At 44.4% G+C, this 70,720-nt stretch overlaps 3 protein-coding genes and 1 pseudogene across 12 annotated transcripts; all 4 read left to right on the top strand.

Moving 5' to 3' along the window:
* The first annotated feature begins 5,052 nt into the window (after positions 1-5,052).
* On the top strand, positions 5,053-6,972 carry LOC116319381 (annotated as a pseudogene).
* Positions 6,973-21,158: 14,186 nt separating this feature from the next.
* LOC116319401 (rho GTPase-activating protein 27-like) lies at positions 21,159-55,416 on the top strand. 3 transcript variants are annotated; one of them, XM_031738704.2, is made up of 22 exons: positions 21,159-21,240; positions 31,511-31,636; positions 31,978-32,915; positions 38,380-38,592; positions 43,421-43,582; positions 43,658-43,813; positions 44,082-44,141; positions 44,247-44,306; positions 44,382-44,477; positions 44,557-44,637; positions 44,754-44,819; positions 46,496-46,563; positions 46,711-46,792; positions 47,831-47,932; positions 48,022-48,144; positions 48,229-48,262; positions 48,417-48,533; positions 48,968-49,066; positions 49,577-49,654; positions 49,850-49,984; positions 52,061-52,166; positions 52,972-55,416. In XM_031738704.2, exons 2-22 carry the CDS (start codon positions 31,606-31,608, stop codon positions 53,147-53,149), a joined length of 2,985 nt encoding a protein of 994 aa, XP_031594564.1. In that variant the 5' UTR covers positions 21,159-21,240; positions 31,511-31,605; the 3' UTR covers positions 53,150-55,416. The 3 variants fall into 3 exon arrangements, with proteins under 3 accessions (XP_031594564.1, XP_031594567.1, XP_031594566.1); XM_031738706.2 differs by lacking the exon at positions 21,159-21,240 and adding an exon at positions 26,548-26,694; XM_031738707.2 differs by lacking the exon at positions 44,754-44,819.
* A 1,537-nt stretch (positions 55,417-56,953) lies between these two features.
* Positions 56,954-58,054, top strand: ccdc103 (coiled-coil domain containing 103). 3 transcript variants are annotated; one of them, XM_031738709.2, is made up of 3 exons: positions 56,954-57,088; positions 57,410-57,619; positions 57,794-58,054. In XM_031738709.2, the coding sequence occupies exons 2-3, from the start codon at positions 57,480-57,482 to the stop codon at positions 57,894-57,896; spliced, it is 243 nt and encodes an 80-aa protein (XP_031594569.1). In that variant the 5' UTR covers positions 56,954-57,088; positions 57,410-57,479; the 3' UTR covers positions 57,897-58,054. The 3 variants fall into 3 exon arrangements, with proteins under 3 accessions (XP_031594569.1, XP_031594570.1, XP_031594571.1); XM_031738710.2 differs by having other exon boundaries at positions 56,981-57,088; positions 57,442-57,619; XM_031738711.2 differs by lacking the exon at positions 56,954-57,088 and adding an exon at positions 57,178-57,352 and having other exon boundaries at positions 57,442-57,619.
* Positions 58,055-58,191: 137 nt separating this feature from the next.
* abi3a (ABI family, member 3a) lies at positions 58,192-68,866 on the top strand. 6 transcript variants are annotated; one of them, XM_039611287.1, is made up of 14 exons: positions 58,192-58,431; positions 58,522-59,747; positions 59,977-60,007; positions 60,410-60,571; positions 60,674-60,844; positions 63,908-64,084; positions 65,817-65,875; positions 65,976-66,029; positions 66,281-66,564; positions 66,830-66,973; positions 67,413-67,547; positions 68,085-68,186; positions 68,285-68,410; positions 68,497-68,866. In XM_039611287.1, exons 4-14 carry the CDS (start codon positions 60,440-60,442, stop codon positions 68,658-68,660), a joined length of 1,548 nt encoding a protein of 515 aa, XP_039467221.1. In that variant the 5' UTR covers positions 58,192-58,431; positions 58,522-59,747; positions 59,977-60,007; positions 60,410-60,439; the 3' UTR covers positions 68,661-68,866. The 6 variants fall into 6 exon arrangements, with proteins under 6 accessions (XP_039467221.1, XP_031594554.2, XP_039467222.1 ...); XM_031738694.2 differs by having other exon boundaries at positions 58,192-58,726; positions 59,444-59,747; XM_039611288.1 differs by lacking the exon at positions 59,977-60,007 and having other exon boundaries at positions 58,192-59,747.
* The last annotated feature ends 1,854 nt before the right edge of the window (positions 68,867-70,720 follow it).

The raw sequence follows: 70,720 nt of genomic DNA, 5'->3' as shown, positions 1-70,720 counted from the left end.
AAATACTTTCTTATATCCAGTGTTGAGTAAGTTACTTTAAATTAGTAACTTAGTTACATTACTAGTTACTTCTATCAAAAGTAACTCAGTTACTTCAAGTTACTCGTTACTTTCAAAGTAACTAGTTACTAGGGAAAGTAACTTTGGTTTTACTCAGAATTCTCTTGTTAATGTGTTGCTTCCATAACTTTGCCAGTCTTCTAGCTTGCTTACTTGCCACAAGTGCACTGTGCCACCTACCAACAGAAAGGAAAAAATAATGTGCACATTTCCACGAGAGAAATCCCACGCCTGGACCGTCGTTGACCGCCGCCATGATTCTAGCCTGCTTTTTACATCCAACACAAAAACTGCAGTCGTGGTGCTTTTGATTGTACTCAGAACTTGGAAATTCTGCCTTCTGAATAGGAAGATGTAGGTAACACCAGACTGCAGATGAGCTGCATACAGAGCTGGACTGGGACAAAAAATCGTCCCCGGCATTTTGACTAGAGACCGCCCACCATTATAGGAAAATCATAAAGCCTTTGAATGAAAACAAACACTGTTGTGACAGTGATGTACACTGTTCTGATGGTATATATGTATCAATCTATTAATTGTTTGTTGTAAGACTCAGATAATTATTTTTTTAAAAGCGAGACATTTTAAATGAGAATAATAAAGAAAAGTATTTCTTTGTGCCCCCTTTCCCTGTTAATGCCCTACCTGGCCCCTGGCAACACTTTGCTAGACCCGCCCCTGCACAGTTACCAGCTGTCAGCTACGTAGAAAAGGATCCTGGTGTTATTTGTCTCTCAGAAACAGCTCATAACTTCCCTTCAACTCATTCATGTCACCTAAAAGGTAAACCTGTTTCTCCATCACCTGTTCAGCTCTGATGATTCAGTAAGGACATCTCCTGGTTTCATCTGCATGTTTCCCTCTCACCACATGTCCAAACCGATATCATGACCAGCAGCTTTACAGCTGTGGCTCCAGCAAACATCAGCTGATACTAGAAATTAATATTAAATAAATTCTAACAACAGCTGATCAAGCTTAAACGTGCTGCTGTTGTTTAACGCGACATCCGCTGGTTTCCTCTTTCTGGCGCAAAGTGAGCGATAAATAAACAAGAGAGAAAAGCCGATCAGCTGATCATTGATCAGTTTCGTGATTGAAGTAGAAACAGGAGAGGAGAGAATGAGAGAAGAAGAGGCAGCTGTGCAGCTCCAGCTTTGTGTCTTTTTCATTGTAGCTGAAGTCCGGGACAAACTGTGTTCCTTTTCACCTCAGTACGAAACGCGTAATATTTTCTCTGAATACGAGACGATTCTGTTTTTTAGGGGACGGTTGGCAACTCTAATAATTAACCGTATGAACAAAATAAAGTTCAACATCAGTAACATAGCACCCACCCAGCTGTATAGAAACTCCGTCATGCTAGCTAGCACGCAGTACGAAAAAGTCAGCATACCGAAAATAAACTCCACCTAAACTTGGTTTATATCTGACTCAGATAGACTGCAGGTCATAACTTCTTACCTGAAGTTCAGTTCACCTGACACGCGGACCGGCGGCTGCTTCTCTCCTCCTCCTGCCTCCCCTTTCCCTCATCCACCTGCTGGCCTCCACCACTTGCTAATATTAGTGAATCTGTGGAAGCTCCGCGATATCCACCACACGAAGTAACGAGTAACGACCCTATCTAAATCCCAGTAACGACCAGTGTTGGGCAAGTTACTTTGAAAAAGTAATTCAATTATAGTTACTAGTTACTTCTTCAAAAAAGTAACTGAGTTAGTAACTGAGTTACAATATTCTAAAAGTAATTAATTACTTGAAAAGTAACTACTGCGTTACTTTTAAAAAAACCTTTAACTCTCTGGGGTCCAGGGTATAATTGGCCATTTTTAACTACTTTTGATTTTCTCTCCACATTTTACCTTTAAAAACTATTCACTTTGCCTTGTTTGGTATCATCCTTTTCAGCACAACCTCACGTGTCTGAATTTACAGTTATGTTTTCATGTTGACATACTGTATTAACACAATTGATCTAAAATCAGACAAAAAACATAAAATCAGAGTAGAAAAAGTTATATTTTTACTGTAACAACCACAAACATGTTTAATGAATCATATTTCATAACTTCAAATGCAAATATTAATTGTCAATTTTAAAACCCTATGCACAAGTTTTGCAAACAACAAAGTTATTTGCATCCATTTACCTTTTACCCTTTTTTAAAATAACCATTTCAAACTATTTAAAGAACAATCAGCTGTTCTTCAATAAGATGCCACACAAATTATTTGTGCCACTCCAAAAAAATCATTTCTGTCCACTATAAAGGAGAACATCACAGCCTGATACCTGCAGGTCTGACAGCAGCAGGTGTATCACTGCTGTTTCTACCTGGAGACAGCAGTCGCCTCATTGTTCTGACACACAACACAAAACTATCCACAACACTACACACTAACTACACAAGACAACACATTAACTACACACTCCAAACACGCTAAACGTCACAAATCTCACATCTCAAAACTCTCTCTCTCTCTTTTTCTGCTCTCTCTCTCTCTCCGTCACTCCTAAAACTTCCCCTGTTTTTTTTGTTTTGTTTTTTTGCTCATAAGCAGAGAGTGCTTGCTAGCGCTAACGTGGCGAAACTATTGAGGGAAAAACGCCGCGTATATCTCGTTTATCATGACTCTGGTTTTACGTGGCCTATCAACACAATTTAAAATCTGGCACCTTGTTGCTTTGTCTTTAAGTGGTCACGTGATTGACTTACCACGACTACTTTATTCTTCCTCAGTCAAACAGCAGCACTCGATTGTTTTGCCCCCTGAGCTCCAGGTGTTGTGCTAGACAGTGCTCGTGATTACCGTCCGCGGGAGCGCGCAGCTGCTTAAAGCTGTAGCGTCCAGATTACTTACAGCTGCTTCCTGCAGCTGATATAAGATGCTGTAAGCTGAACACAGCGTCAACCGTCTGTTTGTTGAAAAATAGTAACGGACCGCGTTTTCTTGTTAGTAACTGTAACGCCGTTGTAACGATAGGAATAGTAATTAGTTAGACTACTCGTTACTGAAAAAAGTAACGCCGTTAGTAACGCCGTTACTTGTAACGCCGTTATTCCCATCACTGATAACGACTAACGCGTTCCTGATTTTGGCATAATAACTAGTTACCGTGCTCGTTACCACAATAATAACGTAGTTACTGTAACGTGTTACTTAATAACGCGTTAGTCCCAACACTGCTTATATCCAGGTTCTTCCTTTTTGCTGCCATCCTCCTCCTTGCAGGCTTGCCGCTGCTAAAACTAAACAGAGCTCCCTGAAAGGCACAGCCAGTCACATTGGCCATATTTGTCACATGAGGTAGGACTCCAGTAGAGAACGTAATTTAAGTCTTTCTGCACCGCTGGGTGAATGAGACGTTGACAGATCGTTTTTTTCTTTCTATCGGGTTTATTTTTCTTTACTCAAAGAGATCATATTATTGGTGGGAACGATTCAATAATGGCTGGATGTTGGTGGGGACATGTCCCTTCCGTCCATGCCAAATCTACGCCCTTGGGGGAGAGTTCCAGGTTCAGGTCTGAAGGGTCACTTCACTGTGATGGCCTGCAGTTTCACACAGACCTTCCTTCTTTAGGCCTCATTCTTTTATCTAACATCCAGTTCATGTATTTGGACAGTCTCTCCTGAACTCCACACATCAGTGTAGAAATAACTGTGGTTGACATGCAGCGGCTCTCACACAAAGTACTCAGATTATAAGCATTCCACAGTGATTGGACTCAGCTGCTGTGGTTGGTGTTTAGAACCAGTGAACATGAAGCAGTCAAGACTTTAAGTTCAAGTTCCTACATCACTATGATTTCTCCATAACAGTCTCCAGCTGCCCCAAACAAAAAGTCATGTGACTGAAAGGAAGGTGTGGCCTGTTAGCAGCCCATAAAAACAGCTGATTCTGTGCACTCAAGCTCAGAACTTTCTTTCTCCAAGACTGCAGCAACCTCATGACTGAACCACTAACACCTGCTGAGCGAACAGGATCAGCCGCACCTCTCTGCAGGTCTGCTTTGTCACTCTATTGCACATACGCTAACCAATGAAAACACTTCATTTAAAGGGTTTTTACATCCGGATTTAAACCGTTAAAGACACGAACTGATGAAGTTTAACGAAGTGTGTGTGCGTGTGTGTGTGTGTGTGTGTGTGTGTGTGCAGTCTGATGCTGTTTCATGCATAAATGAACAACCACGCTGACAGGGATTCACAAACGACTGAATGACTTCATAACTGGATCAACGTGCATTAAACACAGGAACAAATAGGAAACTAAATGGACAAAAGTAAATGAAGTTGGGAGTTAATAGAAAGGCAAACAAATACAAAATCAAAGGATAAAAGCAGTTAAACTTTGAATATATTCATGTATAATTTCCTTTATTTCAAACGTTATTTTTAGTGCCTGTACTTTAATCACAAATTAATTTATCTGTAATTACGTCATTTAATGATTGTCTTGTAGTTTTACTAAAGTTCCTGTTGGTGTTCTTACTTGTCTTATCCTGAAAGTGTGCAGACACATGTGGGCTGGCTCGCTCGCACATGGATTTCTTTAGTTTTCAGGCTTTTCGTTGAGCGAGGGACTGAAGATGCTGACGCAGCAGGATGGATCTGCCAGCTGTCATTTTGATTTTTCTGTCACTTTGACTTTTTATTTGTAATTCAGTTTCATTTGAGTTAGTTTCCAGAGTGGATTTTCTTATTGCAGGTTAGTTTTTATTGTTTGAAAACTTTTAACTGCAGTGTTGTAACTATTATTGTATGCAGGGCGTACGTCCTGCGCCACATTTAGAGCAATCAGCACAGGTGATGCTATGAGGACAGAACTGTTGGAAGCAGTGACTCAGAGTCTCTTACAGACATCCAGAGTCTGAATGAACACATGAATGAAAGCCTCACCAGCCAATATCACAGCAAAGCATCAAACAGACACGCACGTCCACTGTGTCCACTTCACGCTTTGCCTCTCCACAGTGTGAAATGGACACGTGTGCAGAAGTAGCAGTGACGTGCACGCCCGGCTCCCGTGTCAGTAACGTCTGTTTGAACCCTTCCCTGTGATTCTTCTCCTGCTGGCTTTAAACATAATACTTAGACTAAGAGCATTTCCTCTGTAACTGTTTCAGTTATTTTTCATTTTTTCAAGTTTGTATTTTAGTGAACTAAAACGTTTTTATAATATCATAAAGCTGAAATGGTTTGGCAGCATCTGACAGCTTCCTGATGAAGCTACGAGACTTTTTTGAGAGCGAACAAAGACACGCAGCTCTCGTCTCGTTTGTCCTGTAAGTGTTTGGTGCTGCAGGATTTACATCGAGGCCTGCCTCGATGCTCTTGGCTTCACTGCTTTGTCTCTACTGGACGACCTCCTCTGCTCGGCCCCATGACCCCGTCACACCTGACCTCTCACCACCTTACAGAGCTCGCAGAGACCTGCCTGAAGACAGCAGAGACCAAGCTGATCAAGTTCTGAATGCTGTCAAAGATTCTCTGTCTCTGTTTAAAGACGTGATGGAAAATATTAACCCTGATAAGGTGGTAGGTGTAATCAAAAGCCTTTCAAACTTCGCTAGCCTGGCGCCTGGCATTGGAGGTGTGGTCTCCTCTGTCATCAGCATGGTCCTAGTCTTCATCCCACAGGACGACCCAGTGCTGAAGGCAGTGAAGGAAGGCTTCGCTGAAGTAAACAGGAAGATGGATTCACTCTCCATCCAGATCTCTGACCTGGCAACAGACGTAGAGTGGTTCAGCTACATCAGCGTCTACTCTCAAGATGAACGCCGCATCCTCAACGCCTGGAGGAAGTTCAACGAGTTTCGAGAGAGTGGCTAGCTGATGCGAGGTGAGGACAAACAGCGACTGGCACAGATATTCACCAACTACTATGAGAACACGGGAGCTGAGACCGGTATGACCAACCTTTACCATTACCTGACAGTCACCAGCACGTCTCTGAGCGGAAACATCAACGAACTGCTGAAGAGAAAGTTTAAATGTGACACGAGTCAGATCGGAAAATACAACTTGTATTTAAGCAGCCTGCTGTGGAAGGGGATGCTAATCAACCAGTTCTACTGGAAACTCCTGGGTTTAAACACAGCAGCCAAAGAAGCTGAACACACGCAGATGTTCAAGAAAGTCTCTGAAGCTCAGATTTCAGCTGTACAGTTCTGTCTGACCAACTATGAGCAGTTCATGAAGAACGACGTGATAGAGACCGCCAAAGCTCTCAGTGCTAATAACAAGCAAGCCATCGCTGTTCAGGTGAAGACGGTTCTGGACCAGAAGTACAACTGGTACAGCTGGGTGGTGATGGTATATGACACAGATACAGACTGGACATATGCCTTTTATAATATGACAAAGATCCTTGTGGACAGTGTCACTGTGGCTGTGGGCTACACTCTGAAAGAAGAGCAGGACACTAAAGCAGCAGCAGTGGTAAAGGAGCTGGAGTTGTGTAAGCCAGAGCCATATTACTCACATATGCCAGAAACAGACTGCGATCAAATCCCACAGAATATTTTAACCTGCAACCGCGAGGTCGATGGAGTTTCTGTAGGTCAGTTTTTAAAGGTGATGCACAGCATCAGGTTTGAGTGGGACGACTTAGTGGAAGTCCCAGCAGCCATGACGTCCTTCAGATGTTGGAGGGATGATTGGCTTCCATCTCAATTCAGTAAAATCTGCTTCCATTACTCACGGTCACTCGCCGTCTGCCATCCTGATACGTGTCTGAACGGGGGACAGTGCAAGAGGCTGCTGGACTCCAACCAACACCTGTGCGACTGCCCCGACAGTTACCTGGGAGACAGGTGTGAACACAAGATGAACACCACTGTGCCGCCAATAGATGTAGGGTTTACTGTGCAGAGAGCTCCGCCGTCACCGCCGAACTAAATCTGGAGGATCGGCGTGCACTCATTAAAAACCAAATTACTGTGAAGTTCACAGGAAACTCTGTAGCTCATCAAAAAAGCATCAGTAGAATAACGCAAAAATGATTTTGTTCAAGAATGAAATGCGCTGACACAGCAGTCGACTGCAAACATGACAACAAACAGACAGGACCAGCTGAGGTATCTGTGATCAGGCACGTGTAAGGCAGTCATGCTTTAACGATGTATTCGTTATGTTTTCTTTGTGCTTGCCATGAAAATAATTAACTATGTGACCACAAATAAAGACAGTGTGAACCTGGATTGTGTCTGATTCTTAAAATATCTGAAACCATGGCTGTGGTTGGGGATGGGATCCACTGGGAACTCCTTCTCCTTCATGCGTCCGCTGAAGCTTCACGGGTCAGAGTAATGTCGTGAAGTCATTCTGGAAGCTGCAAAAAACGGTGAAAATCTTTCATCTTTGGTTTGACAGCATTTTAGTAGAGAAAGTCAGATGGCTTGAACATGAATTGAGCTGGAGTTTGGGAAGGCCTCAGAGGGGCCGGGCTGACCTCCGTGTCCTAATGACAAGTGAAAGAACTGAAAAAGGAGCAGGGAGGGTGGGGCAGGAAAACGAACAGCTTGTAGGGCCGGCGATGTCATCTATAGACAGAGGACACGTTAGGAGGTGCAGTCCTGCTCCTCAAATTCAAATAATTTATCTCCAACTAATGCTGTCAAATAAAAGACATCATGTCCTCTTCATGCAGCTGATAACAGTCAGTGTGAAACAGAAGCTGTGCTGCTCTACGATCAGCTGTAAGGAACAGCATACAGGCAGAATGCCGAGGAGGAAACATGCAACGACACACGTACAGGTAACATGGTGGCTCCGCCTTTGGACTTTTTTCCTCAGTTGGTTTAGAATTGGCTACAGATATGCTTAAAGTGTGATCAGCATTAAGTGCAGACATACATGACTGTTTCATGTTGGGTGGTGCTGAGCTGTGAATCTGAGGGCAGCTGGGGACAACACCGGGACAAATGAGTCGCTAGAGCTGCAAACGTGAGACGACAGCTCAGGTCTGCAGGTCTGCAGTCCTGCCTCATTCACCTGCAGGAAAACTGTAAAAAAAAGTTAGTGTTCATTGCATTTCAGTTAATTTCTCTCAGTGGGTGTGGGCTGCACAGTCTCTGTGGCAGACGTTACTCATTAACAATGATTCAGACTGCTTTGTAACCTCCACATTAACCCTTTCAGGCACAGTGGTCACTACAGCTATTCAAAGGCTGTTTGCTGGTATTTGTGTGCACTTGTATTGGTGTTGATGGTATACTTGCACATAAACCAGTACATTGGACACTGATGTGTCACTCCATACCCTGCCACCTGCTGGTTGTGCATGAATTATGACAACCTCAATCAGGATTTTTTTCTTAAGTATTTTTATTCATCTTTTCAGGCATAATCCTGATTGAGGTTGTCATAATTCATGCATGACAGGGTTAAAAACAAACTCTGTTCCAAAGGTGAATATTTTTCTAAACATTTTGTTAAGATCAGCAGCAGTCACCACATAAACCTGATAATATCTCACTGCAGTCAGAGCTGCAGAGCCAGCGTCTGTACTGACATGAACATGGCTGTTCATCCTTTAACTGATACAGGTGTACTTTAACATTACTTTACTGAGTCTGTCCACTAAGCTCAGGGAAACTTTGCACTTTTGCACAAAAACAAGATTCAGTTTGCTTTTAAATAAAAGTATAAAATGAATCTATGAAAAACTCAATAAGCATACTTTCCTGTGAGAATAATCGGTGCAGTTTGCGCTGTAACTAAGTTTAAGAATATCATCCACCCACTGTTACCATCTTGGAGGCCCGTTCTCACTCCCGAGGCGTAACATCCTGACGTTTTGTCACGTCCCGCGGCGTTCCTGAGGAACGCGAAAGGTGACCTTCCGCGTTCTTATGGTACGCGCCGGGTTCCAGCCCTGTATTGCAGCCCTAAACCTAACCTTATCCCTAAGCCTAACCATAACCTTATTTCTAACCTTAACCAGCACTTTAATGACGTGAAATAGTGTTTTCCCAAGCGATTTTAAGGGAAAGAGCAAACATGTGTAGATTGAGTCCAAACGGTTCTCATGTGTCCTCAGTTTTCCGATGTCGTCATGTAGGAACACGTTGGGTGCCCGAAAACGTAATATGTTGACGATTTGTCACCTAGCGTAAAATGTTACACTTTGGGAGTGAGAACGTGTTGCATCTTCAATGCCCTGTACCAACATAGAGCAGAGCAGCTATCTGAACGCTACTCCAACAGAGGTCGATTATCTTGTTAATAATTTTACCTCCTCACTACGTACGACTCTGGATACTGTAGCTCCTGTGAAAACTAAGGCCTCAAATCCAAAGTCCCTGACTCCGTGGTATAATTCTCAAACACGTAGCCTAAAGCAGATAACTCGTAAGCTGGAGAGGAAATGGCGTGTCACAAATTTAGAGGATCATCATTTAGCCTGGAGAAATAGTTTGCTGCTTTATAAGAAAGCCCTCCGCAAAGCCAGAACATCTTACTATTCATCACTGATTGAAGAAAATAAGAACAACCCCAGGTTTCTCTTCAGCACTGTAGCCAGGCTGACAAACAGTCAGAGCTCTACTGAGCCAACAATCCCTTTAACGTTAACTAGTAATGACTTCATGAACTTCTTCACAAATAAAATTCTTATCATTAGAGAAAAAATTACCAATAATCATCCCACAGATGTAACATTATCTACAGCTACTTTCAGTACCATCGATGTTAAGTTAGACTCTTTTTCTCCAATTGATCTTTCAAAGTTAACTTCAATAATTAATTCCTCCAAACCATCAACGTGTCTTTTAGACCCCATTCCTACAAAACTGCTCAAAGAAGTCCTGCCATTAATTAATGCTTCAATCTTAAGTATGATCAACCTATCTCTAATAATCGGCTATGTACCACAGGCCTTCAAGGTGGCTGTAGTTAAACCTTTACTTAAAAAGCATCTCTAGACCCAGCTGTCTTAGCTAATTATAGGCCAATCTCCAACCTTCCTTTCATATCAAAAATCCTTGAAAGAGTAGTTGTCAAACAGCTAACAGATCATCTGCAGAGGAATGGCTTATTTGAAGAGTTTCAGTCAGGTTTCAGAGCTCATCACAGCACAGAAACAGCTTTAGTGAAGGTTACAAATGATCTTCTTATGGCCTCTGACAGTGGACTCATCTCTGTGCTTGTCCTGCTAGACCTCAGTGCTGCGTTTGATACTGTTGACCATAATATCCTATTAGAGTGATTAGAACATGCTGTAGGTATTACAGGTACTGTACTGCAGTGGTTTGTATCATATCTATCTAATAGACTCCAATTTGTTCATGTAAATGGAGAGTCCTCTTCACACACTGAGGTCAATTATGGAGTTCCACAGGGTTCAGTGCTAGGACCAATTCTGTTTACATTATACATGCTTCCCTTAGGCAGTATCATTAGAAGATATATCTTGATGCATTCTCAATCATCCAGGAAAGTAAATCTCCAAAAGTTGAATCTGTTCATCTGGACGTAGCGTTTTGTGGGAGAAACGTTTCGTCACTCATCCAAGTGACTTCTTCAGTCTCAGCTGACTGCAGGTTTCCCCAAACCTTATAAACAGTACATTTGCATAATGACTGAAACCAGCCCAGTGAGGGAACAATGGGCTGTGAGGTCAGTTCCTTAATCATAATTATGCAAATTCCCATGACCATTGATCAACAATCACTGACCAAAACCCACTGATCAAAGAACACTGATCAATGGTCATGAGTACCATTCACAGAGAGTTGGGGAATGGCTGCAATCACAGCATTGTAAGATGTGCCATGGGCTCCCCAGTTTCACCCATCGTGGCCAATTTGTACATGGAAGAAGTGGAAAAGAGGGCGTTGCTATCCTACCCTGGAACACCACCAAGCCATTGGTTCAGGTATGTGGATGACACCTGGGTGAAAATCAAATCTCAGGACGTACTACATTTCACGGATCACATTAACTCGGTGGACCAACACATCAAATTCACCAGGGAGGATATTAAAAGTGGCAGGTTAGCCTTCTTAGACTGTGAGATTTCCATCAGTAATGGGGGACATCTAAAAGCTGACGTGTACCGTAAACCTACACATACGGATCAGTATCTAAGGTTTGACTCTCATCATCCACTGGAGCACAAACTGGGTGTCATCAGGACGCTACAACACAGAGCGAACACCATCCCCACAGACACAGCGGCCAGGGAAGCAGAAGAACAGCACATCAAGAAGGCCCTGAGTAAATGTGGTTATCCCAGCTGGACTTTTGTCAAAGCTGGGAAGGCACCTAAAGAAAGCTCCAGCCGATCCAGGAGAGAAGGACAACCGCTGCCCAGGCGAAAACCTGTAGTGATCCCATATGTGTCAGGAGTATCGGAGCAGCTGAGACGCATTTTTTCTAAACACCGGGTCTCTGTGGCTTTTAAATCCCAAAATACGCTGCACCAAAAACTGGTCCACCCCAAGGATCGGGTCCCCCGACACAAACAGAGTAACATAGTGTACGCTGTTAAGTGCAGGAGGATTGCCAGGATTTATACATCGGGGAAACCAAACAACCTCTAGCGAAGCGGATGGCACAACACAGAAGAGCAACCTCATCAGGCCAGGACTCTGCAGTTTATTTACACCTACAGGCCAGTGGACACTCTTTCAACGATGAGGATGTACACATCCTGGACAGGGAGGAACGCTGGTTTGAGCGCGGAATCAAGGAGGCCATTTACGTGAAAAGGGAAAGACCATCTCTGAATCGAGGAGGGGGCCTAAGGGTACATCTGTCATCTTACAATGCTGTGATTGCAGCCATTCCCCAACTCTCTGTGAATGGTACTCATGGCCATTGATCAGTGTTCTTTGATCAGTGGGTTTTGGTCAGTGATTGTTGATCAATGGTCATGGGAATTTGCATAATTATGATTAAGGAACTGACCTCACAGCCCATTGTTCCTTCAGTGGGCTGGTTTCAGTCATTATGCAAATGTACTGTTTATAAGGTTTGGGGAAACCTGCAGTCAGCTGAGACTGAAGAAGTCACTTGGATGAGTGACGAAACGTTTCTCCCACAAAACGCTACGTCCAGATGAACAGATTTAACTTTTGGAGATTAGAAGACATAGCATAAATTTTCACTGCTATGCAGATGACACGCAGCTCTATCTATCCATGAAGCCAGGTAACACACACCAATTAGTTAAACTGCAGGAATGTCTTAAAGACATAAAGACCTGGATGGCCTTAACTTTCTGCTTCTTAATTCAGATCAAACTGAGGTTATTGTACTCGGCCCTGAAAATCTTAGAAATATGGTATCTAAGCAGATTCTTACTCTGGATGGCATTACCTTGGCCTCCAGTAACACTGTGAGGAACCTTGGAGTCATTTTTGACCAGGACATGTCCTTCAATGCACATATTAAACAACTATGTAAGACTGCTTTCTTCCATTTGTGCAACATCTCTAAAGTTAGAAATATCCTGTCTCAGAGTGATGCTGAAAAACTAGTTCATGCATTTATTACTTCCAGGCTGGACTACTGTAATTCATTATTATCAGGAAGTCCTAAAAACTCCCTGAAAAGCCTTCAGCTGGTCCAAAATGCTGCAGCAAGAGTACTGACAGGGACTAGAAAGAGAGAGCAGATTTCTCCTGTTTTGGCTTCCCTTCATTGGCTTCCTGTTAAATCCAGAATTGAATTCAAAATCCTGCTCCTCACATACAAGGTCTTAAATAATCAGGCCCCATCTTATCTTAATGACCTTGTAGTACCATATCACCCTATTAGAGCACTTCGCTCTCACACTGCAGGCCTACTTGTTGTTCCTAGAGTATTTAAAAGTAGAATGGGAGGCAGAGCCTTCAGTTTTCAGGCCCCTCTTCTGTGGAACCAGCTTCCAGTTTGGATTCAGGAGACAGACACTATCTCTGCTTTTAAGATTAGGCTTCAAACTTTCCTTTTTGCTAAAGCATATAGTTAGGGCTGGACCAGGTGACCCTGAATCCTCCCTTAGTTATGCTGCAATAGACGTGAGCTGCCGGGATTCCCATGATGCATTGAGTTTTCCCTTCCAGTCACCTTTCTCACTCACTATGTGTTAATAGACCTCTCTGCACTGAATCATACCTGTTATTAATCTCTGTCTCTCTTCCACAGCATGTCTTTATCCTGTTTTCCTTCTCTCACCCCAACCAATCACAGCAGATGGCCCCGCCCCTCCCTGAGCCTGGTTCTGTCGGAGGTTTCTTCCTGTTAAAAGGGAGTTTTTCCTTCCCACTGTCGCCAAAGTGCTTGCTCATAGGGGGTCATATGATTGTTGGGTTTTTCTCTGTATGTACTATTGTAGGGTCTACCTTACAATGTAAAGCACCTTGAGGTGACTGTTGTTGTGATTTGGTGCTCTATAAATAAAATTGAAATGAAAATTGAAATTGAAATAATTGCCAGCTGGGTCAGTCACGTCCGAACACCTGAAACCTCTGCAGAGCTGATCAAGATCAGCACACACAGAACAGGGCAGACTTTGTGCAGCTCTCAGTAAATGAGATCAAACTTCCACTTTACATTTAACAACTATACGACCACGAGTGGCATCGCCATCCAGGGTGGAGGAACCCATATTTTGAGCAGTGTGTCGTGGAGGAATCCAATAAACATCCAGACAACCTGAGCAAGTGGACCGACAAAAAGAGGAAGACCTACTCACAAACGACATGGGGTAAGTGTTTTAGAGTCCATAAACACAAAGCTGGATATCCTAGGGATGCTCCATCAGGAGATCAGAGAGTTTATATACAGAAGGGCAACACAGAACTCAGACTTTCTGTCGCAACAATAAAAACAATAAATCAACAGAAAAACTGTCCCTGACATACAAACGAGAAGTATGTGAGACAACTTGGTTTTGAGTCTTAAATGTTTGTGCTCATGTTTCATAGGTCTCGACGTTAATTTGTTGTTAAGATGGATTTTGTGTTTGAGCATTTGATTTTGGATAGTTTGTTCCTGCCTCATGTTTTGTTATGTTTTGCAAGTAGTGATGTGGAGATGACACCTCACGGAGGGTGTGGCACATTGTGTTTATTGTGTTGATGTGTGTCATTGGTCCAGGTGACACCTGGGTGAAAATCAAATCTCAGGACGTTCCACATTTCACGGATCACATTAACTCGGTGGATCAACACATCAAATTCACCAGGGAGGATATGAAAAGTGGCAGGTTAGCCTTCTTAGACTGTGAGATTTCCATCAGTAATGGGGACATCTAAAAGTTGATGTGTACCGTAAACCCTACACATACGGATCAGTATCTAAGGTTTGACTCTCATCATCCACTGGAGCACAAACTGGGTGTCATCAGGACGCTACAACACAGAGCGAACACCATCCCCACTGACACAGCGGCCAGGGAAGCAGAAGAACAGCACATCAAGAAGGCCCTGAGTAAATGTGGTTATCCCAGCTGGACTTTTGTCAAAGCTGGGAAGGCACCTAAAGAAAGCTCCAGCCGATCCAGGAGAGAAGGACAACCGCTGCCCAGGCGAAAACCTGTAGTGATCCCATATGTGTCAGGAGTATCGGAGCAGTTGAGATGCATTTTTTCTAAACACTGGGTCTCTGTGGCTTTTAAACCCCAAAATACGCTGCGCCAAAAACTGGTCCACCCCAAGGATCGGGTCCCCCGACACAAACAGAGTAACACAGTGTACGCTGTTCAGTGCAGGAGGATTGGCAGGATTTATACATCGGGGAAACCAAACAACCTCTGGCTACAACACAGAAGAGCCACCTCGTCAGGCCAGGACTCCTGTAGTTCATGGACGTTGGTGTTGATGTCATCGATCTGTAGGCCAAGCAGTGTGTTTGTTCTGGTTCAATCATTTATTTGTCTGTCAGTGGTCACGCTGCACTTCAGTCTGTTTTATCTCCTCGTCTGTCACTTTTGGGAAGTCGGATTTTACCCCTTACCGGAATTATTTGCTTCTCTGGCTGATGTCCAGTTGGATTGAATTTTTGCATTTTGAACTTTAACCTTGGTCTTCTGTGTTCTGTGACTGGGCCGTCTTCCCTCTGTCTCTCATTACAAGGAGCCGGGGATCGAACCACCAAAAACCACCAACCACCTTTAAATAAGATCCAATGAGACACAGATCGTGCAAAGCGAGGACCCAAATGCAGACGATTATAGGCAGGAAGGAGTTAACTGAAGCTGAGCTATTGATTTATTAAGGCTGATTGGGAGAAAATACAGAACTAAAAAGCAAAACAAAACTAAAACAGAAAACCTAAGCTGACAAACGCAGGGAACGGAGAACACGGACCGTGAAGAACCACAAGGGTAGATCAACAGTCTGACGAAGAGCAGAGGAAACACTGACGGGTGAATAAACATGGAGACAACACAGAAAGGAAACTCAACAACCTCAAATAATCACCAAACAACATAAGCACAAGAAAACAAAACCAGGAAATGAGATGGAGAAGTCCATAAACACAAATCCCTGGGTCAAAGATCCAGAACCGTGACACAGACTGAGAGCACACCTGTGTTCAGGTAAACCTCTGCAGTTGTTGTATTCTAGTTTCATTTGTAACAGACTCCAGACCACCCAACAGGGTATTCATAACAGGGGCTCAGACTGACTCTGCTGCGTTACATAGCAACATACAGTGTGTCATCACAGCACGCTCATTCCTGTGTGTCACGCTCTAAAACATCCGTGTAGCAACACAGCCTACTGCCAACAAACTGCATCTGCTTCACTGAGAGCTAAAGCCAGACACAGAACAGTTTCCACAGAGAACATTCGTCTGTCTTCAAACGAAGGATGAAGCTCCAGGGGCAAATTCTTCCCAGGAGTCTTTGCGTGTTGACGTCACAGAGCTCCTCCTCCTTCTTCAGAGCTAGCGGACGCAGCACGATGGAAGAAAATCAGTGAGTGTTTAAAGAACTTTTAACTTTTAATGAGGTAATGAGGTTCTGCTGTCGACCTTCCTCCATATGGACGTGATTAGGATAAACATGTGCCAGTGAAACTTCCTGTATGAACCCTTAAACTATTCGCATGATCAGCGTAACGATCCGTTCGCGTTCGTCTTCTTCCTGAAACTCTTCGGTGCTTTTGCGAGGAGGAAGTCGTTGGAAAATTGTCTGAAGCTTGCTGAAGAGGGTGGGGAGGGTGTTCGTGGTTATGTTGTTGCGTGTGTGCGACTCAGTTTATGTTCATGCTTTCTGAAATCAATCTTATCTCTATAAGACGACCATCCACCTTTGTAGAGCGCTGCAGGCCCTTTCTGTTTCACTTCCTGACATTAGGAGGCGTTCCTGACCGATTGCTGCTATGTGATTGGCTGTGAGGAAGTGTCTGTCTTAGAGGAAAGCAGAATTATTTTAATGCTGAGTTTTCCGATTTTCTTCTGCAGGAGTCTAAAGTTGTGTGATTTTTAACAGGGCACAGGTCATGATACTGCTCCTGCAAGAGCTGAACAGACTGACTGAGGAGCAGTTTACCAGTTTCAAGTGGCAACTGGGATGCAGGATGCGGGATATACCTGCATACAAGCTGGAGAGGGCAGACCGACATGAAACTGTGGATCTGATGGTGCAGCATCACCCCCATCAGGCCGTGGTCTTCACCACTGACATTTTTAGGGCCATCGCCAGGAACGATCTGGCTGAGCATCTGACTCAGCAACTGGCTGATATCAACATGGGAGGTGATGAACCTGCTTTTTCTAAATGAAGCTGTAGAAATGTCCTCACTTTACTCACACTGAGACAGCAGCAGAGCGCCAGCTGAAGCAAGAAGAATGATTTCGTTATTTTTTTAAGGGAGAACATTTTATAAAATTACCTTTATTTGGTAAAACTTTGAATTTTTCATGACGATGGTGCGGAGTGGTGTGTGAACTTGTGAAACACGCCAGAACCAGCGTGACAGAGTGATCATGTGACTCTGTGGTTATTCGACTGTTTCTCTGTTTCAGATCTGAGATGACGGGTCTTCGCCTGAAGCTCCGGAAGCATCATAACACTCTCAGCTCCCACAGCGCCACGTTCACCAGCACGAAATACAAATCCATGTTTGTTTATTGATAAATAATCAACTTGTTTGACATTATCTCTGCCTCTGTGACCCAAACTCTGTGTTACAGCTCCACCGTCAGGGCAACACTGGACTGTCCACCCTTATGTAACCGGGTTATAATTAGAGATGGCACGATACCACTTTTTTATGTCCGATACCGATATCATAAATTTGGATATCTGCCGATACCGATATGAATCTGATATAGTGTTTTTTAATCAATAAAACTGTTTTTTTAATATCTTGCTGCATTTTGTATAAGTTCATACTCAAGTTTAAATAAACAACAACACTAAAGCTATTCTGTTATACTTGTATGTAAAAAATACACTGCACCCAAAATATTTCATAGTTCAGCAACACTGATCAATCTAATAAACTTAAACCTGCTCCATCCTCCCTATTCTGGTATTTTAAAGAGTACTTAGCAGAAGTAACCTAACCCTATCCCTCGGGATGAATAAAGTATGATCAATTAATCAATCAATCAAATATTAAGCAACCTAACTAATAGGGTTGCAAACTCCCAGCAAAAAAAAAAAATAGGGAACCAATCCCCACCCTCCACCTCATGATGCTTAATCGATGTAATCAACTTTAATTTGATGTAGTGCATAGAAAATGCACAGAAATAAATTATTTTTCAAGAATAATTAAATAGATTCAACATCTTTCTTCAACAGAGTTGCAGACTGCACAGATGGTACCTTCCCAAAGGAAAAAGTACTATAGCTTACTAGGGTATATTAGACTTAACAGTTACTATATACAGTAATGGACTTCTATACATTTTACATCAGATTAAAACTTTGGGTGTAAGATTCAGATAATTATTTATTAAAAGCTCGACATTTTAAATGAGAATAAGAAAGAAAAGTATGTCTTTGTGCCCCTTTTCCTGTTCATGCCCTATCGGCCCCCTGGCTACACTTTGCTAGATCCGCCCCTGCACAGTTACCAGCCGTCAGCTACGTGAAAAGGATCCTGGTGTAGAAAGTAATATTAAATACATTCTAACAACAGCTTATCAAGCTTAAACGTGCTGCTGTTGTTCAGCCGCTGGTTTCCTCTTTCTGGTGCAAAGTGGGCCAAAAACAAAGAAGAGAGACGGACTCGTGACAGAAAAGCCGATCAGCTGATCATTGATCAGTTTCATGATTGAAGTAGCAGCAGGAAGGAGAGGGAGAGAGAGGCAGTCGCTCCATATATCGGTTGTTAAGCTTAATGTGGGAATGCTTTACAAACATTCAGAGATGAACTTACACACTTGCTTTACTTCTCTCTGGGATAACTTCCTCGGAGATGAAATGCTGGTTTGGTAGCGAGGCTACAAATACACACAGCCGCTCTATCACATGACGCATACTGCTCCGACGTGCTACGGTTATGAGCCGAGTTACGCCGTGTTGCAAGTTTTGTGAGGTGTTTTTTTGATATTTAATGGATCGGATTACATTTTTTATTTCTCGCCGATATCCGATCCAGTAATTTAGGTCAGTATCGGACCGATACCGATACGTAATATCGGATCGGTCCATCTCTAGTTATAATTACACAAAATATGTTTTAAAACCCACATTTGTCCCTGGTATACCTGACCTTTAGGACCTCCAAGTCTGTAGTCATCTCCATTATCAGTTAGAGCGCCTCCTCATCTTTTTCTTCTTCTTTGGTGCAACCCTGTAAATTTGGGGTAATCCTTTGGCCTCTCCCCTTTTCTATAATTCCCCTGTGGGGGAATTACTCCTAATTATATCTTTATCCACCTTGATGTTTGTTATTGTGTGTTTTAGTTCGTTATTGTCATCATTACAGCTGTCTTTACTAAATGCTGTGTGTAGTACGTGTGTCTCGTGTGTAGAGGCTAGCATGAATAGATCATTCTTGCTAGCTTGGAAGTGTAGTGAGTCTGGTTAACCACACTGTTTATATTTTACTTGGAGGTCTTTCTTTCTACCTTTCATTGTCAGGTATGTCAGATTTTGTGTTGGTGTTTTTTTTTTCCATGTAAGTTTGTACTTCATGTTTAATGTAAAAATAAATGCAGCCCCTTTTCTACAGTTCCCCTGTGGGAGAGGAGCTGGAGCTGGCAAGTTGTTTACTTGGAGGTGTTTCTTTCTACCCTTCTGTGGGAGACAATGCAGGAACGCACCGGTTACACTTACAGGTCCAGCACAGCCTCCATCTGAAGCATGAGTTGTACAAGATGATTTACCAGTGAGCATAGGTGTGCCCATCAAACCAAATCATTCCCAAATGAATTGTTTACTAATTAATCTCAGAACCTCCACCAGGTCACCAGCTACCTGGCTAACATCAGGGGCAGGGCACACAACAGTCTGTTTGGCACGCCACTAAAAACAAAACCCTGACGGTTCACCCATGTCCTGCTGCTGGGTGTTAACGTGATCTCCTAATCATGCTTCAGCAGCAGAGAACCTGCAGACGGTCGTCACTTACCTGAGCTCACAGTCCAGCATTTAAGCTCAGTGAGTTCAGTAACACCTGGAGGCTGCAGCAGCCTCTGTAAGCAGGTAGAAATATTTCTTTACTCCAGGTTAATGGATGAGCCTTCTTTGCTGTGCTGCTCCCCCAGCACACCACAGCATAGAAAAGTACTCCAGCAACCACTGACTGGTAAAACATCCTCAGGAGCTTCCTGCAGATGTTAAAAGACCTCAGCCTCCTAAAATCACTGAAAGTCCATCTTATTTTACATTTTGAACCCTCGATTAAGTTTAAGAGCGTGCAGTTTGTTTGTGCCCATTTTTATTTAAAATCACATAATTACATATGTACCCACTGGTGTCAAGACAACCATCTCACCCTCAACGTCGCAAAGACAAAGGAGTTGATAGTGGACTTCCGGAGGTGCAGGGAAGTACACACCCCCATCACCATCAACGGCGCTGCTGTGGAGAGAGTGAGCAGCTTCCGCTTCCTTGGTGTACATCTGGCTGAGGATCTCACATGGTCAGGACACTTAAACAAAACAGTGAAGAAGGCGCAGCAGCGCCTCTTCTTTCTCAGGAGACTGAAAAGATTCGGCATGAGCCCCCGCATCCTCAGGACCTTCTACCGCTGTGCCATTGAGAGCATCCTCACTGGATGCATGACCACCTGGTATGGCAACAGCACCGCTTACAACCGCAAAGCTCTCCAGAGAGTAGTGCGGTGTGCTGAACGGATAATTGGAGGTGAGCTTCCTCCTCCAAGACATCTACAGGAAGCGGTGCCTGAGGAAAGCGGGAGGATCATCAAGGACTCCAGTCACCCCAGCCATAAACTGTTCAGACTACTTCCATCAGGAAGGAGGTTCTGCAGCATCCGGTCCCGAACCAGCAGACTGAGAGACAGCTTTTTCCACCAGGCCATCAGACTGCTGAACACGTTATAGACACCTCACCTTCACTACTGGAACTTCAACATTATGCACTCCACACTGTACATTAATACCACTGTTTTGCACATACCAACCTCTGTATATTTTATATATCTTATTTTATTGTTTACTTTATTTCATTTGTAAAACATGTATATACACACTATATACACACTCACACACACACACGTAGAAAAACATATTTAGTACACACGTTCAGTAATGTATATACCTTTATATATTGTACATATATTTATTACTTTTTAGATTAGCCATTTTTATATTTTGCTTGTTTTACGTTATTGTATTTTTGCACAACTCTGTTGCTTGTGAAGCTCGCACACAAGAATTTCACTCACATGTACTGTACCAGTGTACCTGCACATGTGACGTGACAATAAAAGTGATTTGATTTGATTTGATTTGATTTGATTTGATTTGACCCACTGCACGGGTAATAATGAACCACCGGCGAGGGCCACCAGAGGGCGCTGTTGATCTGCCCAGAGAGGACTGACGGTCTGACTGTGGCTTCTTTGGCAGACAGGATGCAAACTCAGGAAAGGAGGGGAAAGAAGACAAGCCAGGACTGGCAGGTCAGAGAGGGCGGAGCTAAAGAGAGAGAGAGAGAGAAACCTGTTTGAGTGATCTGGGCTCGGCCCTCCAAGATCAGAAGAGAAAAAAGTGAAGTAGGATGGTTGGATCTGCCTTTTACTGCAGGTAAAACACAACAAACCCTCTATTTATCTCTGTGTGTGTGTGTGTGTGTGTGTGTGTGTGTGTGTGTGTGTGTGTGTGTGTGTAACTAGTTGTAGTTGAAGACATTTGCTTTGTTACATTTTTGTGTGTTGTTGTTGTGTTTGTCTAGATAAAAGTGTTTCCAGTGGACTTGTAAACCGTATGTCACGGGGACCTGGTCCCACACCTGCATTATGGGGACTATGAGTCTGTTTTTAGATTCAGTGCATGTGTGTGTTTGTGTGTGTGCGAGTGTGAGACTGTGTTAGTTGCTGGTTTGTGTGACCGGGTGTGACACAGTGTCCTGATTTCAGACTGAGCGGGCTTTTTTCGCTCTTAATTAAAAATCTATAGAAATGACAGAATCACAGTGAGAGTGTGTCTGAAAACCCGCCGGGCATAAGAACAGGTTTTACTGTAACTGCAAACTCTGCTGTTGTTGGTGGTGGTTACACTTAGAAATGGGACGGTCCAAAAGTTGTCGTTCGACGCACACTTCAAACCTGGAGGTAAACATTCACAGGCCTCGGAAATATTCACGTTTGACTGTTTTATCGCCACAAATCACAAGCGAGAGCTACAGACAGAAAGAGTCAAAGGAAGAGCTCGGTACAGGAAAGAAGGGCCTTCATCACAGCCTTTTATTCTGAAAGCAACCTGCTAAACACATTTGACAAAGTTGTGGTCAAAGTCCTCAACAGGCTGTAAACATGCAGAAGGTTCACCTGGGCTTGGATACGTGCTCTTGTATTCCTCACACAGACAGAAACACAGCGCATGTTTTATGTCTAAATCTTATTAGACGTGTTTTGTGTTATTACACAGGGACACATCTTACATGAAACATACAGAACCACATGTAACAGTGTTCTGTATGTTTAATAATGCAAAAATATTGAAATCACACATGTTCATCGTGTGTTTATGTGCGACGTGGAGAACAACTTGAATAAGTGAAAAAAGAATTCGCTTCCACTAAAGTTTTTAGAGGCGAGTCACATGACTCCACGTCGCAGGCTGGAGTTCATCATCAAGTAAAAACTCTGCACGTTATAATTCTGTATGCTAACAAAGTGGGAACGTATCTCATTTTTATAAAGTTTATTACATTTAGATGTTTCAGAAAACAACAGACGCTGAACATCTGCATGAACAGATAAGAGCTCAATAATAAGAATAAACCTGCCGCTGTAGTATGTGTTTATAATAATGTTATAACAAGTGATAAATGTGTTTAGTTTGTGTTTGGACACAGGGCTGTGTGCTGTATTCTCCACAAACTCCATAAACCGGGCTGAACCTGAACCCTGACCCTGACTCACAGTGTTTTAGTGTGTGGGGACTCTTTGTTTTCACGGGGCTCAGGATCACTGAGCCATCCTTCCATCAGGTTACAGAGGAAGTTTGGAAGGTTTGAAACAGCGTGCGAGGAGTGAGCGGGCAGGTGCTAGCCAATCAGAGCCGTGTGTTTGTGCTTAGAGTGTGTGATGCTTGTGTGTGTGCATTCCTGTCAGCGTTGGTTTGGTTCCAGTCTCGTCTGGGCGGAGCCAGCAGACAGATTTATGATCTGGACTTGTTTATTTCTGTGTGCTGTGACCACACCCGCTCTCACACAGGGTAAAGGTTGAACAGTCTTTAGATTAAGCGAGCTGGGAAAGGCTGCTGGGTGTATGATGTCACTTGAGGTGTGGCTGACGAGGCCCTTGCAGATTCTCCTTTAAATGTTTTATCTTTTCTGATTGGTGGACAGGGTGTGTCCCGCCACAAACCCTCCAGTTTATTTTTTCACATGCTTCGCTCCTGTGGTCACACAGAGCAGTGTGTGTGTGTGTGTGTGTGTGTGTGTGTGTGTGTGTCACATATCAGCCTGCTGGTGCGGCAGAGACACAATCACAGTGAGCGAGGAGGGGGAGGGGCAGCAGCATTCCAACATACCAGCGTCTCTGAAACTCACCTGTCCCAGGTGTGTTTAAATAGAGAACAATGGATTTCAAAAATAAAACTTTATTTGTCTTTGCAGCGGCAACAAACAAACAGCAGGAGAAAAACACAACAATAATAATTATTAAAAATGATTGAAGTAATAAATAAATGAACAAAATCACAGTAAGATTCTTAATGCCATGTTTATGAACGAGTGAATTCCTTCATGGTTTTTGTACAGCAAAAAAAACCTCCAGTAACTGAAAACCAGAAAGGCGAACTAATGATCCATGAGAAATAATAATCAGTGATGTCTGTGAAGGTTCTCAGTCATCCAGGTCATCGTAGTCAAAGGAGTGTGCAAAGAAAAGCGTCTGGACTTAATCAGTGATCATGATTTTCATCTACGGCCTAGAAATCAACATGGTCCACTGAAATCAGCATGATACCAGTCAACTGCTCCACTGCTGTACAAAGCTACGTTCATTATGGAAATATTCCACACATAGCCCGCAAATAAATGTGCAGGCGACGTCATACCAGGCTCTATTATTTACATCTTAACACATGAAACTCCTGCAGTGACCTCACAGTATGGCAACGCATGCACCTAAACATGGTAACTCCTGACATGGAACACAGTTTAAAATAATAGAAAAACAGGAGGGTAAGGGTGGGGTAACAGGAGGGCAAAGAGTGGGGTAACAGGAGGGTAAAGAGTGGGGTAACAGGAGGGTAAGGGTGGGGTAACAGGAGGGTAAGGGTGGGGTAACAGGAGGGCAAAGAGTGGGGTAACAGGAGGGCAAAGAGTGGGGTAACAGGAGGGTAAAGAGTGGGGTAACAGGAGGGTAAAGAGTGGGGTAACAGGAGGGTAAGGGTGGGGTAACAGGAGGGTAAAGAGTGGGGTAACAGGAGGGTAAAGAGTGGGGTAACAGGAGGGTAGGGGTGGGGTAACAGGAGGGTAAGGGTGGGGTAACAGGAGGGTAAAGAGTGGGGTAACAGGAGGGTAAGGGGGGGTAACAGGAGGGTAAAGAGGGGTAACAGGAGGGTAAGGGTGGGGTAACAGGAGGGTAAAGAGTGGGGTAACAGGAGGGTAAGGTGGGGTAACAGGAGGGTAAAGAGTGGGGTAACAGGAGGGTAAGGGTGGGGTAACAGGAGGGCAAAGAGTGGGGTATCAGGAGTGTAAAGAGTGGGGTAAGAGCAGGGTAAGGGTGGGGTAGCAGGAGGGTAAAGAGTAGGGTAACAGGAGGGTAAAGAGTGGGGTAACAGGAGGGTAAAGAGTGGGGTAACAGGAGGAGGGTAAAGAGTGGGGTAACAGGAGGGTAAGGGTGGGGTAACAGGGGTAACAGGAGGGTAAAGAGTGGGGTAGCAGGAGGGTAAAGAGTGGGGTAACAGGAGGGTAAAGGGTGGGGTAGCAGGAGGGTAAAGAGTGGGGTAACAGGAGTGTAAAGAGTGGGGTAATAGGAGGGTAAAGAGTGGGGTAACAGGAGGGTAAGGGTGGGGTAACAGGAGGGTAAAGAGTGGGGTAGCAGGAGGGTAAAGAGTGGGGTAACAGGAGGGTAAAGGGTGGGGTAGCAGGAGGGTAAAGAGTGGGGTAACAGGAGGGTAAGAGTGGGGTAGCAGGAGGGCAAAGGTTGGTGTAACAGGAGGATAAAGAGTGTGGTAGTAGGAGGGTAACAGGAGCCCAGAGTTCACAGGTTTGAGGCCGGTCGTTTCCAGGTCCATTGGTGACAGAGCAGCTGATTGGATGTTTGCTGAAAGCTCTGGGCCAGATGACATCATCAGATTTTAAATATTGATCTGTGATTGGTGATTAGTGATCAGTAGCAGTTGAAATGTTTGGCTGTCCTGCTGCTCTGTGAGCCCACACACACTGTTGTTTCTTCACAAAGACAGGAAACACACCACTGTGTGATGTCACTAAGCGGTGGGGTCTACGCCGCTGTGTGGGCGGGGCTTGCAGCAGACAGGAAGTGCAGGCGCTTCCTTGTGTAAACAGAGCTGCCCTGAGATCAGCCTCCTGCTATTGTTCTAATCGAATGCCTGGCTCAGAGGCTGCTGGGAGGGAAATAGCCCCGTACTGCAGACAGGGTGGCTGTAGCTCAGGAGATCCCTCACTCTCCCTCTGAGTGGCTGAACGAGGCATGTTACATCTCGGACAGACGTCCAGGTCAACATAACCTCTGCTGCATCGCAGTTCACCTGCTTCTCTCTGTCCAATCAAATCAAAACACAGACTCAGGTGCTGCTCGAGTGCAGAGACCGTTCAAGAAACAGGCAGAGAGCACGTGAACTGCCAAACTTCAAACCAGGGCAGTGAATGCAGCGCGTGCTCCTCAGCTCCGCCTCAGACTTCAGGACGGACAAAACCACATGCTGTACGGCCAAGTATTCACAGCTCTGTCTGCGTGTGGCGACGTTCGATGCTGAGGATGCAGGTCCAGGTTCATCGTTTCAGTCACAATCACCTCAAACGAGGCTTTGCATGTGCTTCACACCTGAGTTTTGTTCCTCCTGTTGGTGCAGTACATTCTAGTTACAGCTACCACCCCCACCCCCAAGGTTGAAAAATGAGCACTGACCAAACCCTGCAGTCCCTCTACTGTCCACCAGAGGCTTCGGCATACGATAGTGTGGACGCAGAGTGTTTTCAGACGAAAACGCTGTTTTCAAATCTATCCGGGCTAGTGTGGATGTAGCCTTAATCTAAAGCTGACTAAAATCTGAAGTGTTTTCAGCAATGAGAGCGTTTTTTTGTCCTGGACATCAGATGTGAAATGTGTCAACGTTTTGTTGTCTGTTCATGAGAAGCAGGGAGCTCCTGGCTACAGATCAAAGCTAAGCTGACTGTACAAGGAGATTACTTCTGATTGGATCACTTCCACACCGTCCCGCCTTTCTACAAAACCTAATTAGTTCTGATTGGATCTTGTCTCTCCAGAATATTTTCGTTTCGTTTTAACTGATGAAGTGTCGATACATTTGATCACTGTTTTTGTCCTTGTTCGTTAGGTTTTTATGTAGTTTACGCAGATATGAGGAAAAATAAATGTTGAATGTTCAGTGAAGGTTTCACACAAAGGACTGACAAACTGAAAGCAGACGGGCTTCAGCCTGGAGTCTGCTTCCTCAGACTCTCTGTGTGAAACACAGCTAACCTATTTTAGTCACTGATTTGTTCAAACTGTTTGTCTTTGGTTAATGAAACACAGCAGCGTTAACTCCGTCACTGCGCTGGAAGATAAATGTGATGTTTGTTAAGTGGACTGAAGCGTTTTTGCTTCGGGGCTGTGGGAGGAGCTCAGATCTCACTGTGACTTGTTCTGACATGAAAGCAGAGGAGCTGATAACTGTCATTCCTCTGCTTTCAGTCCATGTAGACGGTCTGTCCTTTCCTCAGTGTTAGAGACTTTCATTCATTCAGACACGTTTGTTCTACAGCTGTTAGAAAAGTGAGTGAGGAGAAACTAGAATCTTATAGACATGGAGGAAAGACAGATAGCCTTGGCCAAGGTATGAACCCCAAGTTGCTCTCAGATGCATTTTTTTCAGAGTGTGAATGTTGGATGAAAAGCATGAAATGTGTAAGTGTAAAAAGACTGTGAGCAGCGGCCATGTTCTCGCTGTGCCTGCAGTGAAAAGGCAGGTCTGTTGGGTTAGCTTATGCTTCTATGTTGATTTAATGCGGTGCAGCCCAAAACTGTGGTTTGTAGATGCGCTACAGTTGGCCCAGCTCTCACAGCTCATCAGACAGAAACACCCACAGACGGGTTATACAGGTGTTTCCACGAGCTCGCCAGCATCTACCTGATGTTATCATCAGACAGACACGAAGGCTTTGAGTGAACAGAAACACCAACTGAGTCAGCACACCTCCGTGGTTTCTGCACCTCTCTCATCCATTAACACGTTTAACAGGAATTAATTATGATCACCAGTTAACCCAACATGACTGCATCTCTGTCTCTGGACTGCAGCAGCAAAGACAACTTACTGCTGTTTTTATGAGTGTGTTTTTCTCTCAACTGGCACAAAGGAGCCGAATCTTTGGATGAAAGTAATCAACACATGAAAGAACCAAGGGCAACAGGCGACTCATGACAGATGTACAGAAATGTGTTTTTACATGTGTTTGTTTGTTTGTTGGCTGGTTGGTTCATCTGCAATGTTATTTTCTTTGAGTGTTTGCTTGTGTGTTTGTGTGTGTTTTTTTGTTTGTAGGTTTTTGTTGTTTGCTTGCTTGTTTGTTTCGTTGTTTGCTTGTTTGTGTGTGTTTGTTGGTTGGTTCATCTGCATTGTTTGTTTGTTTGTTTGTTGGTTGGTTGGTTGGTTGGTTCATCTGCATTGTTGTTATTTCATTTGTTTGTTTGCTTGTATGTTTGTGTGTGTTTTTTTGTTTGTTTGTTTGGAGGTTTTGTTGTTTGCTCCCTTGTTTGTTTCATTGTTTGTTTTGTTTGTGTGTGTTTGTTTGTTGGTTGGTTCGTCTGCATTGTTTGCAGAGGTGGGTAGTAACGAGCTACATTTACTCCGTTACATTTACTTGAGTAAGTTTTTGAAAAAAATGTACTTTTTAAGTACCTTTTTTGCACAATACTTTTTACTTTTACTTGAGTACATTTATGAAGAAGAAACGGTACTTTTACTCCGCTACATTTGCAAAATTCGACTCGTTACTTTAAAAAAAATAATTAGTTTAACACATTAGATAACATGCCGTCAGTGGAGTTTCCGGTAACTTTTTTACCAATGAGACGTGGCCATACAGTCACATGACCAGTTTGAAACCGTGGCGGGCGGAGCGGCCCAAGCGTTTCAAAGTAGCGGACACACAGAAAGAAGAAATGTGATGGCAGAGTCTACGCTAGAGCTGAAGAGGACGAACATCTTTGGCCTCACATACAAAGAATGTTTCGCTTAAAAGCAGCACAAAAGAACAGCTATGTCTGCAGTGTCGGTGTCTTCAGTCAGAGCCAAAACAAACCAGCGTGAAACAACTCAACTCGTTTAACCTGAGGAAACGGTAAGTTTTCTCTAAATATCTTTTTAGCTGTGGTTAGCTGGATGTCAGTCTTATGTTACAGCAGCTGTGTCGAGCTCGAGCTACGAGTCATATTTCCGGCCCTACGTTGTAGTGAGATAAGTTTGTGGGTGTTTTGTGCAGCTTCGGCTGTCTTTTTAACTGCTCGCTGGTTAGCTAGCGTGAGCTATAAGCTAACAGCTAGCCTGGTTAATGACGCTAGAGTTCCACGCACATGCAAACAGCTCGTCTCTACTGCTTTAACTGTTAAAACAGAAGGCAATACTGCGGCTGACAGGGTTTATTATGTGAAACAGCAGCTTGTTTAGTTCAAACAGTCCACATTAAGCTGGGCAAACACTGTGCGAGTTTTTTCAGTCACGTTATTCCGCTCCTGCTCAAACTGTACAATTAAATCGCAGAGGTTAGAAGTTCATAGGTCACGATGCAGGGTCTCACACTATACGGCCTGATGCTCTGATGCGACCTGAGTGCTCAAACTGTGCGTCCGTAACATGAAGCTTATCATACAAAATCTGTCCTCGCTCTCCCTCTCTGTCTTTCACTCACTCAGACACACATCAACTCTGCTAAATTACTAATGAAAAACATTGACCAAGCAGCTGTGATTGAGCAGCAATGTCCATTCAACTCTTGGTTGTTGTAGTCGTGGATTTCAAACTGGTTTGATTATCATGCGACAATACGATTGATGATTGGGAGCTGGTCGTGAGGTGTTAGCTGCTTTTTGTTACCCCCATGTATACTACACGATGCACACATGATTAAGGCAAAACACGGCCGATCCCAAAACTGTTGCGCGACTGAAAAATCGTCTCAAAATGGGCCAAAAATCGCACAGTGTATGGGCAGCTTTTGGAGGCTAGCTCCAAACAAACATCTGCAGCTTGGCAGTGTATACAGCACTATGATGACCAGACCGAATTCTTTTGAAAACCTTACGTCTTTCCACAGGTCTCCACTTCATCAGACATCACCTAGACACAGAGCTGGATGAGGCCAGCACAAACAGCAGCCTAACCGACGAAGATGATGGATCCATGGGGTCAGGAAAGCCAGAAGCAGAGGAACTGGAGAGGTACCTTTCACTGTCCAATGTCCATTCACTGGAGGTGTGGATCTATTGCATGGCTTTCCTCAGATCAAGAAGCTGTCGATCAAAGTCAATACAGCTCTTCCTGCATCTGCAGCCTGTGAGAGACTTTTTAGTCATGCAGGACTCCTGTTCACTGCCAAACGGTCACAGCTTCACAGCAAGAACCTTGAGAGCAAACTGCTGTCTGATTTGATGTTACAATTAAAAATGTTTGTGTTTTTATCTGAAGAGTTTATAAATATCTGGTTTCCACTGTATATTTGATGAATGTCAGCACAAAGAGGGAGAGAGAGGAACAAGAGCAGGTGAGACACACATGTTAGTCAAATGGTTGTTTACCAAAAGTATCACCGTATCATAGGTACTCATGTATCTCGTACCTAGTGTTTCTTTTAGGTTTGTTATTTTCAAATTCTATATTTATTAAGTTATGCAGGCTTGTTTGCACAACAAGGCTAAATAATTATATAAACTTTTCTGAATCTAAATAGTGGACTTTGGTAGAATTAAAAATAAGTGTAGTGCAGGTCTATGATGGTTTTAGTGCTACTATCATCTAGTTCTGGTTCTAGTTCTGTCTTGGTTAAATCCTAAGTAGTCCTGATTTTGAACTGTTGTAGTCCTGTTTTAATTCCAGATCAGTTCTGGGTCTGGTTGAATTGGGGTTTAGTCCCTGTGTCTTGATACAGCCCCGACTTTGTTCTGCCTTGCTGCTTAATTTAAAAACTAGTTTAAGGTGTCCTGCATATGTGATATATATTTTTCCCTATATGAAGTCATTCTTTTTGAACAAAACTGAAAACAGAGGCAATTAATCTTTCAGCTGAAGCTGAACCACCATTTCACTGAAGAAACAATTTATGGTAAAGTGAGCCATACACATACGAACATCCACATAGTGGAAATTTGTATTTGTCTTTTATAATTAGTTTTACTCTGATTTCAGTGTTTATTTGTGAGTGTAGTTTTTACATTTTTACATATTACATTGTGTTAATCCACTGTCTATACTTCAGGGTATTTTAGTATACAGAATAAGTTTTGTTAGAATGTCTATTCTTATGGAATTTTAGCACAGATGTGGTTTTTTTTGTTTTTTTTATTCCTGCTGCCTGCCTTGGGAATAAACTTTTCCTGATTATACCTGTTGCATCTCTGTGTCATTTGTTTCTGATTTACTTAATCCCTCCTTGTATTTAAAAGAACCAGCCCTAGTATGACATTCTGGCGCATCAGCTGCAGTCTGTTATGTTGAAGTTGCCTCGTTCTAATGTTTTCTCTGAGGCTGCTGTAAATGTGAATATATTTACTGTGGGTTTTGCTTGAAAAAGCTTTACGTTGTGAAAAACTGAAATCTTGAAATTAGAATTGTTGTGCCTTATTTTGTGGATCTTTTTACATATATTCCTTTTGAAAATACTAAAATTTGTATATTTATTTATTTTTGATTGTCTGATAGCATTTATTTATAAAATAAATCGGACATTTCAAACAGTTACTCACTAGATACTCTTACTTGAGTAGCCTTTTCACCAAGTACTTCTTTACTCTTACTCGAGTAACTTTTTTGACGACTACTTTTTACTTTTACTTGAGTAATAATATTTTAAAGTAATGATACTCTTACTTGAGTACAATTTTTGGATACTCGACCCACCTCTGAGTTGTTTGTTTGCTTGCTTGCTTGTTTGTTTGTTTGTTTGTTTGTTTGTTGGCTGGTTGATCTGCATTGTTGTTATTTTATTTGTTTGTGTGTGTGTGGTGTGTGTGTGTGTGTGTGTGTTTGTGTTTGTTTGTTTGCTTGTTTGTTTGTTTGTTGTTGGTTGGCTGGTTGATCTGCATTGTTGTTATTTTATTTGTTTATTTGTTTGTGTGTTTCTTTGTTGGTTGGTTTGTTCATCTGCATTGTTGTTATTTTACTTGTTTGTTTGCTTGTATGTTTGTGTTTGTTTCTTTGTTGGTTTCTTTGTTGGTTGGTTGGTTCATCTGCATTGTTGTTATTTTACTTGTTTGTTTGCTTGCTTGTGTGTTTGTTTCTTTGTTTCTTTGTTTGTTTCTTTGTTGGTTGGTTGGTTGGTTCATCTGCATTGTTGTTATTTTATTTGTTTGCTTGTTTGTTTGTTTGTTTGTTTGTTCGGTTGGTTGGTTCCTAGGCATTGTTTTTATTTTGTATGTTTGTTTATTTTTTCCTTTAGGAAGGGGGTGTAGGATCAGGAGTGACCTTTGACCAGTCACCTTCAGATTAGATCTACCTGAGGGGGCGGGGCCTGAAAAGCCCAGGGTTGTCAAAATGGCAGCAACGTCCTCCTTGCAGAGCAAAGGTGAGTCATCCGACTGTTGCAGGTGAATTCCAGCTTATTTAGACTGTGATTGGATGAAATCACCACATTCACACCTGATGAAGCTGTAGGGGAGCGTTCGATGGCGCTGCTCTGGTGCGTCTGCATGTTTACAGTCACAGCACATAAGCACATGTGCTTCACATTATTGCCATCTCCCTGCTCGTGACCAGCTCGTCTGCCTCTTTTAAAACTACATATAGCGTCAGGAGGAAGTGAACCAGACTTCATTTTGACCTCAAAAACTGAACACAGCAGCTTTGAGAAGGTTGGGTTAAAATCTGTGAAACTTTTCTGTTCCTCTGTCTGATCCTTTCTTTCAGGTCTGGGTCTGGTTCTGGTGGAATTTGGGTATGAGTACGAGGGTCGGGATGGGGTGCTGGTCACAATCAAACCCAATGAGCGCTATATCCTTCTGGCGAAGACCAACAACCACTGGTGGCAGGTCCAGGAGGATCGCAGCTCCAAGCCCTTCTACATCCCGGCCAAGTACGTCAAAGAGCTGCCGCTGGAGTTACCCTCTCCTCTGGACTTTGCTGATCCTCCCAGTTCTGAACCGGTGCTGCCTGTCATGGCTCCAATCCCTGTGGCGGTGCCTGTCCCCATCCCAAAGCCTCTGGAAGAGTCCAGAACCAAACCAAGTGATGACATGACCATCAGACTCACACCCGATGCGGTCAAAAGGCACCACAAAAATGAAAATCGGATGTCTACATTTGGCGTCCCGCTGGAGTTCCAAGATGTGGCACCTCGGCTACCTGGGGCCCCTGCTGGTCCTGCAGAGCCCGGGTCAACAGCAAACAGCAGAACTGCAAACTCTACCGATGGCAAGAAGCAGCCCCACCCGTCAGGCTACGTGGAGGACGTCAGGGACGTTGGGAAACCTCGCGTTCCCAGCTTCAGTCCGGCAGACCCCCTCTCAGTGCCCCGGCCCCACGTCCAACCCATCCGAGTCGAGACGCCGGTGATCCCACCCCACAGCAACCTCCACAACATGTCCTCCTCTCCAGCAGGACGTCCGGACGGCCACAAATCTCCAATAGAGCCAGATGAGGAGGAGCTGGCAGAGGAAGAAGCAAGCGTGGAGGAGAACGGTGAGGAGGAGCGGGACTCAGTTAAGGGCGAGGATTCACACCACATCTACGAGTCCATCCAGGACCTGAACCTGGACCTGGAGGCTCTGGTCGGAGGGAGAGCGAGCCCTGCAGCACAGGCCGAGCCTGCAACACCTGAGGCTGCACCTGCCCCACCTCCCACACAGGTACGTCACCAGACTATGAAAATGACCCTTTGATAAAGTCTCTGATTGTTCTGCATGACTTTGATGTAATCAAATATCTTTTTACAACACCTGGACTTTATTTTTATTGAAATGTTTGGTAGAATGGCACAAAGGTAAAAATAAGTGTTCACGAACGGTTAAAGAACAACATGTTACAGAGTCCTCCAAAATAAAAGTCCTGTGCAGCGTGTCATTTCCTGCAGTGTCCACACAGGAAACAACTTTTGGAGGAAAAGAAAATCCCAGCTCCTCTTTTAATTCTCAGCATACCAGAAACAAACTGCTGACCTTTGACCTCCAGACCCACTGAAACTAAAGAAAACTTAGTTTAAAGATTTAATTTAAAACAATTTTTTTGCACTGTTTACTGTTTTTGTTAGTTGTGATCTTAATGTTTCTTTCTTTTGGTTTAAAATTTAATTATTTACTGTTTTTTTTTTTTAAATATTTGTTTAGTTTAACTTTGTATTATTTGTATAAAATAATTTCATTGAACTCAAGAAGAAGATGGATGGATGGATGAACTCAAGTTGCTTAAAATCTACAGAGAGCAGACATTTGTGCAGGCAGGGTTACTGAGGGGAGCTTTTCCACAGTTCAGGGTCTGGTGATGTCACAGCAGGATGTAATGAGGTCAGGAGGATGTAGTGATGTCACAGCTGGCAGGATGTGTTCAGGGTCGGACAGGAAACTGCGAGACGATGACGCTGCAGCGACACCTGCTGGTGAAAACAGACTTCTCCTCACACACACTGTGAGGAGTCTTCAGTCAAGGTTAAATCATGCTGCATTACAGCAGACAGAGCACCTCCTACCCAGTTCAGCTGCTTTAATCATCCGTCCATGCGTTTTCTTTTGGTTATCCAGTTCAGTGATGGGGGGATGGAGCCTCTCCCAGCTGTCACAGGGTGAGAGGTACACCTGGACAGGTCTCCAGTCTAACACACAGACGCTGACTGCACGTGTTTGGAGGAAGCTGGATACTGGAGTTGAACCCAGGACCTTGGTGCTGTGAGGCGACAGCGCTGACCGCTGCAGCATCGTTCAGTTGCTTTACTTAGTAAAAGTCTGTTTGCTCGCTCCGGCTGTGAGCTCCTCGCTGATGTGTAATTACAACAGTGAGTGCGTGATGAAGTGGGTTTGTCTACTCTTCAGTCATGGAGCAGGTAGACCGGCTCCTCGCATTGCTTTCCGATGTCAGCAGGTAACGATGAAGATCAAGTGTGGGCGTCGCCTTTAAAGTGAAAGTTTTGAGTTTTCAGAATTTGAACTTTTTTCTTGTCAGAAATTTGCTGCTTGGGTTCTAAGATGAGCTGGCAGCTCTGAGTTTGTCTTGCTGCAGATTTGTCTACCTCATATCCACAGATCGCTCTGAAACATGACCAGCACCTCCCTGACATGAGCCTCGGATAGATTTGAAAACGGCATTTTCGTCTGAAAACACTCCGCGTCCACACTATCATTTTCAAAGAGTTGTGCGTCCACATTGCAACGGCTGAAAATGCTTACGTTTCAGTTGCAAAAGTGGGTGAGAATTAAAGAATCTGAAGAAAAGCTATCTGCAGCATGTACAGACTGATATTAATCTTTAATAGGGCTGTCAAACAAAACAACTGCTGTATAACGCCCTCCGCTATCTTGGTTTAATTAGTCACATGACTGCATCATATGACTAAAATGTGTCACCGTTTTCGAAAAGTCTCCGGGTTCGCTGTCTACACTGCGAAAACGGCGTTTTCAAAAGTATCCGCTTTGGAGAGCGTTTTCAGCACGCTGCGTTTTCCTTGACCCAAAATGCCATCTCAGTGTGGATGGAGACGAAAACGTATTAGTGTGGACGTAGCCTCAGTAAAGGTAAAGTAAAGGTGGCAGCAGGCCATAAATCAGTTGTTGGTGCGTGGAGATGGAGCGGTTTCAGCCAGTGTTTCTGACCTTCAGCTCCTGTCAGAGCTCAAAGGTTTTCAGAGTCTTCGGTCTGACGAGTCTCAGTGAAACTCAGCGTCCACATGATCAGCTCGGGTCTTCCTTATCTGACTGGTGGAGCATCAAGACTGCAGCTCTGCTGTTTTTTGGGTGACCTCTGACCTTTAGCAGTTGATGTCTTGCTTTAATGTTGTTCAGCAGGTGGTTTGTTTACCTCGTGTTAGCAGAGGGTGGAACAGATTGAGTCATCTTGTGTTTGAAGCTGTTTCCTCCTCTGAGGCTGTCCTGAAGCCAGGTGTGTCCCAGGTGAGGTGACCGGCTGAGCCAGGTGCGAGCGTGCTGCTGTGTTTGCAGTAAATGAGCTGCAGCTGGATGTTTTTCTGTGACGCTGCACCTTTATGACTTTACCGGCTCCTGTGGTCATCAGTCAGCTTCCTGTCAGTCGCAGAAATAAAAGCTCTGCATCCTGGTTAAAGGGCAGTCATAAAGTCAGCCTCTCCTGATTGGCTACTTTTAGTGTGTGTGTGTGTGTGTGTGTGTGTGTGTGTGTGTGTGTGTGTGTGTGTGTGTGTGTGTGTGTGTGTGTGTGTGTGTGTGTGTGTGTGTGTGTGTGTGTGTGTGTGTGTGTGTGTGTGTGTGGACAGCACAGTCCCCTCCGTAGTGTTGAAGGTGGTCACGTCACAGACTGTATATAAAAGATGGGCGTAGCCTCTGGACCTGCTCCTCTGAACGTCAAAAGTTCATGTTGATGTTGATTCATGGTTTTCTTCAGTTTTTGATCGACTGCAGAATATTTATAGTTATCTGTTATAAAAAGCCAGGACAGGAAAACCTGCTTCATGTGTTTCTGTTTTAGTTACTTTGACACACCTGCTGTGACGCTCACACCTCTGATGAAGTCTCACAGCTTTGTTTTCATGCCAAGTTGACAATCGAATCGGGACCTTGTGAGTCAGAAGTGACCCCGGCGCTAGTGCAGGCGTCTGTCATCAGCTCACAGAGACAACAGCAGGTTTTCACCTCACTAACTTCTCTTTGTTTATCTCCATCCTGCTGTCGAGCAGCAGGTGGCAGCATCGGATTGTGTTGCTTCAGATTTTTCCTCAAATTCACCAAAAAGTCAAATGTAAAGAATAAAGGTGTTACAGGTGTTAGTTCGAGCTGTGACTGTGAGCAGAGGTGTGCTGCTTACAGCTGCTGCTGGACTGCAACACTGAGTTGCATGTTTCCTGCAGTCTGAGACAGCTGGAGGCTGCTTCCTGCATGCAGCGAACGCCCATTTGCAGCTCCCTGTGGACCTGCAGTGTGGACCTCCCAGGACAAGCGGGGAGTCCAAGCAGAGGCTCCAGCTATTCGAGTCCCGGAGAACTTTTTTTAATGCTGGTTTGGACGTTTGAGCTCACAGCAGCATCCTGAACAGGATTGTGTTTGCTGAATCCTTTTAAAAGACTTGGCCTTTGGATTTATTGAAGCTTTAGAAAAACTCCAAGACTTATTTATGAAGTCTGATAAGAGTCCAGGGACTTGAGGGAAATGTCCATGAGAAGATTCCAGGAAACTTGAGGAAGTTTGATGAATTCCAGGTGATTCCAGGACTAAGAAAGAAAATTAGGTGGTCGTCAAAGTTGATCTTTGGAGTCATAAAATGTTTCATGAGGTCAATGAACAGTGATCTGGCTCAGCAGTGTTGACTCCAAAAACTATTCACACTGCCCGTTAGAGGGGGCGGAGCTACTGAATCAGAGGGGGTGGGGCTACAGCCTGTGCAGTCTAAACACAAACGGATTCTAAAAGACTTTCTGACTTGTTCCTGGTGAGGTTTGATGCAGGACACACTTTGGTGATACTGACACAAACACAGATGCATTATGGGTAAGTCCAGACATGCTGCATTAAACTTTGATGCTGGTTAGAGATGTTGTCACTGTTTCCCTGCGTGCAGCTGCAGGTTCAGAGCAGACGAGCGTGTCGCAGTAAAGCAGGAGAGCAGATTTGTTCAGGTTGATGTGACGCTGCAGTCGGTTAAACACTGATCCCTGTCTCTGTGTGTTTGTCTCACATGACCACTGCAGGGCTGCCCCAGTCACCAGTAGTGATGACTCTAAATGTGCAGGTTACTCCCGTGGAGTAATCCTGCTCCACCTGTGCCGTGCTGTGTACAAGCACAAGTTTGATGTACTTTGAGTATTTACACCAGGAAACCTTCTTCTTCTCATCACATCTCAAGCTCGTGCGTAAATATTCTTACAGCTGTAAAAATGGTTTTTGTATAACGAGTCAAATCAGTGCCAGGATGTAACTGTGAGTCTATGCATCAGTAATAATGAGTCAATGTTTAACATAGAAACCCAGCACACTGACTGGTCGGTCTGAGAAACATTAATGATGAGTAAAGTTTAGTTAATGATAACGAGAATGCCTGCTGAGCAGTGGAGCCTCGTACCCGGCAGCTGTAATGAAAGTGACCTGAAGTGTAATGTAACACTTTCTTTGTTTCCCTGTGGCCACACTCGCCTCCTCGGTGTGACAGGAAGCTGTCTGCTCCCTGCTCAGAGGAGGAAATCTTGGCAGAGGTGAATCACCTCCAACGTCTTTAGGGTGATGATGAGTTTTATCAGAACTTGGTGTATCTGTGGTGTTGTGGAGACGTGAAACGTCTTCATCACCGCGAGGACTCGTCTCCCTGAAGACTGAAAACATCCAGACGTGAGGCTTAGTGAAAGTCTGCAGGAAATGACTGCAAGTCGCTGTGTGTGTGTGTGTGTGTGTGTGTGTGTGTGTGTGTGTGTGTGTGTGTGTGTGTGTGTGTGTGTGTGTGTGTGTGTGTGTGTGTGTGTGTGTGTGTGTGTGTGTGTGTGTGTGTGTGTGTGTGTGTGTGTGTGTGTGTGTGTGTGTGTGTGTGTGTGTGTTTATAAACTCTGGGAGGAGCTCTTCCTGTACAGCAGCTGATGATTGTCGTAAATGAGGCTGACGCTCCAGCAGGTTCCTGTTTGTTTAGCGGGGACCTCGTCCTTGGTGGGTCGCCGTGCTCTGAGCGTCTCTGTGAGGACTCAGTCTGCAGCCCTGCTAACGCTCGCTCTTTGGACCCGTGGTCGTCTCTGCGCTCCTCTGACTTGCAGAGGTGTGGGAACCCCCTAAACTTTATTAAAAACAGATTTCTGCAATGATTCTTTTCACTCTGAGGAGAAAGGAAAGTTAGGCGGATGAAGCTGGATCTCCATCAGGATGATAACATCACCTCCATGCTGCCGTGTGGGTGATGGTTGGGGGTGGGCTTTAAATGGGCTCATATATGGCTGCGTTCTGTAGTTTTATGACTTGAGGCTCTGAGGCGTGCAGCACAGAGCGGTCTGTCGTCCAGAAGAAGAAGGACACGGCCGGTTGTCGGGTTATGTCACATGCAGGAGGTCTAAACACTGTGACGAATCCACGCCATGAACATGTCACAGCTTTGACTCAGAGTGTGTCGTTTTGTGTCTGACGGTGAAAAAATCCTCGCTCTCTCTCTCTCGCTCTGTAGAACCAAAGCTCTCCCGACCCTCTGTCGCCCATCTACGCCAACGTCCCGTCTCTGAAGAAATCGGCTCAGCCTCAGAGCTCTTCTGGCTCCTCCCTCTCCTCTCCACCTCCCACAGACCACCCCCCCTCAACATCAGACCACAGCCCATCATCTTCTACCTCCTTGGGCATGATCAGCCCCAACTGCCCGGTCAGCGCACAGGACAGATTGCAGGTAAGGTGACCTCTGACCTTTCCAGGTGTGTTTTAAGTTCATCTTTGTGTTCGGGTCACTTAAAAGCGGAGATGAAGCAGCAGCGCCAAAAGACTCTGAAACTGCATGAAATGAATGTGAATGTAGACGAGAGCTAAACTATCAGGACAGATGAAAGAAGCTGACGTGCAGCTGAGGAAAAAGAAGTGCGAGAACAGAGATGACCGGAGTGGGGTGCTGGTTTAGTTCACCAGGTGGATCACATGGTTAACCCATACAGTTACGGGTTCAAATCTGTGTTTAGAAAAATGCAGGAATTCCTTCTAAAAGGAGAAAAATGTGTTTAAAACATTGAGAAGAGCATTTGCATTATATATGGTTCATTTTTACAGGTTTCCTGTTTTATTGTGAAGAGTTTTGTAAGAGGAAGTGAACGTGGTTGTGATCGGTAGCGTGCTCTGACAGAAGTTTGTGCCCGTGTTCATGGATGGACCATCTGCTTGACGGTCTACGTGCACATTTTGCAGCTGTCTGTGACATTTCTGCCCCACATCCACGAGCAGCTGCTCACTTTTGTTTCAGACGCCCGCTGATCGCTCTGCACACGCGACTGTTTCTGTACAGACAACATGCCTCAGCTGGATCATGAGCCTGGCATCACATAGTAACGTTTACATTCTGTGCAGTTTCCAACATCTTGTGATAAAACTGAAAGTTCTCCGAGCTAAATGGCTTTTCAGGAGCCACACAAACAACACAAACTGAACGCTACACGTAAAGTCTTACTGAACACGTGGACACATCTGCAGTAGGCGTTTGGACACTTGTAGATGGAAAAGTTATTTCAATCCAGGCACATACTGAGAGTTGCCCATCCTCAGCCTTACTCTCTCCTTCCAACACTTTGCTCGTGTCCTGCATGAGACGTCCTTTCAGGTGACACTGGTAGTCCAGCAGCTGCAGGACACCACATCCATAAGTGACACTGCCAGGTGTGGTGGAGGAGGCGGGGGAGCGGGACGGGCAGCTGAAGCTGCAGGAACAACATCTGGTTCTTTTCTTAACAGTGCGTCAGCTAAAGTCATGAAGCAGGATTACAAAAAGAAAAGAAAGTAATTACAGTTACTGAGTTAAAGCTGCCATTGGGCAGCAACCCTGGAGTTACTAAAACACTGGATTCAAAGCAGTTTGACAGCACAGGAAGTGACTGAAATCTAAATGAACTAAAAAGTAAACGATAGGTCAGACACCACGGCGGCATTAAAAGAGCAGCACTGGATAACAAATAAAAGCTCAGCTAAGCTAGCAGTAAAGACACAAAGGAAGAGCAGAGATTTAAGATTTAGAATTGGACAAAATCAGAAAAATCCATTTTGAGCGAGACGTAGATGAGCGTGTACGCTCGTTTCCTAAAACGATGAACGCTGGGAGTGACGTGAAAGGAGACGACGGTCCAGACAGAAGAAGGGTTGAAGGCTGATGACGCACAGCTGAGGTAGTGCGCTTCATCATGCTGTACCGACAGATTACACACCGATGTAAAGTGGTCGATAAAGTTTAGTGAGAGACATGAAAAAAGTGACGGCAGCACTGCAAACAAAGCGCATGTTAGATTTGTATTGTTGATTGTCATTTATGCTTAGAAATATCTACTTATATATGCTTAGAAGTATAATCATTTGTAGATTGAAAGACTGTCTCATCCTAGGAGGTCTGTAACAACTCTGTGTAGCATGAAGAGGGGAGTGCGTTCACTCCTCTTCAGAGTGTTCTGGCATAGATCACACACCTCCTAGGAGAGGTCGTATCTTCTCTTGCTGATATATGGTATAGCAAACACACGTATATCTGTTTGAGTCTAAGAGCCTTTTGTTTAGATGGACGGCTCTGGGGAGTCTTCCTGGGGTCACAGTTTGACCCCACACACACACATATACACACACACACACACACACACACACACACACACACACACACACACACACACACACACACACACACAAGGTATTCTTTGTTCACATGTATACCTATGTCATATGTTAATGAACCTATGCATATTCATGTAACCACAATAAAAGAGCAGTGTTACGGGAGAGCGGACGAGAGCAACTGGGGTCAAGCGAAGGAACGGCGCCTGTCCAGTTCTCTCCCGTGCACGTGAAACATAAAGAATGTTGCCTACTCGAGTCTTGCTTGCTGTGTAATCACATTGCCTTCAACGTTCCAGCGAATAGGTTCAAGCTACAAACCTATCAGCGCATCTGAAGAACATTTGTACGAATGGCTCGTTGGATTTCTCTGCCATCGTCACTCTGAGCTTTCATTGTGTTTCACTCCAAACTCCCCGCTGCGTGCAGCTCAGAGGCAATTAAAGTTTGATCAGCTGTAATATGAGCATGTGGGGTCTGTTCCACAGGGATCTGGTGACCAGTTACTGGACACCAGTTTGTCTTACTGGTTGAGCAGGTGTCCATGAGCCCTGTGCCCCTTTCTTTCTGTCCACTGTCTGTCTGTCTTCACTGTCCCACTCTCCAATAAAGGCCCCAAAAATAATCTCATGTCTGTAGCCAACACTCACTGCACACTGATGTCACATATAAGTCTAACAGGTTTTATATATTTTATGTCGTCATTATTTTTCTGTGAACTGGTGCAGTGGTCCCCAACCCCCGGGCCGTGGCCCGGTAGCGGGCCGTGAGAGCTGAGACTCGGGTGTGGAATTTATGGTTTTCCGGGTTTTTAGCGTTAACTCAATTTCCCTGGGTCTTTTCCCCTGTTGTAGTTGTGTGTCTTATTTTGAAAAAAATATTTACACGTTACCATAGCGACCAGAGACCATTAAGGGGCAGAGAGGAGGATGTTACTCTCAGTGTTGTTGGAGCGTTTCAGGAGGATGCTGCTAATAAAGTTACACAATCAGCAGTGTTGGGCAAGTTACTTTAAAAAAGTAATTAATTATAGTTACTAGTTACTTCTTCAAAAAAGTAACTGAGTTAGCAACTGAGTTACAAGATTCTAAAAGTAATTAATTACTTGAAAAGTAACTACTGCGTTACTTAAAAAAAAAAAAAAAACCTTTAACCCTGTGGGGTCCAGGGTATAATTGGCCATTTTTAACTACTTTTGATTTTCTCTCCACATTTTACCTTTAAAAACTATTTACTTTGCCTTGTTTGGTATCATCCTTTTCAGCACAACCTCACGTGTCTAAATTTACAGTTATGTTTTCATGTTGACATACTGTATTAACACAATTGATCTAAAATCAGACAAAAAACACAAAATCAGAGTAGAAAAAGTTATATTTTTACTGTAACAACCACAAACATGTTTAATGAATCATATTTCATAACTTTAAATGCAAATATAAATTGTCATTTTTAAAATCCTATGCACAAGTTTTGCAAACAAAGTTATTTGCATCCATTTACCTTTTACCCTTTTTTAAAATAACCATTTCAAACTATTTACAGAACAATCAGCTGTTCTTCAATAAGATGCCACAAATTATTTGTGCCACTCCAAAAAATCATTTCTGTCCACTATAAAGGAGAACATCACAGCCTGATACCTGCAGGTCTGACAGCAGCAGGTGTATCACTGCTGTTTCTACCTGGAGACAGCAGTCGCCTCATTGTTCTGACACACAACACAAAACTATCCACAACACTACACACTAACTACACAAGACAACACATTAACTACACACTGTCCTTGGACAGTAAAAGTGACGAAACTATTGAGGAAAAAACGCCGCGTATATCTTGTTTATCATGACTCTGGTTTTACGTGGCCTATGGACACAATTTATAAACTGGTATATGTCACCTTGTTGCTTTGTCTTTAAGTGGTCACGTGATTGACTTACCACGACTACTTTATTCTTCCTCAGTCAAACAGCAGCACTCGATTGTTTTGCCCCCTGAGCTCCAGGTGTTGTGCTAGACAGTGATCGTGATTGCCGTCCGCGGGAGCGCGCAGCTGCTTAAAGCTGTAGCGTCCAGATTACTTACAGCTACTTCCTGCAGCTGATATAAGATGCTGTAAGCTGAACACAGCTTCAACCGTCTGTTTGTTGAAAAATAGCAACGCGACCACGTTTCCTTGATAGTAACTGTAACGGCGTTGTAACGATAGGAATAGTAATTAGTTAGATTACTCGTTACTGAAAAAAGTAACGCTGTTAGTAACGCCGTTATTCCCATCACTGACAATCACACAGTGAATTCGCGTTTATTATTATATTTATAAAATTCCAGCTTTTGTCTTGGTCGTATCGTTTTATTTTGTTGTATTTATCTGCAACACCTTAAAGGCCGATCCGTGAAAATACTGTCTGATATTAAACTGTCCGTGGCACAAAAAAGGTTGGGGACCGCTGGATTAGTGAATCTGGTCCACAGCCACAAACAAGTTTTAACCTGTAGTGTGCAAACAGCAGAAGAAAGGCCTGATCATCATTTTACGGAGCACTAACTACTTAGAGTTTGTATAAGTAATATTAAACAGTGGAATAAATGTCATCAATAAACCAAAGTGTAGGAATTACACCCAAAGATCTGTATATAAAATTAAATTTATAGACAAGTTTAGCGGAGGAATAAAGTAAAGCAGGAAAAATATACAATTTCATTAAAAATACAAAAATGTGATTACAATGAAGATAGAATACAACACAGAACATGTAAGAGTGTGAAGAAGGACAGCAGGAAGTACAACAACAACTCTGATGACCAAACAGAACCAAAACAGACTTCCTCATGTAAAACTTCCAGTGAATAAGGAAGGTCCTGGATGTGATGCCTTCCATGTGAGTGTACTCAGTCCTGCTGTGCTGACCTCTGTGCAGGGCCACACTGAGCAGGACAGCAGGAGGCAGCCTGGAACCAACCACATGAACGACTCTCGCAATCCTCCACCCGTGCCGGTTAGAGACCTGGACCGGTCCAAGGGAAAAGAAGGGGGTCAGCTGACCTCCACTTCCCCCGTCATCTCCCCCGCCTCCTCTCAGGTTTGAACCGCTGCCTTCATAACCCCCCAGTCCATTATCAGGTCCTCAAAGTGACGTTGTCATGCTTCCTGTCAGGGCTCCGGTGGCTGGGAGAAGGTGTTTGATGAAGTCTCAGGAAGACCTTACTACTTCAACCGCAGCACACGAACCACATCCTGGAATTTACCTGAGCCATGCTCCCCGTCACCTCCACCTGGATCTGCATCCCACAGGAAGCACGAGGGCGGCCCGGTACGACCCAGTTTAAGACGATGACCAGGTTGAAAGTCAGAACATGACAGTTCACTGTAAACTAGAACAACAAACTTAGTCGTTTTTTAAATTCTGAAATATGTCAAAGTGTCACTTCAACAACTGAAAAACGGAAATACATCTGATATGTTATGAGCTGTATCAGGTGATGCTTAGTGAACAGGTGGTCTTTGTATTAATGAGGGTTTAGGGTTGATTAAAATGGTGAACTTCCTCCAATGACTTCTCTTACTTTGATTGCTGAAAGCCTCCCCTGCCAGAGGAAGATTATCCTGTAGGCGACCATAAAGACGCCAGCTTCAGAACGGTACCACACACACAGACTGAGCACGCGGTTCATTGTCATACATCGATGATAGTCCTTGGATTGTTCAGAATATTCTCCCACATTTGTGCCTTTTTCTCTCCACAGCATCCTCAGCAGAGCTTGGGCCTGATACCCAGAGCTCACCTGGACCTGAAGGATCCTCAGGTAATCAGTCGGTCAGCGCCATCTGTGTGTCTGCATTTTATTTGCATTACTCCATTGGTTTGTTGACTGTTACAGATTCCCTCAGTGCCCCAAAGTCTGATGGGAAATGGAGTTTGTGAGGACGGAGCGTCGCTGCAGGCCAGGAAGCTGAGACTCAGCATGGGAGAAGACGTGAGTGAAAACCTTACGGCACAGCAACAACCTTTATAGGCCTGCGTCACACAGACTTTAACTGGTTTCTGGGTTTCAGACGTGTTCCCATGGCCACCGGAGGAACTTCTCCGATCACACTGACATGATAAGCAGACACGCCTCCCCCGACAGTCCACAGGTAGACACTTACCTGTGTCACTATCACAGCTCCATTCATTCGCATTGACTCGCTCGTTCCTGCTCATCCATTCGCTCATTTGTCGATCTGATGTCACCCTGTTCTCCCTCATCAAGCTCTCTAATAGGTGCAGACTGAAGAGGAATCTGTCCAATCAGAGCACAGGGTCCAGCTCACAGCATGTAGGTCTTGGCACCTGATTGGCTGTTGGGGAGATTAGTGAAGGTTTCCAGCAGATGTGGTTCCACTAACTCATCACATTAACATCTTACTAATCGCTGCCTGACGGGAACTTTTTGGGCAGTTCAGACTGACAGCGCCACCTGCTGTGCTTCCTCAGTATTATGTGTTAAACATTTAAAAAGATTTTTCCTGACACCATGAAGTTCATGTGTGTTTATCGGTGTTCAGGTTTTTATTGTAAGGCTGAATTTGCCCAGAAAGTTGCTCAGTGTTTCTCCACTAACCCTTAAATCGCTCAATAATACCCATCCATCACGTATTAACAGCTCTGAGGGTCTGATTGGTCTCTTTCTATGGCACTGCTTTTGGTTCTGGTAACTCCAGCATCTCTGACTTTGTCCACACTGTATTCTGGAGTCTGGTGTGCACACTGAATCAGACTTTGTCCACAGGTTCACACCACACTCTGGTGGTCCTCCTACTTCTCCTGTAGCATCAGCAGACATTCCTGGCCTGATTCTGTACACAAGCATAGCTGGTTCCTGCTGCTTCACTCATACAAACTCTGTGCAATGTTCAAAGGAAACAGGAAACCACCTGCAAAGGAAACATGTGCACATTGTCCAGAGTTCATGAGGAAAATGGTTTAAGACATAAAAACTGAGAGCATTAAAAGAAGACGCTGCTGTGTGCAGTGTCCGTGAACGCCCCATCCATCCTCCACTCACGAGAATGAATTCTGAACGATGTGCAGATCGTCTCTGATGATGAGCCAAGGACCGAAACCAAACACCGTCTTGTGTGACACTCCCAGAAATCTTGGACACAATGCTAAAATCAACAAACGCTAAGTTTAATATTTGCAGACTTCAAAGCAAGCTGGCCATTAACTATGACTCAAGCTGTAAGCTTACCAAAGGAGTTTACCCTCCCAGACACCACTCCATGTGTTACTGCCTCAAGCTAAACAACAAGAAGTGTGTGCATGACAAAATTACATGAAGTAGAATTTATTAAAAACAAACTCACAGTAAGTTCTGCTGAATGAATAAAAGGCACCACACCTGGGCCAGCTTTTATCACGTTGAAGGTACAGGTGTGCTGCATCAGCTGACCGCCTTGCAGAGAGGAGAGCAGCAGCAGCACGAGGGCAGTGGGAGTTTCAAGGCTCAACCTTGATTAATGCACGAGTAACACGCTGGATTGTAAAAATGGCTGCTGTGGAGAAGCTTTGGTTCACGTGGTAGTAAAGTCCCTCCTGTGTTTCCCCAAAGCAAACTCTTCCTTTGTCAGATGAAAAGTGTCTTTCTGTAAACAACAAGTTCAGTCATGTTTTATAGTTTTTGTTGATGTACTATTTCATTAGGGATGCAAAGGAAGTCACTGGGGGATTTCTGGAGGTCTCTCGAGGCCTTGTTTGTGTCCGTTAGGAGGTCCTCTGTGCACCGAGAATGTTTTAGGTGTCCTTGAATAATCACATAAATCTTTGAGTTTGGTTCCTGGAAAGATTTTCAGGTATTTAAAAATGTTTCCAGCACTGATCAGACTGATGGATGAAATGGGACAGGCTGATAAAAGGCCTTTCATTAGGCTCTCACCACTCCCGTGTTTGCAGAGGAGTCACATTTCAAAGCAGGTAACCTGAGGACTCAGCTGTATGTCTGCATTCCTACAGGGACACCTGCTGGAGAAAGCTGGGATTCTCAACAAGACTAAAGTGGCTGAAAATGGAAAAAAGATCAGGTGAGAGCAGAAAAGTTCAGTTTGTTTTTTAAAGCTGGATGTTCTGTCCTAATCTCTGTTACAGTATACTGTAAAGGTAAGGTGTGTGCTCGTATCTGTTCTGTGGGTTTTGCTCGGAGGTAACTGTGTCTCCTGATTTTTGGACAGGAAGAACTGGAGTCAATCGTGGACTGTCCTGCATGGAGGGATCCTCACATTCCATAAAGACCCCAGACCAGCCGGGAATGCTGTAAGAATCCGTTTACATAGTCCAACAGGAGCTCAATGCACCTTCTGCCTCGAACCATTACTTGTGTTTTCTACTCTCTGTAGTAATAAAATTTCTCAGGACTAAACACCTGAGAAATGTTTGGATTTCATATGTGGAAGACTCTTAGATTGATCTAATAAATGAACAAGGCAACCAGAGAAAAACTAACCTGAGAAGGAATTCAATGAGTTATTAAATACAAACAATACCGCCAGCATTAATAAATGGCTACGATATAGAAACTTTAGATTTCCATCCATGAATAATTGATCCTATTGTGCTATTAAACTATGGTGGTGGTGATGATGATGAGGAGGATGACGATGATGGTGATGATGAGGATGATGAGGATAATAAAAAAAAATCAAAAATTATTTCTATAGCATATAAAAATACACCAAAGTTGACCAAAGTGCTTCAGAGTCGGTCAGAGCAAAAGCATAAGAAGGAATGAAAGAAACAGTTAGAAGGAGAGCAGGAAACAATATGAACAACATGGGTAAAAACACATAACTAGCCACAAAGTAACAACCTGGTTTGAATCAAAAGCCAAACTAAAATAATACGTTTTAAGATGCAACTTAAAAGACTGGAAGGACTCAGAGGAACGAATCTAAGGAGGGAGGTTATGATGAGGATGATGAGGATGATGATTATGACGGCGATGAGGAGGAAGGAGGAGAATGAGGATGATAATGATGGTGATGATGATGAGGATGACGATGATGACGATGATGATGAGAAGGATGAGGATGATGATTATGATGGTGATGAGGACGATGAGGAGGAGAATGAGGATGATAATGATGGTGATGATGAGCAGGAGGATGATGGTGATGATGAGGAGGAGGAGGATGATGGTGATGATGATGACGATGATGATGAAAAGAATGAGGATGATGATTATGACAGCGATGATGATGAGGACAATGAGGATGATAATGATGGTGATGAGGAGGAGGAGGAGGATGGTGATGATGAGGAGGAGGATGATGGTGATGACTTGTTTTCCCTCAGAGCAAAGCGTCACAGATTGTTCCAGAATACACCGTTGAACTCAGAGGAGCTTCGGTGAGCTGGGCCTGCAAAGACAAGTCGTCCAAGAAGAACGTTCTGGAGGTACAAAGTCCTTTTTACCCCAGTTACATCAGCTGCACACCTTCACTTCTTACCTGCTTGTTGAAGACCACTGTGGTGTTTGTGTGCAGCTGAAGACACGTCAGGGCTGCGAGTATCTGATGCAGTACGACAAGGAGAGCATCATCGGCGACTGGCTCAAAGTGATCCAGGACACCATCGGACAGCTGGTGCCAGACGGAACACACAGACCGGTAATCCTTCGAAGCCTCGCGCCTCATTCAGGCTCTTTGCTTCTGAGCGAACTGCAGGTGAATTACAGTGACGTCTGTTTTCAGGAACAGGAGCACCTATCAGACAGTGAAGACGATGGTAAACATGTTACCAGCTGGTGTTTCTGATGTCTCTTCAAAATGACCCACAGAGTGATGGAATAAGTTTATTATTAAGAACTTTTTATTAGCAGGTATTGCACAGTGGTTGTCATAGTAACACTGAACGCTTTCTTCTTCTGCTGCATCTTCAGCGAGCAGGATCCCATCGGGAGCTGACACGGAGCAGACGCGAGTTCGGTCCAAACTGCGACGCTTCCTGCAGCGAAGGCCGACTCTGCAGAGCGTCAAAGAGCGAGGATACATCAGAGGTAAAAAGGCCTCCCGATCGCATGCACCGACCTTTAAACGCTGTGAATATCATTGACTTTTCTATCAGATGCAGATGTTTACCTGCATGTAACTGAACCTGCTCTGTGATCCAAAGCTAACTCACTACAATAACTGTTGTTTCTTGCCTACAGACTCACCTGTATATTCATTTGGTGTTAGTTTAATGAGTGAGATTAGCAGCTGAGTTAACCCTTACACATTTACATCAACATGTGCACAGCGCACGGATAAATACAAAGATCCAGAGGTGAACAGAAAAACATAATAAAACAGTAATGCATCCGAGTGTGAGTTTATCAAGTTCAACAGAGACGTGAATCACGATGTAGACGATATGAAAACTGTAAAATGATGCTAAGCCTGATGACACAGAAACATGCAGCTCGTTGATCAGACTGGAAATGTCTTCCAGACAACGTCTTTGGCTGCCACCTGGACACTCTGTGCCACCGAGAACACAGCACCATCCCCAAGTTTGTGGAGAAATGCATCAGGACAGTGGAGCGCAGAGGTGACGGAGGCACACATGTTACCCACACGCTACAGGAGACGCACAACAAAACATCCCGAAAGGTTGATTGTTCATCTGGACGTAACGTTTTCAGTGGGAGAAACGTCCAGATGAACAATCAACCTTTTGGGATTGACTTACCTGGATGATTGAGCATGGATCGAGGCACATCAAAACGCACGTGTGTGTGCGTGTGTGTGTGCGTGTGTGTGTTAAGGCTCACATCATGTTTTGTTGTGTTTTAATGGTTGAATGTGTAACTCTGTCACGCAGACATGGGTCGATTTTTAGGCTCTTTCGCTCATTAGCTTAGATTTGTAGTCGTATTGAATCTAATATGATGTTGCAGCCGTACAGCACTGAAACAGGGATTTATGGTGAAGTGTTGTGCGACAGAATTCAGACGTTGTTTTTATCTAAGGTGGAAATGAAACAATTCTTAAAGGTTTAACCCAGCGACTGATAAACTGGAGTGTTTGTCTGCTTACTGGCTTCACTCGCTGTGTTCAGGTCTGGATGTGGACGGGATCTACAGAGTGAGCGGAAACCTGGCCGTGATCCAGAAACTACGACACAAAGCCGATCACGGTAATGCGGCGCTGACACAGTTCATGTTCGGTAACGGTCACGTGATTTCTCCCTGGATTCAAACGGTTGGATGGATCGTTCAGACCTGTGGCGGCAGCACGAAGCTGTTCGGGTGTAACAGATTAATCTGAACCCAAAGTCTGTTTGATCTGAAGTTTGGTTTCAGGAGACTGAAGCTGTCCTCTGTTTCTGCAGAGGAGCACTTGGACCTGGAGGACGGACAGTGGGAGGAGATTCACGTGATCACCGGCGCTCTCAAGCTTTTCCTGCGGGAGCTTCCAGAGCCGCTGTTTCCCTTCAGTGTCTTTGAAAAGTTCATCGCCGCCATCCGTCAGTGCACACGGTGTTTGACACATACATGTTAATACACAGCAAAGGAAATGTCATACACACTGTACCAGACCTGCACTAACCCTGGTCTACTAATGTTATCTTATGTCTTTGAACCCAGCTTTTAACTCAAGGAGGGTAAAGCTGGGCATACCCTGTGCGATTTTTTTCAGTCACGTTATTCAGCTCCTGCTCTGATGCGACCTGAGTGCTCACACTGTGCGTCCATAACACGAAGGTTGCAACACAAAATCTGTCTCTCGCTCTCCCTCTCTGTCTTTCACATACACAGACACAGACACACACACACCACCATCAACTTTGCTAAAGTGCTAATGAAAAACATTGACCAGGCAGCTGTGATTGAGCAGCAGTGTAGATCCAACTCTTTTCACGGTTGTTGCGGTCGTGATAATTTTGTGAGGCCACATCGAAAAGGCTCAGATGAGCTTGCCGAAGTTCTAGAAGTTGTGCCTCCATCGCTTGTGTCCAGATCACACGCCGTGCTGCTCCGTCTTTTCACTTTCATTTCTGTGTTTGTGCGTGCGCAGTGTGAGAGGCTGCGGTGACACCCTCACGACGGGCGACAGGATTTCAAACAGGTTTGATTTTCTTACGACCAAACGATTGATGATCGAGAGCTGGTTGTGAGGTGTTAATCGCTTCTCGTTACCCCATGTATACTACACGATGCACGACACACGATTAAAGCGAAACTCGGGCCGATCCCCAAAACGGTCGCACGACTGAAAAATCGGCTCAAAATGGGCCAAAAATCGCACAGTATGTGCCCAGCATAACACGTTGAGTTTATTTCAGACAGAATTAGTCCATACCAGTGGAAGAAAATCTCAGTCACTTGTTCCAGTGTATGTAAAAGTATACCTCGTGTCTTATAACCGTCCAAGCTCTCACTCTCTCTAGACTCATTGGAACGGCACATAAATTTGCACACATAGTTCGTCAGTGAGGCAGGAAAACTTGGGACATTACTCGTGACACACATTTGGCTTGCAGATCTCCATCTTGGAAAACTCTACATCAGGGGTCCCCAATCCCAGTCCACGAGGGCCGGTGTCCCTGCAGGTTTTAGATCTCACCCTGGGTCAGCACACCTGAATCACATGATTAGTTCATTACCAGGCCTCTGGAGAACTTCAGGACATGTTAAGGAGGTCATTTAGCCATTTAAATCAGCTGTGATGGATGAAGGACACATCTAAAACCTGCAGGGACACCGGCCCTCGTGGACTGGGATTGGGGACCCCTGCTCTATGCATCCTGACAGTCCAGCTGCAGTTTTTACATTATGACTTTACTGTAACGACACCACAAGTATAGCCGGACGTACAGCAGGCTGGAAAAAGGGCCGCTTTAACATCATCTGAGCACAAGTCAAATTTAAGTGCTGACACAACTTACAGCACTGTGCATCACATCATCATCATCATCATCATCATCACCACCGCCAAGATCACTTTTTTAGATATGATCCAAGGATCTCACCACCTCCAGGTTTGCTAAATAAAAAGATGTAAAACTCCTGATCCTCTGTGGTTATAGCAATCACAATAACACTCTTTTTAGGGTTAAACAAAATATCACACTGGGCTCCATAACTAGCACAAACTCTAAGTAATGATTAAGAAGAACGTTACCCACACAGTCATTTAACATGACAGGATCATCAGGACACAAACTGAGTCTTTAGCTCTTTACACTGTTAAATATGCCAGTAAGCCCATCAATACGATAGCAATAACACCTCACTGCTGTTAGTAAACTTTTCTTACTAAAACTCTTACAGCTTGTTGTGCTGAAGCCTGCATTAAATATTTGCAAACTCGAACAGCTGAACACATCTGATAAGTTGTAAATGTGCAGAGGTCGACCGAGGAGTCGACTCCTTCCAGTCAGGTCTCCTCTCGGGTCTCCTCTCCACGGTGACCGCAGAGAAACACAGAGTAACTAGATCACAACAAGCCCAGCACACGTTTCTGATGAGCAATACACCAAAAAGTGTCATCGTGCCTCTAAACTGTTGCAGTACAGAACCTTAGCTGTGTGTGTTTGCAGAAGTCCCAGACTACAGCCTGAGGGTGTCCTACATGAAGGATTTGGTGCAGACTCTTCCTCTGCCGAACCACAACACCATGGAGCTGCTGTTCAGACACCTGCGAAAGTGAGTTTGCTCCGAGGCATCCACATTGAAACGGCGGAAAACGCTTTCGTACTGCGCATGCGTGAAACACAAGACGATTCGACCCGCCTCATTTATGTCTGCCGCTTATTTACTTTCCGGCTCTTTGAAACGTCGCCGCAAAATGTCGAGGAAAAGCACCGAGTTTTTTAAACGGACTAACAATGAGGTGGAGTTGTTGGTGCAAGTAACAGAAAAAGTACAAAGTTGCAAAAGTGAGTGAGAATTAAAGAATTTGAAGAAAAGCTATCTCGAGCAAGTACAGACTGATATTAATCTTTAATACGGCTGTAGAAAAAATAACTGCAATATAATGCCCTCCGCTATCTTAGTTTAATTGGTCACATGACTGCATCACATGACTAAAATGTGTCATCATTTTCGAAAAAGCTCCGTTTTTGCTGTCCACACTGCGACGCAAAAGCACCATTTTCAAATGTATGCGTTTTCGAGAGCGTTTTCCTTGGGGAAAACGCCGTCTCAGTGTGGACGGAAGGCCAAAACGGAGAGAAAACAACGCGTTTTCAAACGAAAACGTATTAGTGTGGACGTAGCCTAAGCATGTCCAGTCTGCTTTCTGTCAGATACACCCCTAACAGTCCCAGTTACACACTGGGTAAAGGTGTGGAATGCACTGCATCATGACAATGGTGAAATAGGTCTGCAACTCCCAAATAATCAGCCAGCTAAAATAAAATTAATCTGCAAGTAGAAACGAAGCAGCAGAGCATGAAGGTGATTAGGTCTGCTTTAAAAACAACATGTGTATCTGTCTGTGCCTCTCCAGGGTGATAGAACACAAGGACTCTAACAGGATGTCGGTTCAGAGTATCGCCATCGTGTTCGGACCCACACTGCTTCGCCCCGAGACCGAGTCGGCAAATATGACGATTCACATGGTGTTCCAGAGCCAGATTGTGGAGCTCTTGCTCAACGAGTTCCAGACTGTTTTCTCAGAGAGCTAAAAGGAAACTCCTGGAATTTACTCTGCATCCTGCGAGAACCCTCAGAGGACACATGACTCTTCCAACACCCTCGAGAACATTGACCTACACACCTACACACCACCTGCTCTCTGACCCGGGAACCGAATGTGGAAATTATAACTGAATCTGAGAGGACCACCTGATACCCAGGGTTGGTTCTGAAACCTCTCTCACTCATCTTTAAAAGGAGCAGACCTAATCTGACATTTTATTGGCACCTTAAAACCATCAAACATGTGACAAAGACATCTTTCGCCAGACTTGTAGCTCTCTGGACCGAAACAGGAACTGATCCTGGGTGAACCTCTAGGACAGGTTTGAAACCTTACCAGCATGTTTGCTTCTCCTTCAAGACAAAACACCAAAATGGTGAATGTCCTGTTAAACCTCTGAATGCCTCACATTAAACCAGACTGGTTCAGGACCCTTTGAGAAACTCGTGGAACTCTGAAGTCATCTTCTATTGCTTTTTTGTTTTTTAACTCTGTGGACGTTAAACTTTGAACCGGAACCTGCTGGCTGTGTTGTCTGGACCCAAAAACCCTTTTTATAAATTTCATATATATAAAATGTAAATGTATATTATCAGCATCACGCCTTAAATGAGCTGAAAAACAGCAGAACAAACAGTATCCTGATTGAATGGCACCGTCTCAGGATCCTGTGCTTCTTCAGTGTACAGACACAATCCTTCCAAGTATTTTTGAATTTTCAGTCCTTCCTCTGCAGATGACTGGAAATTTACCTTCAAGGTATGACTTGGTATGACTTTCTGGTATCTTTCTGTGAACCAGAAAGTCATACCAACCCAAAGAGGGTGAGTCTCCATGGAAGGAGTTTATTGGCCCTGAGCTGCACATATGATTCTGATCCTGAGAATGCAAAAACCCTAACAGATCCTGAACACGACGCTGCTGCTGGATTAGTCATGTCCTGATGGTTCAAATGGGTTCTGGGCTGATGAGGTACATTTCGGTATCTCCATCCACCTATATCTACCAGAGCAGCCATCAGTCTGTGCTGCATTCACTGATGCTGGGAAACAGCTTCACGCGGTAAAATAATTTTCTACATCAGTGTTGATACCATGAGTATGTTTAAGTTACATAAAACATGCAACACATTAAACACTGGATCAAACTCTAGACTTTATGATGTGATAATCAAGTTTTCTTAAATATGGAGCTTCCTCAACAGATGGAACATTATAGAAAACGTATCTGAAACGCTTGACTCCGAATGAGAGAGAGAAGTTTTATCGACTGTTAAACTGTAGATCTGAGTGAAAGGAGGCTCCACTGAACACAGAACAAAGGATTTAAAACTATATCACAGCCAGGGATGGATTTTACAGGACAGTTCTTACTGTTATAATTAGTTATGTATGTTTTAATAGTACTGAGTTTCTATGCACTACAAATGCAGAACTAAGTTACTTTGTTAGGGAAGATATTCCTTTCTGTACAAGAGGGCATTTTCCTGACTTTAGTTTGAAATAAACTGTCGTGTATGACGGTATTCAGCTGGGTCTGTTTCTCTTTCTCAACACACCCAGAAATCAAACACATCAAACTCTTTATTTAACACAAATTCACCAAATGACTAAAACCACAACCACAGAAATATAACCTGCAACCGTAACGTCATCCAATAAAGATGGCTGCTAAAGCCTCGACAAGACAAAGTGTGAATCATCGAAGTTCAACAAAGAGCTGAAGCTTTGGTGGGAGGACTCACAGATGTGCTGCTCCAATGCTTGGTTACTGGCGTTCCTGGCATTTGGTGGCCATTGTTGCTGATACTGCCATAGCAAAAATGACCAATCACAGTGCAAGCTAGCAAAGCTTCCATCAGCAAGTAGCATTAGCCCAGCTAGCTGCCTGTTAGTAACTTTGTTCGTATTGTGTTATTCTGTATTCATTAGCCGCTGTCCCAGGTTATTTGCATAATGTGATTTCATTGGCTATCGGCCATGATGAGCCACTGAATAAACATGAATAAAAGACAACAGCAGGTAGAAATCTCAGGTTTTCAGATCCCTTATTGTGAAACTGTGTGTAGCAGTCATACGTGCTGTATCGCCTCTTTGTGTTATTTGGGAGATGTGATCATGGTAAACTGTTACCATGGTATCAGGTGCTCGTCGGACGATGCTCATCTTCTGCGGTTTCACCTGAGATTGTGATGTGGATTGTCGAGCTGCATTGGACCTGAGGGTGTAAAATAAAACTCATCTGACGCTTTCACATCATGATCGGCAGCAGCTGCTGCTTCATTCTTGTGTTTCAGAAATATGTGAACAGGTTCTTTTTCTTCTTTTTCCCTGAGAGCTTACAGAAACGACACAAACCCCCTGAGCTGTGAATCCTGATCAGTCCGCAGCAGATTTTATTCTTCAGGAAAATCTTCACTAAAAAATTCTTGAGTACAAATGTTTGTTCATGTTGGTGCATCAACAACAAAGGTGGATATCAAATTTTTGACCTGTTTTACTTCATAAGAACAATTTAAGGAAGGCGTCATCTCATTCTGATTTCAGTCTTCGTTAAGAAGGCATCAGCTTAAAGTGCTGGCACTGACCCGTTAACATCCCACCCAGGATATATAAGACTTACTGGTTTCTGCAGTAGAAAACTCTCTGAAAACAAACAACTGTCAGATTTAAATTATCAGATTAAATCAGGCCAGGAAGAGCTGAGCTGGTCCTGTGCTGTGGGTTTACCTGTGTTGTTGCTCATGCATTCCAGACTCTCAACCAGGTCGCGCCTCCCCACCTTCTCCAGCACATACTTGGCCACTTGCAGAGTATCAGAACTGTTACTGTCCATCTCTGCTCAGGACAGCGTTAGGACGCCTCTAGCTAGTAAAAAGGTCCTTTGTGCCAAAAGCAGTCAGTGTGCTGAATAACGAGATGCTGGGATGTGTATTGTTGCGCTGAGGTTTTATGTGAATATGGGTTGATATGAAGTGACTCGATTGATCTGTTGATGAACTGGAAAGAAATTTCCATCGATATGGAAAATAAAGTTTTCTATGCTATTGTTCTGATCCAGGTGCAGTGGATTTATCTGGGCTGCAGGGGGCGCCAAACTTCACACACAATAAAAGATTCTTAATGAAATATTTCAGGTTTGATGTTTACTGTGATTCATGGAATACTTCATCAGCTCCTTCCTCATAACATGCTGCCTGAAACAAAAACTGCACCAAAACCAGAAACGAGAGAAGCTGCCGAATAAGCAAACACCAGAACTCTTCCTGTTCACTGCACTGAGCTCGACCTGCAACCCGCACACCTTCATCTTATCTACTGTGATCGCCTTTAACATTCTTAGTTCGTAACTTTTTACAATGAATTTTGCCACACGGCTCAGTTTACTGCATGTTTCATTTCTTTATGGTTGTGTCCTACATATACACCATGTATGACATATAAAATACATAAACTTATGAGATGTTGTATAGAAATATTACCTTGTTACCTAATATTACCGAAGTAGAAAGTGTAGAAACAGTGGAGGCTTCGTTATGGCTTCCTGTTTGGTTTACGTTGGAGTTTGTGCGTAAGTCACTGTGCTGGGATCTGGGTGATCCTGATCACAATCATCATGTCTTTCTCTTATTTTTTTTTATATTTCTCCTGTTTAATATTTATATTTTATTCCAGCACAGATGGTGTGGCGCGCCCACGCCAACCCACGCTATTCTGTTTTGTACGGGCGGATCCCAGCCCTACAGTTCCGCCAGCGGCCACAGGCGGCAGCAGCGAGCAGACATCGCTCAGAGAAGAGAAGAAGAAGACGGGAGCGGCGCGTCGTCATGGAAACGGTTTGTTTTCAGTCTTAGACGAGAGAGTTCACGGAGGGAGTGAGAACGCCTGAGCTCAGGTGAACACAGAGAGGATTCAGGCTGTTACAGGTGAGCCTTGACGTCAGACTCGAGCTGCGTTCAGGACCCGGTCGTGTTTTCGACTTCCGCTAGATCAAAGCTGCTTTAGTTAGCAGCTGTGAGGTCACGTGACCAATAACCGTGTAGCTGTTAGATCTGTGTAGCTGCTGTGATGTCACGTTGTGATGTCACCGCTGTTTGCACCGTGATGTGAGCTGCAGCAGAGGGAGGAGGGGCTTTATGTGACCTCTGACCTATCTGCTTTCTTATTAGAATTCCATCAGAAGTGATCAGGTGACTCCTCGCTGCCTCAGGCTCACTTTTATTTTTCTGCCTTTCTGATGAACTCAGTACTTAAACAGGAAGTTCATCGTGACTTACAGGAAGTCAAGAAGCTGTGTGACATCATCAGGAGGTGGCGATGTCACAGCGTGACGTCATCGACTTCTCTGCGTTGGAGAGAGAGCTGCAGGTGGCGGTCGAGTCTGAGCGGCGACATCAGCGTGAGAACGACGCCAAGCTGAGAGCCGTCAGCCAGAGAGCGTCCTACGACCAGTTCAGGTAGGCGGGTCCTGGAGAGGCCTGGACCTCTTTCAAAGCATTTCAAGGGTCCTTGAATGAGTTCCAGGAGATTTTGAGCTTTGGTTGGCGAGGCCTGCTGAGTCCAGGAGGGCCCTGGTCAGTGATGTTTTAAAGGTTTTTCTCACAGCTGGGTGTGGTTTATGTGTCCCTCAGAGACCTGGTCCTGGCCTGCCACATGAAGCCTCTGGAGAAGAAAGATAAAGATAGCGCACCGCGGAAACAGCCCTGGAACCCCGTTGCCCGGAGCAACAAGTGATGTCCGCTCACCTGGACCAGCTTGGACCGACACGCTGTAACCCACAGAGTCTTTGATGTTCTGATGTCAGAACATGTGACACATGATGAAAGCTGTAAACAGGAAATGAGATCAGATGTAACAGTTCATCATTTTCTAATAAACATGAAGAACGCGAACCATTCTCCCAGCATCACTGACTCCTACACCTGTTCATTCACCTGTGACCTGTGGACGTCTTTCACTGTACTGACCCAACACCGAGGTCAGAGGTGATCAGGTAGTCGTGCAGGTAGTCCCACCCTGAGAGTGTAACAGCAGCGGATCAGGTCTGTGGACAGGTGTGCAGTTCTGTGTTTTTTCTGTCCTCACTCCTCTGATTTCAGATTCTCACACTGAGCAGCAGGGGGCGCTCCAGGTCCACCGCTCAGCTTTGTTTGGCATCTCCGGATGAAGGCTGAGCACTAACAACCATGACAGAGCGAAACAGCTCACATGTGACCAACTGTGAAAAACACTGAGATGATTTTTTATTACAGGAAGTGAAAAAGGAAAAGTAAGTGTCAGCGACCCTGGAAATCATGTGACTCACTGGTATCACTATAAATATAACAGACAGATATCAACTTATGTTCTGTCTGTGAAGGCTCTCAGTCATACAGGCCGTGGTGATCTAAGCTTGGAAGAAACGCGACTGGACATCTTGTGAAGACTTTTCATCACAATCAGGATATTTTGATAATCCCAAAGGAAATTATGTATCCGACAAGCTTCTTCAGTTCCAAAAGCAAATGAGTCCTAAGGGGGTCGCTGACCCACTGTTGATCCTCTGCCTAATCACATGAGCCAAGGTGTGAAAACAGGTGTCACTATCAGCCAACGTTGTGAAACCTAGCCTCATCCTATCATGTGACTTACTGAGGTCAAATGATCCAGGATGTGAGTGGGCATTAAGGCGTCTGGGAAGGGTCTCAAACTGGATTATAGATGGCAGACAGTTGGTGTGGAAGCCCCGCCCTCTGTCCAAATATGGTTGTTCACAGTAGACATAGATGCTTCTTTCACTCCTCTTTCAAACCATCTGTCTTCTCTGTCCAACATCTGCATCTAAACCTTTGACCTTTAGATGCAGATGTACAGTTGAGTCTTGTCCTGTGGAGGTGGCTCTTCTATGTTGTGGCTGTTTGGAGTCTCCAGTGTAGTCTGAGCACTCCTCGCTGCTCTGCACAGCTACGTTGTTGAGTTTGTCTTTGTGATGAACCAGTTTGTGTCTTTGTGTGTTGCTGGGTCAGAAGTACACTGGCATGTCGTGCTTGGAGAAGACTCTCCTGAATGTCTCTGATAAACCTGCTACATCAGTGATCACAACGATGTTCTGTTTCTCCATAGTTGGTGTCTGATCTTCTTTACTGGGGATCGTTTTTTCTAATCCACTCTGATAACCTTGCTACAGTCTGTTACTGTTATTAATACTTTACTTTCACTTTGTTTCATAGCTTTTGAAACGTCTTGCCCCAGCTTAGTTTTTCCTAAATTGTAACTTGTGTCCTCACGCTGATGTGAAACAGGAAGTGGTTTATGCTGAGCAGGTCTGCACACAGAGGGGCAGACAGGCGCAGGAGTGCTGCCTCTCACTCATATGTGGAGACTGAAGTGGGGCCGGTCCCGAGGGTGACGGCTGTTATTGGTGGCCCGGTACAGCAGAGGAGTGAGCCCTCGCGCTGTCACAGAGGATCTCTGTGTGCACAGCGCTGCAGCACACATGAAAGTTGGAGCTGCACGGTGAAGTTTCGCAGAATCACATGGGAGGAGGCTTCATCACAGCTCCGGCTCATCAGACGGCTGCTGGTGACTTTCTACACTTTTCTTCAGGTACGGTTCTTCCTCTATGGTTGTGAGATGTAAATCTGCTGCTTTCTGTGTGTTATTCAGATCAATATTCTAACATATTGATCAGCGTGCCTCCATCACACTCAAACTGATTTATGAAGAGTCTGTTTTAGAGTTTCAGAGAGTCCCTCGCACCTACAGTTACAGCATGTCAAAGGAAAGACGTTTTTCTACTTCACTCTGATTAACAGTACGTTTCTCTTTGGCTCAGGTGGTAGAGCCGATCAGCTACTGATCGGAAGGTTGGTGGTTCAACCCTTGGCTTCCCCAGTCTGCATGCCAAATATCCTTGGGCTAGATACTAACCCCAAGTTGCCCTACGGTGCGTGAATGTGTGTAAATGTTGGTTAGATTGCACTTGAGGTTAGAAATGCTTGTATGAATGGGTGAATGAGGCTTGTTGTACAGAGCGCTTTGAGTACTCCAGGGGAGTAGAAAAGCGCTATATAAGAATCAGTCAATTTACTCTGGCTAACAGCCCTTTCTACTGCACTCTACTCTGATTAACAACCCTTTTCTATTGGACTCTACTCTAACAGCAATTTTCTGACTATCTCTCATTTAAATGGCCCAGTTTAGTCACTTTTATTTGGTTGGTTCTTATTGCTCTCTGGTTTCTTCTGCATGTTTGTGCTGCTCTTAAGGATTAGTTTGTAGAAGCTGAGCTTGGAATCATGAAGGATCAGAACTTAAACAAGGATGTGATGAAGATCCTGGAAGAAGCTCCTAATGCCAGAAAAGCTCTGAGGGAAAACTATGACAATCTGCTCAATGTGGCCGACTACTGCTACAACAACTACATACAGGTACTAATCAGGAGCTAGTCTTTGTTCTAAGTTAGGCAAATGTTTTCCCTTTGCCTCCAGTCTTTGTGCCAAGTTAGGCTAACCATGATGTGTCTCTATCAGGCTGGTGAGGGCAGTGTGAAGGCATTGGAAGAAACTAAAAAGTTCACCACCCAATCACTGGCCAGTGTTGCTTACCAGATAAGCACTCTGGCCAGTAGCGTCCTGAGTCTACTTGATGCCCAGACCAATCAGCTTCGCCACATGGAGTCGTCTATCAACCTGATTGGTCAGGTAGGCCCCACCTAGTCCACATTGCTGATTGATGGTTAAAATAAGACAGGGGTCTTGAACTCCAGGCCTCGAGAGCTGGTGTCCTGCAGGTTTTAGATGTGTCCTTGATCCAACACAGCTGATTTAAATGGCTAAATGACCTCAACATGTCCTGAAGTTCTCCAAAGGCCAGGGTGAGATCTAAAACCTGCAGGACACCGGCCCTTGAGGCCTGGAGTTCAAGACCCCTGAAATAAGAGATCTTGTTTTCCTTTCAGGATAAGAGTGTAAGTATGATGTAAAGGTCCTGATTAGAGTCTGAAGCTCCTGACCTTTGACCCTCGCAGTTCTGTGGTTCTCACCTTAGGCAGAAAACACAAAGGCTGTATCCCAATTCAGGTTCTGCAGCCTTAAAGTACACAGTCTCAACGGTCCTCAAGGGCCACGTACTCAAAGACCGCTAAGGCCGGAAGTGCGAGGCTTGTAGGCTTGTGAAATGAGATGGTTTAGCCTCCGTCGCGCTGCCCAGGTTGCCTAGCAACCATGATACTAACAGCTGGAAACGTTTCATACAGCATCGTTTGACAGAAATGAAGGAGAACATATTTTGTTCATTTGTTTCTACATGAGCTTTGTGTGATTAGTTGAGTATCTGAGGCTGAGACCACAGGACTGTAAAACATGATTGTTGGCCTTCATTTCTGTACTGAACAGTCATTTCAAGATTAGTTAGTAAATAACAATTAGCTCATGTTGTTCATGAGACTAAAGTCATCTCACTGTGGTAATGTAAATATAATATGGCCAATATTATAGTTATTATATTAATCATGATTAGTTATTACAGCAGTGAGTTTGAACTCTGTGTCAAATACTGAGCTGCAGTAAAGATTCAAGTAGCAGTTATTCATATTTCCTATCACCTTAAATCTTCACTCAAACACAAGTATCTCTGACAGTGTATATACAGATGTATTATATATAAGAGACAAATATTGTTCTTTCAATATGTTGGCATTACTAAATTTGGCTCAATGCTTACATATATGTGTAAAAAGCAAATGTACGAGCTGTGATAACTGTTTCTGATAGAATGAAGAGTAGACTGATATATTAAATATTCCTTTATTGGGTGAGAAAATCAGACCATGTCATAACTGCTTTAAGTCATACAGAATAGATATCAGAGCCTTAAACAGGCTGACTTCTGCTAAATGGGTCAAACTGGGCAGAAAGTCTACAAACACATAACATCCTTATAGAATATGATGTAACACTATAGATCAACTTAGCTCAGAATATATAAAGCATATAAACAATTACAGCAATATGATGCAACAAACACAGCAGTGCTACTAATCCAAAATACTCAAAGCTTCATAGAACTGAAACAAACATTTATTTTTAGCTCCATTCTGCTGCTGATACATACTTTAGGTTTCTGAATATTAAACTTGTTGCTGCCTTTCATAGTGTGTAACCTGAAGGCCCTGAGTACTTTCTCCCACACTGAAAACACTGGGATGATAACATTATTTGAACATTACCTAATAAGACTGATTCAGGACAGACAATTAGTTATGTTAAACTTTCCTAGCAGTCCTTCACAAACAGGGAACAGTCTGTCTATTCTCTCCATCTGTCAGCTGCTGCTGGCTCTTCCTCCTCCTCTTCCTCACACACTGCTGAGTTTGTCCTGGTGGATCATCAGGGGTGCAAAGCCTCACAGATGATGTGCAGCAGTGGGTCCCTCAGTCTGTCCTCACTCTGGACACTTGCAGTTGTCACACATGGAAATCAAATGTGTGAGAAGCTGCAGGATTCAAACACAAGTGTAACTTATAAATACATGTTCATACTTTTATTCCACAATCAGAGAGAAAGAAACAGAGAGAGAGTGCAGGACAGACAGACAGGTGACAGTCTCAGGTGTATACACTGCTACAAAACAGCACAAGAGAAGGAGGATTTAGTGTTTGTGTTATTAGGAGTGCTAAACAAGAAGAGTTCCCAGATGGTCCAGTGGACACATGTGTGACTCCTGTGATTAAAGCATCTTTCTTTCAGCTTAACGAGGGAACCGTCAGCTCGTTCAAACACACCCCCTCCTGCAGGGAACGAGGGGGTGGGTAGTGTGGTGGTAAGACCACACAGCTTTGGAGCGGAAGTCGCAAGTTTGATTCCCTTCCTAGTATCCATTAAGGGCCCTTCCTAGGCCCCCCATGCCAAACACCAATCCCTGAAATTGCATAGCTAAGTATGCAGCCTGTCCGCAGCTTGGATGATTGCGTGAAGATGATTGCATATGTGAGTGTCTTACACCTGCATTTTCTCTAATGTCCAGCAGGGGATGACTACTCTGAAGTCTGCTTTCATAGATCTATATGGGAAAGTGAGCCTCACCTGATTCTGAGCTCAGTGAACTGTTTGCCGACAGTTTCACGTTTCAGGTCCGTCAGAATAAACGTGAAGTCCATGTTGTAAATGCCGGTCTTTCGAAGAGTCACAGTAGCAGAGCATCAGAGACCTATCCAGGGTCCATCCTGCCTCTCACACTGGGATGGGTAAAGGCTAACAGTATATCACTAATTATATACAACAGCAGGCTGAATTATTCACATTTAGAACGATGGGTGGATGTAGAGATAGGATAGGTGGATGGACGGGTGTCACCCGTGAAATGTTAGAAGCTTTGAATTTGAAAAAGAAGTAGGAAATGACGAGTGCATATAAACAGTGTAATGCAGTAAGTGTAACAGAGTGGGGGGTTCTAACAGACTGAAGGTGATTGGTCGCTGTCCTCCAGCAGCACCACACCTGTTTTAAGCTAGCATCAACATAAAGCTGTGTTTCACATTACAGACTCAGTGCATCAGAGACATATGAGCAGTATGACATATGATTACAACCTCTTCAAAGGTCAGAGGTCACCTGTTTCTCCCTGTGTTTGTCTATGATGCCGTCACGTTCACTGAAGCTCATGGTTTCTGCAGCCCATTAAATTTAAATGGAGCCACCATGTTGGACCTGGTCACACTGACCCGGTCCAGACTCGGGCAATTAACTTCTGACCTTTGTCCTCAGACCGTGGACATGCACAAGGAGAAGGTTTTCAGGAGGGAGATTGGCGTGTTCACGGCGGTGAGACGAGTCCCGCGCAGCCACAAGATCCTCCCTCCCACCAGCATGCAGCCACGCCCATCATACAGCCGCAAGCCAATCAACTACCAGCAGCTGGACAGTCTGGGCCACGGCATGAAGGTAACACACACACTTGTCCACTCTAACATCTTCAGCTTTGAGTTTGTCTTTGATTTTTGTCCAAAAAAAGCTCTCACTGAGGTTAGAAACACTTTTTAAAGGTGATGCGTTAGACCGCAGCACACACACAAACACAACCTGTGACATCAGCAAATGACCTCCAGGCTTTGCTCTGTTTTATCCACGTGCTAAAATCCAGCAGAGCTGCTCTTTGGTCAGCTGATGTGAGCTTGTGCACAGTGACAGGTGTGAGAGGTGTGGCAGGTGTGGGAGGCGGAGCTCTCTGTACAGTGTTTCGGTATTTCAGGCCTTCGTGACCTTTGAAGCCCTGAGGACATGAGAGGGAGGCTCAGCAGCAGCTGGTGTGAAATCAGACACGGGAAAGCAGAAGTGACGCTCTGCTCCGTGTGCTGTGTTCGCGATGCTAACAGGAAGTGTCTGAACCACAGAAGCAGAAATGACTGTGCAGTGAGACTTCCCCCTTCAGATGTTGGGTCACCTCTGTAGGCTGCAGCGTTCTCGTGCAGGTTTAGTTTCATCTGTAATATTCTCTGTTTCTGTTTGGGAAACGATGAGACTCGTAGCACAAATCCATAACAGCCGAGCGTGTGCTCACGGCACGCCATCAGTGCAGCGTAACCTGCACATGCTCAGTTTGTTCAAACAGCCGACAAAACCGGCCTGACCTCGTCAACTGGTTTATTCTCTGCGTCACGCTGGTCCTCCGAGGCTGGCAGGGATCATGGGTCGCGGCTGCAGCCTAAACATGTGAAGTGAATCTCAGCCAGGCTTCAGATCACGTCGCAGCACCATGGGCAGCCATGGCGCTGATCTCTGATCAGACCTGTGAGTTGACCGAGGAGCGCTCTTCTCCATCCTGCCCTGTGTGTGGGAATTTTTCCTTGATGCCACGCAGACCTCCGAGGTTCCATGCCGGGCTGTTCAGGATGTACCTGATGGTCACGCACACTCGGCTCGTGCTCTCAGTGTCACAGCTCTGTTTCATCACACAGCGTAAAGGAAACATTCACAGAAACATCACATTTGTGGAGATTTTTAATGTTGCTGTGCTGCACACACATAAACGTCACATGAAGGATGACCGTATTAACACAAAGCACTGCAACAGCATGCGTACGAGCTCTGCTGCCCACCTCAGCCCAACTTTCAGCTTTTTGTCAAACACATTTTTATCTTGAGAGTAAAAAAAGACAGGAAGAGCTTGAGAGTTTCTCACATCAGCTGCAGCGAGCGCTCGCACACTTCCTGTCTGTTGTCGCCTTCTCTGTGCGACACACGAAGCTCTGCTCAGGTCACAAAACAGCAGCAGCAGCAGCAGAAGAAGAAGAAGTGCTTCTAAAATAACTTTAACACATTAACCACACACACTCACACACACAGGCACACACACACATTTGCTGTGCTGTCTTTGTGAGGACCCACATGCACGCAGCACCTTCTCAGGCCCCTGACCATGAATCCACAAATGTTTCATTCACCCAGACAAAACAACTTCCCCCGATTCCAAACTGTCCTCACAGTGCGGTGATGCCCCCTCCATCCTGTTCCCCACTCACACGCACACACAAACACATGCACGCACACACACTCTGGGAGCCCAGCGTCTTTGTTGAGCGTGGGAAAATGTGCGGAGAGACTAATTAGTGCTGCAGCGGCCTGAGAGGCTCCATTGATGCTCACACTGGTATCTGTGTGTCTTCCCTCCCCGCAGGTCTCTGGGAAACAGTCGGACAAAACCGGAACGATCCGCAAACACGGCGCCTCCATCAGGTTTACTTTAGTTCTACTGTGTTTCTATTCAGAGCTCCTTCTGCTTTCACATCAGCATGCTCAACAGGAAGCTGAGCTTTCGTGTGTCTGTATGTTTCAGGTCCAACAAAGCTCCAGAGGCAGTCCAGTGCCCCGTGGTGCCCCCTGCTGGCGGGTAATAACCAGATACCTTTAATCCTCTGTCTGCAGCTTTAGGTCTGGTTTTAGGGTCAGGATCTCAGTTTAGCTCTGAGCTCTGACTGCAGCATCACAGAGCCTTCAGTCAGAGCTCAGGGCTGAAACCTGACTGCTGCTCCCTGAGGTTAAAGGAAGTCAAACCCACTGATGGGACAAACACAGTATTAAACAGCAACTCCAATCTGAACTTCATTTATCAGCTTTAATGTTGAAAAGTTTGTTTTTCAGCTCCAGCTTTGGGAAACCTGTAGCTCCACCCACCATCCCCACCACCTGGCAGGCACCGCCTGAGGCTGACATCATCACCACGCTGCTGGACGATGCCCCACCCCCTCCTCCTGCTCTCATTGAGATGCCAGTTCCAGACGGTGCCTTGGCCTTGCCTCCCCCACCTCCTCTTCCTGGTTCATCGGGAGATATATTAGCCCCCCCCCCTCCTCCTCCTCCCCCCCCTCCACCTTTTTCAGGCGCTAGCACTCCACCACCAGCTCCACCTCTCAGCCTTGAGACAGGTGAAGACAAAACAGAAAAATGTTTTTGATGATACCATAGCAACTACAAATCAGTTAGAAATGCAGAATTAGTTAATCCTGGTTTACGTAATCTGAGATATGCAGGTTCATTCATAGCTATGTCTGGATTAGTTAAGCCTGGACTACTTTACCCTGTATCAGTGTGGTTGGTTTGGGTAAACCATTCTATTTCTAAATATCGCAGCGTAACCGTGATCAAACTGTGTGACATTATGATGACATCACGTTTCCTCCCTGTCCTCAGTGGTGGAAGAGAACAGTTTTCCCTGTGCCTCTCTGCCTCCTCCTCTTCCTCTTTCTGAAGACTACGGCTTTCCTCCGTTGCCCGGTGACACCGCAGACCTCCTGGCCCCACCCCCTCCACCTCCACCTGACCAGGAGATAGACGGTAGCATTTTTCATATTGAACTACATGTGTGTTTCCTGGAGAAAGAGGCTGAAACATTTAAAAATTGTGCAGTTTAACCCAGTTTGGAGCCTTTGAAAGTCTGATTTTATGCATATGCAACAACTTTTACTGTAAAGATCAATGAACCACTGGTGCATTTGCAGTTTGATTTTCTAAAATCAGCTCTCTTCAACTCAGTCATAAGTCTCAAGATTCTCTGAAAAGGTTCAGGTGAAGAATAAAACAGTGAACACACTTCCTGTGTGATACATGGAAAGTCCGAATCATTCACAAATCTGGTATTTTAAAAGACGCCAAAAAACTTCCATTCCAAAAATGTGCAGTTTAAGTATCAGTTTCTTCTTCTGTGGTGCTTTTTGTCAGCCTTCCTTTGCTTTGTTTTTCTCCAGTCTTTTCTTCTTCTGTGGTTCTTTTGCAGTGACCCTCCCATCCAGGAGGAGTCGCCGCCGTCGCTCACCCCCGACCACTCGCTCTCTCTCTCTGAGGGTCCGCTCAGGCCCTGCCTCTCGCTGCCGCTATACTCGCTCTCTGTTCCTGCCTACTGTCCAATCACGTAAGCACAAAGTCGGGGAGCTACAGGTCTGAGAAGTCATGACTTTCGGGGCCATGAATGTTCCTTAATAATGTTCCAGGAGTTCCAGGCCTTTATCTGCCCACTGTCCATTTCAATCCAAACTTTATTAGGAATCTGTCGTGGACGCTGAGTCCTGATCAGCAACAGTGTGAGAGATGGACGTAGCTAAAGCGCCTTGTAGCTGCATTGGTTCTAATGGCCATCAGGGGGCGACACCTGTGGACTTGTGGAAGTCTCTGAGTCGACGTCCACTTCCTGCTGAGTTTATGAGTCGTTTCTTTACCTCAGTCATCGACTGTTCGAGCACTGAACTAGCTAACAAATTACAGTTTACATATCATTAGCCAATGAGGCTGCAGTTTCACACTCAGACCCGCCCCTTGAGGCTTCAGAGCAGGACTTGACTAACTGATGGCTGATGTCATTGTAACTGCGTCCATCTTTGGTACTGCCTGTGGTCTCAGACGATCACGCCTTCATTGCCCGGATACTGACCGGCTTTTTTCTGTCTGTCAGTCATGATTCCCCCGCCTCCCCCCTATCCTCCCCCCTGTGCTCCGCCTCGTCTTTCCTCCTCTTCAGCTCGGTTCTGCTTACCTGCTCGTCTCGAACACCTGGGTAAGACGAGAACTCTGCTGCTAGCATGCAGTACTCTTAGAGGTAGTACTTTTGTAGAATTAGAACATTAATACACACCTGCCTCCTCACCCTCATAGATCTGGAGATCCCAGCCCCACCTCCTCCGCTCTCATTGGATGATATGGCAGGGTTTGATGACATACCGCCCCTCCCACCTCCGGTGGATTATGACACCAATGCCCCTCCAGATTACATTGAGAAAGGTACTGAGGTGACATCACAGTTTGCTGTGATGACATCATTCCTACAGTCTGTGGCTTGTCTAACTGCAGTTCCTTTGTGTGTCCAGTGAGGGCGCTGTACAGCTATGAGGCTGTGAAGCTCGATGAGCTGTCCTTCACCGAGGGCGACATCATCTACCTGACTCAGCGCCATGACGACGGCTGGTATCAGGGCATCCTGAACGGCAGACAGGGCTACTTCCCTGAGAACTACGTTGAATCATGTGGCTAAATGAAGCCCCGCCCCCTCATGTTTAACAGCCCCACTGTAGTGTCCACTGAATGATTGTTGATGTAGGGTAACTTGTTGCACACCTCGGATCAGGTAGACTTCTGTGTTCTTAGCTTCTGATTGGTTTCCCCACACCTGACTCATTAACCCTTTGAGCGCTCGTATAAATCCTGTGATTAATGAAATAAAGTTTTTTTCTCAAAGCAGCAGCTGTGTCCCTCCCTGCAGTGTGTCCTCTTTCCTTCAGAGGGCGCTGCTCCTGTTCGGTCTCTCTCGGTCTCTTCCTGTTTGTTTCTCAGGTGCTTCAGAGTTGATCTGTTAGTGTTCAGACTTAATTTGCTGTGTTTGATTTGTCTCGTCTTTCAGATGTATATATACTAGAGATGGACCGATCCGATATTACATATCGGTATCGGTCCGATACTGACGTAAATTACTGGATCGGATATCGGTGAGAAATTAAAAATGTAATCCGATACATTAAATATAAAAAAAACACCTCACAAAACTTGCGACACGGCGTAACTCGGCTCATAACCGTAGCACGTAGGAGCAGTGTGCTCACGTGATAGAGCGGCTGTGTGTATTTGTAGCCTCGCTACCAAACCAGCATTTCATCTCCGAGGAAGTTATCCCAGAGAGAAGTAAAGCAAGTGTGTAAGTTCATCTCTGAATGTTTGTAAAGCATTCCCATGTTAAGCTTAACAACCGATATATGGAGCGACTGCCTCTCTCTCTCTCTCTCACCTTCCTGCTGCTACTTCAATGGTGAAACTGCTTAACGATCAGCTGATCGGCTTTTCTGTCGCGAGTCCGTCTCTCTTCTTTGTTTTGGCCCACTTTGCACCAGAAAGAGGAAACCAGCGGCGAACAACAGCAGCACCTTTAACCTTGATAAGCTGTTGTTAGAATTTATTTAATATTACTTTCTACACCAGGATCCTTTTCTCGTAGCTGACTGCTGGTAACTGTGCAGGGGCGGATCTAGCAAAGTTTAGCCAGGGGGGCCGATAGGGCATTAACAGGGAAAAGGGGCACAAAGACATACTTTTCTTTCTTATTCTCATTTAAAATGTCTAGCTTTTAATAAATAATTATCTGAATCTTACACCCAAAGTTTTAATCTGATGTAAAATGTATAGAAGTCCATTACTGTATATAGTAACTGTTAAGTCTAATATACCCTAGTAAGCTATAGTACTTTTTCCTTTGGGAAGATACCATCTGTGCAGTCTGCAATTCTGTTGAAGAAAGATGCTGAATCTATTTAATTATTCTTGAAAAATAATTTAATTCTGTGCATTTTTTTTTCACCCTGCATCAAATTAAAGTTGATTACATCGATTAAGCATCATGACGTGGAGGGTGGGGGTGGTTCCTATTTTTTTTTTGTTGGGAGTTTGCAACCCTATTAGTTAGGTTGCTTAATATTTCTGCTAAGTACTCTTTAAAATACCAGAATAGGGAGGATGGAGTAGGTTTAAGTTTATTAGATTGATCAGTGTTGCTGAACTATAAAATATTTTGGGTGCAGTGTATTTTTTACATACAGGTATAACAGAATAGCTTTAGTGTTATTGTTTATTTAAACTTGAGTATGAACGTATACAAAATGCAGCAAGATATTAAAAAAACAGTTTTATTGATTAATAAACACTATATCGGATTCATATCGGTATCGGCAGATATCCAAATTTATGATATCGGTATCGGTATCGGACATAAAAAAGTGGTATCGTGCCATCTCTAATATATACATACATATATGCATGCGTACATACCTACACACACTGTTGCAACTATAACAAATAGTGTTATAATAAATACAGTTTAAAGAGGTAGGAATGTTGGTTGCATTAAAGTATACATAGAAATACGGATTGTAAATAAGGTGTAATGTCCATGAGTGTTGGCAGTGCAGTTATCGTCCAATCAGGGTGGAGGTAGGGCATGTTTGACAGCCTGTGGGTAAAAGTCTATTTGTCCTCGTCCTGATGGACCTGTAGCGTTTACCAGAGGGAAGGGGGGGAAAAGTGAGAGTCCAGGGTGCGAGGGGTCCT

Source organism: Oreochromis aureus, linkage group 4 (assembly GCF_013358895.1).
Source record: "Oreochromis aureus strain Israel breed Guangdong linkage group 4, ZZ_aureus, whole genome shotgun sequence".
Lineage (NCBI taxonomy): Eukaryota > Metazoa > Chordata > Actinopteri > Cichliformes > Cichlidae > Oreochromis > Oreochromis aureus.
This window is presented reverse-complemented; position numbering and strand designations above follow the sequence as displayed.

Excerpts from the sequence above, each read along its gene's own strand:
- LOC116319401 (XM_031738704.2), top strand. The coding sequence starts at position 31,606 with ATGGCAGCAACGTCCTCCTTGCAGAGCAAAG. Across the intron at positions 32,916-38,379 it reads CTGCCCCACCTCCCACACAG|AACCAAAGCTCTCCCGACCC; the intron begins GTACGTCACCAG and ends CTCGCTCTGTAG. Across the intron at positions 49,655-49,849 it reads ACGACACAAAGCCGATCACG|AGGAGCACTTGGACCTGGAG; the intron begins GTAATGCGGCGC and ends CTGTTTCTGCAG.
- ccdc103 (XM_031738709.2), top strand. The coding sequence starts at position 57,480 with ATGTCACAGCGTGACGTCATCGACTTCTCTGCGTTGGAGAGAGAGCTG. Across the intron at positions 57,620-57,793 it reads GCGTCCTACGACCAGTTCAG|AGACCTGGTCCTGGCCTGCC; the intron begins GTAGGCGGGTCC and ends TGTGTCCCTCAG.
- abi3a (XM_039611287.1), top strand. The coding sequence starts at position 60,440 with ATGAAGGATCAGAACTTAAACAAGGATGTGATGAAGATCCTGGAAGAA. Across the intron at positions 64,085-65,816 it reads GTCTGGGCCACGGCATGAAG|GTCTCTGGGAAACAGTCGGA; the intron begins GTAACACACACA and ends CCCTCCCCGCAG. Across the intron at positions 66,565-66,829 it reads ACCTCTCAGCCTTGAGACAG|TGGTGGAAGAGAACAGTTTT; the intron begins GTGAAGACAAAA and ends CCCTGTCCTCAG.